Source organism: Oreochromis aureus, linkage group 11 (genome assembly GCF_013358895.1).
Source record: "Oreochromis aureus strain Israel breed Guangdong linkage group 11, ZZ_aureus, whole genome shotgun sequence".
Classification (NCBI taxonomy): Eukaryota; Metazoa; Chordata; class Actinopteri; order Cichliformes; family Cichlidae; genus Oreochromis; species Oreochromis aureus.
This window is the reverse complement of record NC_052952.1, coordinates 156344-222886: the sequence shown is the minus strand read 5'-3', so window position 1 is coordinate 222886 and position 66543 is coordinate 156344. Positions and strand designations below refer to the sequence as shown.

General features: G+C 41.3%; 1 protein-coding gene across 10 annotated transcripts; it reads left to right on the top strand.

Moving 5' to 3' along the window:
* The first annotated feature begins 7266 nt into the window (after positions 1-7266).
* cep162 (centrosomal protein 162) lies at positions 7267-57219 on the top strand. 10 transcript variants are annotated; one of them, XM_039619242.1, is made up of 29 exons: positions 7267-7294; positions 9714-9804; positions 10254-10371; positions 12431-12553; positions 13215-13392; positions 17157-17242; positions 17317-17378; positions 18782-18812; positions 20347-20421; positions 25285-25491; positions 25901-25982; positions 31768-32017; positions 32094-32322; positions 32543-32691; positions 36812-36946; positions 37058-37189; positions 39769-39881; positions 40238-40337; positions 40427-40553; positions 42421-42584; positions 45270-45371; positions 45451-45690; positions 47470-47667; positions 47850-48156; positions 49431-49563; positions 50123-50264; positions 50336-50434; positions 54503-54637; positions 56152-57219. In XM_039619242.1, the coding sequence occupies exons 2-29, from the start codon at positions 9739-9741 to the stop codon at positions 56350-56352; spliced, it is 3984 nt and encodes a 1327-aa protein (XP_039475176.1). In that variant the 5' UTR covers positions 7267-7294; positions 9714-9738; the 3' UTR covers positions 56353-57219. The 10 variants fall into 10 exon arrangements, 8 of the variants coding, with proteins under 8 accessions (XP_039475176.1, XP_031582737.1, XP_031582736.1 ...); XR_004198687.2 differs by lacking the exon at positions 56152-57219 and adding an exon at positions 51585-51725 and having other exon boundaries at positions 7268-7348; positions 54503-54636; XM_031726877.2 differs by having other exon boundaries at positions 7268-7348; positions 25285-25482.
* Positions 57220-66543: the final 9324 nt, after the last annotated feature.

Below are 66543 nucleotides of genomic sequence, written 5' to 3'. Positions count from 1 at the left end.
TCCGTCGTTTGTTGTCTGGTCTACAGTTGATCGATCTCGCTTCAACATGTACAACAAAATCATGGGTGCTCCATGCCAACTGTGGAGGATTAAAAAAAATATAAATAGTAAAGACATCAGGAATAAATAGCAAATGAACAGATATATATCTACAGTCAAGACGAATATATACAAAACAAGAGAAAGGCACACAATGGAGAGTAAAGTGCTTGGAAGCAGTGCAAAAGGTCTGTGTATAGAGTTCATATGTGAGAAAAGGGTTACGGGGTGCAAGGGGTTACCCTGGTTTTACTGAGGCTGGAGGATCTGGCAATGGCCTCCAGGTGAGGCAGAGGGCAGCCAGTGATTTTTTGCATTGTGTTGATTACCGTCTGCACAGCCTTCCTGTTTTCAGTAGTGGCCCCTGCGTACCAAACACCCAGGCAGTAGGAAAGCACGCTCATTTAATGCTCCCTCTGTTGCTTTACAAGCTAAGATATATGGTATAGTAAGTAGTAAGTAAGTAAGTAAGTAAGTAAAATTTATTTATATAGCACTTTTTTAGACAAAAAGCTGTTACAAAGTGCTTCACATGGGAATGAAGGCATGTCAAACAAACAATATGGCAGTATAAATATAGAATAAAACAACATATTTCAAACGAACATTACCCAAATGCCTGTCTAAACAGATGTGTTTTAAGCTGTTTTTTTAAAAGAAGCCACAGTGTCGATGGTGCGTAGCGGGGCGGGTAAACAGTTCCACAGTATTGGAGCCAGGGTTTGAAAAGCGAGATCCCCCTTCGTTTTCAAACGGGTCCGTGGAATAGATAGAAGACCACTATCAGTGGATCTAAGAGTCCGCTTTGGAGAGTAGGGTTGGAGAAGCTCATTGATATAGGTGGGGGCCTCACCTTGTAGAGACATAAACGTAAAGGTGAGGATTTTAAACTTATATCTATACCCAACCGGAAGCCAGTGCAAGGATTTTAGTATAGGAGTGATATGGGAGAATTTTTTACTATGGGTTAACAGCCTTGCTGCAGCATTTTGAACCACTTGGAGCCGATTTAGTGAAGCCTTAGATACACAGGAGAAGAGTGCATTACAATAGTCTAGCCGGAGGAAATGAAAGTGTGGACAAGCATCTCGAGTTCAGTTTTGGAGACAACAGTCCTGAGTTTGGCAATATTTCTTAGGTGAAAAAAGCAGGAGCGGGTCACAGATTTAATATGAGCGTCAAAAGACAGAGATTGATCGAAAATTATCCCAAGATTCCAAGCAGTAGCTTTTATCGAGGATGAAAAGGCACCCAGATGTTGACTAATTTGGGGCTTGATATTCTCTGGAGCAAGGATTAAGCACTCGGTCTTGTCTGCTTCAGCTGCAAAAATTGTTTGTCATCCAAACATTAATTTCCTAAGACAGTCCATAAGAGTGGATAGTTTGTCTAATTCCCAAGGTTTAAAGGAGATGTATAATTGGATATCGTCTGCATACAAATGGTAGGAAATATTTTTGAAGCCGCTAATGATCCGGCCTAAAGGAAGAATATATAGTGAAAATAACAGGGGGCTTAAAACCGAACCTCGTGGGACTCCACATAGAAACTTAGCCGCATCTGATCGAAAGTTTCCCACTGAAACTAAAAGTGTTCTATCCTCCAGAAATGAGGTGAACCACTTTAGGACAGATCCAGATATCCCTACCATAAGATTTAAGCGATGGATTAAGATCTGATGGTCAGCGGTATCAAAGGCTGAGCTAAGGTCTAGAAGAACTAGGACTGAGCAATCACCCCTGTCTGCAGCCATCAAAAGATCATTTGTGACTTTCAGGAGAGCTGTTTCTGTAGAGTGTAGCTTTCTAAAACCCGACTGAAATTTATCAAGAATATTATGCTTCTCCAGTGCTTTCTTTACTTGTAGCCAAACGACTTTTTCCAAGATTTTAGAGATAAAAGGAAGTTTTGAGATGGGCCTGAAGCTTGACTGAAGTGTTGGATCCAGGTTAGGCTTTTTCAGCAAAGGTTGAATAACCCCCTGTTTAAAGCACCTGGGGACAGAGCCAGATAGCAAGGAACAGTTTATTAGCGTGACCACAGAGGGCCCAATGGTATCAAAAACTTTACAAAATAAATGAGTAGGTAAGACATCAGCTGAGCTCATTGAGGGTTTCAATTGGGTCAGTATTTCTGATAGATCTAGTATGAGTGTATTGTGCTTACTGTGCACAAAATTATGGGTAATGTCTGTCAGATAAACTGGAATGATGGTCAGCAAAATGGAGCACCATGTATGCGTTCTTGTTCCAGCTAGTATCCCTGTCACACAGCTGGGGGAGTGTGTGCAAGGTTGTGTGGAACAGAGCCAGTGAGGCAGTTGTAAAGAGAGATTATATGGATCCAGAAACACTAGTTTTGGCCCACTGAGACTGCAGAATAAAACTTCTCCTGAACTTCTCCAGAAACCATACTTCCATTTAGATAGAAAAAGCTGCACGGTGAGGTTTACCTTCTTTGATCTTGTAATGGAATTTCTTTCACCTATGTGTTAATCACGTTATTGTAATGCCTTGGTGATTTTAGCATGTCTGACACTCATACTCAAGACAAATGGTAGGGGTGTAGTAAGGATGTTGGGGAAACAGGAACCCAGAGGACCAGTCTTTGTCTCTGCAAGGACTCTGGGAGGTAGCAAGGAGTGTGAACCTTAAGGTGTGAAACAGCTGTGTACTGCCTTTAGTTCCTGGAGAAGGTATTTAACTGAGAGCCACACTACTCTCAGTGAGACTCTGCTGACCCTGCCCCGTGGTCATGCAGGCTCTCCACCAAGCTTGGTTTTCTGTTCTGTGTGTTTTGATTAAAGAATGTTGGCTACCGCCACCGCTCATCTGCAGGCTTTTATTTAAGTGGAAAAACTTCCACAACAGAATGGCGCTGAGCAGGATGGTCCGTGTGGTCGCTGAACAACGGTTCCGTGGACGGGCTGATCACCCTGAGGAAAAGGTACCTTTGTCCCACCGGCTGTTGAAGCAAAGGAAATGGAGGAGTCACGGAGCCGCAGGTTTTAGCCACCACCGAGATCATCGATTTTGAGCGGACTCCTGCAGATGGGTGAGTTGTAGCTAACTTGTATACGGTCATGGAGAGTTTTGTCTGGCCGAGGGGGGAACGCTGGCCGACTCCGGAGTTCGAGTCTCCGGAGGAAAAATCCTGGTGGTTTGAGACCCCAGGCTTGTGTTGGGAACGGCCTATCACAAGGACAGTGGCTCGAGCACGCAGTTGGGGAGAAGCCGCCCAGACCTGTGTTCGGTCCAAGTACGCCACAGGGACGGCGGTTCGAGTACACTGTTGGGAAATCATTCCACGTGGAGTGACGGTATTTTAGCACTTTTCTGCCGGTAAGGGAAGAAGGCCATTGCAGAGGACGCTCTGAATGTAAAGGGAAACTGGATCCAGTAGAGCGGCAGACGTTCCACCAGGCAGCCAGAGACAAAACTCAATGTTTGACTGTATGGTAAGAACTGAGTAAATGTGTGTTGTGTAAGATTGCAGAGAATGGTTGTGTGGGAAAAGTTGATGTGTGTGTAAACAGCGAAAAATGGGGTTCAAAATGTTGAAAATGGGGAACAGGAAAAAGGAAAAAAAGAGGAGTGTAGACATGTGTGTAAAAGTTGTTTCAACTAGCAGGAGAGGGTGGTACTGCAGGCCAGCTCCCTAGTGTGGACACACAAAAAATTTCTTTTTAGCAGAATTGTTGATGAAAATAAGTAAAAAAAAATAGGAAGAGGGTTTGGTGATTTTCAATGTAGAACAACTACAATCTCTCTGGGTTTTTAAGAAAGGGGACTTCAGAACCAGAGAGGGGAGACGTGTTTCTTTAAGCAGTGATAAGAATGATCAACATGTCTCAGTGTGTAACTTGCAGGTGAAGAGCAGACCCTGATCAATTTTCCACGTGCAGCAGTCGGAAGAAAATTATAGGTTAACATCATTAAAAACACTCAAGCCAAGTTTTGGCTGAATTGTTTTACAGCTTAACTTCCATGTGTTTGTCACCCTGAGAAAACAAGCTCAAAGAATCTCTCCCTGAAGACAAGAAATGCAGTTCCAGAACAACGAGATGGATATCAGGAGCTCACAGCAGGGTCCTGAGCAGTGAAGAAAAGGTCCAGCAGCAGCAGCTGTGCGAGACAGCGGCAGCAAGGAGAAAAATGGCATCATCATGACTGGATGGATGGATGTGCATTTCCAACGAGCTGCAACTTCACTGTGTGTGAATGGACCTTTGAAAAGACTGTCTGAGCTGGACATTTGCCACTTTTGGAGGAAAATGGCAAGATGAGACAGTGGAGAACACAGGACGAAGCTGAAAGACAACTGACTCTCACTGGACTGCTGCAAGGGGGGAGAGATGAGATGAGACCACAGTGGAAGGAGCAGGGGAGAACATGGCTGTTTTTAGTGTGGGAAATGAAATTTGGGTTTAGGAAACTGGGAAGAAAAAACGACTGCCTTGCGTGGAGAATTGAAAAGTGTCTGGAGCACCGCAAAGAGGAGAGGTACACAAAATTACACAAACAGAAAAATGCATTAATCCTACTAACACAAACACACATGCAATGAAGCTCATGAAGACCAAATAGCATTTTAAGCATGCATTGCTGTTACCATCATCTTGTCCGGTTCACTTAGTGGGTTAAGAAGTGATACGTAGACTAGTGAACTAGTATTATTTTGGGGAAGGATGATTGAATCATAGCAGGGGTGAACAGAATGCTGCAGGGGGGTCAGATGAGTGGGAACTAATAGATTATTGAGTTTCTGGTTTCTGATGTGTGGGGGAGGTCTTATCATGACACACATCTGGGTACACGGGGGAAAACAAAACTCATTATCTAATAGAATATTGCTGTGTGAGGTGTGTGACTGGTGGATGAAAGTTTTGGGGATTTAGCATTTTCCTTTGGTACCACTTTGAGCCTGCCAATTAGTTTTGTTTTGATCTATCATTCTAAGAGAGTATGCTTAGACAACTTCAAAAAAGAGGCCTTCATATTGTTTTGATTTTTAACAGTGCACTGAGATTTTTTTTTGTTTAGCAATTTTCTCTTTTAAAGCAGGCCTGCAAGATCGGGATCGAAAGCGCTACACAACATGTTGAACAATCGCAAGTGAGCTTCTCCAAAAATTAGAATGGGCTCGGGAGAAAGCCACTTATTTGGGACAATCAGAAAACAAGTCCCTGTCAAAAAGGATTCAGCGAGGTAATCCAGTCTAAATTAGTTTTCTTTTTTTTAAATGACGTCATTGCTGGCAGTAGAAACTTATTGCGTCACGAGGTTCTACTGTCAGCAAATAAAAAATGAGGACTGACTGGACTGACAAAAGCTTTTACTGACTTGACACCAGTATGCAAGATTGCACCTCCACCCAGAGTGACAAAAGGGTGGATGTATGTATGTTTCTTTTTACAGGAGCAGAAAGGTGACAGCAACAGGTTGCATGGGCTTTTGGGCCATGCTGGTTTAACCTTTTAATTGCCACTTTCTGTGTCTTTGAATTTACCAGCGGTGTGTTATTCATGACCTTGTATTGTTTACAGTGCAGAGGTCACTGTGAGAAAGTGTGCATACAGATGCGCTGCGCTAACATCTATTTTTCCACAGCAAAGGGTTAATCATATGATCTAATCACATGATTTACAGCAGGACACGCCGCTGGCTAATGTTTTACCTTTTCTTATGACAGGGCCTGGGTGTGAAAGCTACCCAGGGGAGAATCCTGTATTTTATAGACAATGCACAACTTCATTGTGCATGTCTAATTGTGCTAAGCTGACATAGGGCAAAAGAGGGTTTTCTGTGGAAGCTTTCATTTTAAATTGCAGTGACCGTGACATGAGAGATATGGAAGGATTGATGCAGATACAGACCACGACCGGGAGAGAACGCTTCAACAGGACCAGTGAGAAGCAGGGACCATCTGCAGGACAGCAGACAAACGACAATGGGCTGCACCACTGGGCTTCCAAATGATTGTCACGAGGAGATTTTGAACAGTAAAATCTTAAATAAAATGAAAGAATTTCGCCGTTGACGTTGAGGAAGACAACTAAGGTGTACGACGTGCTCTGCCTTAAATCTACAGCCACGTTGGAACGGAAATTGAGGGATGGAGAGAGCATGCCAAGCTCCAAAAGTGACAGCGCAGAGGGAGACCAGCGTTGGAATTATGACTCTGTAAATGGCACAGACACCAGGAGCCATGATCGGGACATGAGAATGACCACCTAATGCTTTTTCACTTTGCCATGCAAAGTACTTTGACACTCTGGAGAAGACCTTTCCTCTGTATCATTGTTGTTGCCATTTGCATGTGAGAGCTTAGATTGGGGGGAAGATTAAAGATGAACAAAGGGTGGTGAGAGAACAGTGAAGTGAGGATACACAGTGTGAAACTCCTTTAAGTGTACAATAATGTTGATGTGATTACAGAATGTCAGGAAAGAAATTCTGGTATTAATGTGATTCTTGATTTAAGAACCAAAGGGTGGGATTGTAATGGAATTTCTTTCACCTATGTGTTAATCACGTTATTGTAATGCCTTGGTGATTTTAGCATGTCTGACACTCATACTCAAGACAAATGGTAGGGGGTGTAGTAGGATGTTGGGGGAAACAGGAACTCCAGAGGACCAGTCTTTTGTCTCTTCAAGGACTCTGGGAGGTAGCAAGGGAGTGTGAACCTTAAGGTGTGAAACAGCTGTGTACTGCCTTTAGTTCCTGGAGAAGGTATTTAACTGAGAGCCACACTACTCTCAGTGAGACTCTGCTGACCCTGCCCCGTGGTCATGCAGGCTCTCCACCAAGCTTGGTTTTCTGTTCTGTGTGTGTTTTGATTAAAGAATGTTGGCTACCGCTCACCGCTCATCTGCAGGCTTTATTTAAGTGGAAAAACTTCCACAACAATCTCAAGTTCATAATCCAGCCCACACTCCTGAGACAGAAACTACAGGAAATGTTAGTAAATACATACATAAATACCTCATCTTATAGAATCAGGTTATTAATCAAAATAAAACTAATAGATTGGATTTGAAACAGAATCCAATCAGCCAGACGAGAATTACTACTAATGGCTGAGGTTAGCTTTATTGTTTTAGTATGACCAGTTTAAGAGCCATCTTGCCGCCCGACACCAGGGGGCGATAGAGACACTTTACTTTCAGTTTTTGAAAGCTGTTAGGTCTTGATTTTTTTTCTATAGTCGTTCGTCTGTGACGCATCGGGTCAGCCAATCGGGTTGCGTCAGGGTAAGTTATTTAAGACAACAAACAGAGGAGACGTTTCAACAAGTGTTCAGCTGAGTAAGTCCATTGTGTTATGTGAGTTGTGCTGATACAAGAGCGACACATCTAAGCTACTCAAGATGCAGCAGATGCAGTAGGGAAACAGCTCTTCTCTTTAGCCAGCTAACGTTCCAAGATAAACTGCGGCTGTAGTTGGCTTTAAGGCGCCCGAAAATACCGGAAGTAAGTTAGTTCATTTTCAAAATAAAAACCAGTCACAAAGTATCAGAATCAGAATGTTGTAGATAAGGACAATAAGAACAGGCAATAAAAGTGAAGTATTAAACTCATTTGCTGAAACGATTTTTTACAAAACACTAACAAAAGTAGACATTATTAGGTATAATTAAGTTGAATGAGAATGATCGTATTATATAATTATTGTTTAAAGTTTTTAATCGACGGGCTGGGGTCGAGCTTTATTATGGTAGGGGTAATCGGAAGTGACCGTTTCATCTTGCGACGTTGACTTGCAAGCTGTGTTGTGGTGTGTCGTTATGATAATTTAGCATGCAGCACGTTTCGCTGAAATGTTTGACCTTTTTAACGTTTAGTTCGCACACCAAAAGTAAAAAAGGTCAAATATTTCAGCGAAATAAGCGCCAAGTAGTGTTTTTCCACCACAGATTGTAAGATACGTGCGAGTATTTTAGAATCTGTTGTCGAAAAACATTTGATGATACTCGTAGAGACCAAGGTTAAGGTTACTTTATTTATACCCACAGGTAGATTTGCTTTACAGAAAAATCCCTTCACAAACACACATACCTAATGAAACCTGACAAAACACATATGTAGTAATGAAACAATATGAATCAGACGAGCCAAGGCAAATGTTGAAGTCAAATAAGTGTGAAAGCCGCAAATATTTGACTATTTGTGTTGTTAATAAGCGTAATGATGGTTTGACGTTATACTTGTGTTACAGTGAAGAAAAGATTGACCTGATATGCGAGTGAGTCTTCTCACTTTATATTTGGATCATTTTGAGCCTGCCATCAAAAATGTTGTCAAAGTTATTTTGAAAAATCTGTTTTATTTAATAAGGTAATCATAACTCAAGAAACTACTCAGTTCAGTCTTCATTAGCAGCATGGTTTGCTCAGTTGCCATGGCGATAATTCAGGTGTGAAATAGCCATAAGAGATCTCTCCATGACAACTGAGCAAACTCCATCTATGGTTGAAGACTTTGCTTTGTCATCATTATTTCAACAAGTGTTTTTGAGGACCTAGTAAAGACCCATTCATAGTCAAAGTGTGGACTGGGTTTCTCTCAAATGTGATGCAAAAAACATGAAACACCACAGTGTTTCACTCATTAAAGTAATGGTACTTTTGGGTGTTTGGACAGAACATTATGTTTTCTAATACGTAATCTGACTGCTAATGGTTTTCTGCATGTAATATACTAACAGCACAGCGTGTCATATTTTCTAGTAGGTGTATTCCTTATCAGTCTCCACTATAGCCAAGGCAGTAACTTTTCAAAGAAAAAAAATCACCCTAAATAGTAACAGAAATGCTGTCTTGAAATATTTTGTCTTAAAATTCTGGTTTAAAACAGTTTAGAAATAAATGTTGTCTCTATAAGACATGACTTAGAATTTATACTACCAACTGAACGATGTTCCATTTCACTGCATTCTTCCAATCTTGATATTTCATGCAGTGAAACAGTGTCAAAGCAAGATGAGCCAGCAAAAATGATATTGCCTTTCACAAAGTGCTTACTATGGGTTGACAGGTGCTTTGAAGTTTATTTGGATGGACAGGAAAGTTTATTTTGTTGAGGTAGGATGCTGATTTTGGATGGTTTTGACTCTTGTGAACACATTTTTAAAAGGAACATGCTTAAGTTGTTTGTTGGGTTCTTGTGGGCACTGCATTCTCCTTGAACATTTGGCCATGTTCAGGCAGTTTGGTTACAACTGTTCTGTGTTTTTCAAATGTGGTGAAAACATGTGACATCCATACGTCCACTCAGCCCTTGCGTGCGGTTTGTGCACTTGGGGTAACGTTAGTAGTTGTGAACAGACCTGAAGTGAATTACACTGATGTGCTTCTGAAAAGGCTTTCTGCTCCTGAATGAAAACCTGAAATCTTGAAAGGACATGATAACATTAGTGTTTGGATGAGTCATAGGGTGAATTGTTTCAAGCCCTTCCCGGGCCAAAAAGCTAGTTATGTCACATATTTCATACACTATTCTGATTCTAATTTCAATATGAATTCACTGCATATTCATTTGAATGATGCAACATAACAGAAATAGCATTCTGTGAATGGCATATTGACTCTTTGTAACTGAGTACCAAGTAGGTGATGGTGATGCTTCTCATAATGTTCATAAAAATGTTTTATTGTATGTTGTTCTTTCCTAGTTTCCTGCTGGTGGATGAGGTGAGCATGATTATGTCTCGCAGACTAACCAAAGAAGAGGTGGATGCACAGTTCGAGCAGTTCTTAAAAGAGGTAATGCAACATTAATGCGTCTGTGCTGATGTTTGTAAATCATCATCACACTATCAATTACCCATATAAAGGCTTTCATTCATCTGATTCTGATCTGATTCATCAAAATCTAAATGGGTCACTTATTATTTTGGGTGGTGGGTTTTTCATCTATGAGCCCTCTTGGGCTATGTTTAGAACTGCCTGTAAACATTAATGACCAGCTTTACAAGCAAAGATTAGCCTATAGTCAGCGCCCCCTTATAGCACCGACTGCATGTGAACTGTGCTAGTACTGAAAGGCTAATATCAGAAGTGATTTTACTGAGAAGTGTTCATATCTCAGCCAAACAGAGGGAGCTCTTTGTGTATGTAATATCAAAAATGTCACCGTGATCAGTGGTCCCTTCATATCAGCAATAAAAAACCCAGGAAACCACAGTTTTGTCTTAAGGGCATCTATTTATCAGTCTGTTTCAGATGACTCTGTGGATTTAGGTGGTCCTGACAAGCAGCCACACTCTAAAAGCAACCAAAAACCAACAGTGAGGCAAGATGAGGCACTCAGTGGTGGAGGATCAGCAACAGGTAATAATGATAAAACATAAAACATCCAGTACATACACATGTGAGACATTAGCTTTATTGTAGATCACTCTCTCCTCTCTCTTTGTTTGTGGGTTTTTTTCTTAGATGCAGAAATCTTTAAATAAAAACATGAATTAGGCTACGTCTACACTAATCTGGATAAATTTGAAAACGGCGTTTTTCTCTAAAAACGCTCCGTGTCCACAAGAGCCGAAGAGTTTTTCATCCACAATGAAACGACTAAAAACGCCTACGTTCCAGAACTGCGCATGCGTGAAACGTAAGACGATTCGACCTGCCTCATTTCTGTCTGCTGTTTATTTACTTTCCGGCTCTTTGAAACGTCGCAGCAAAATGTGGAGGAAAAGCACCGAGTTTTTTAAATGGACTAACAATGAGGTGGCGTTGTTGCTGCGAGTAACACAAGAGTACAAAGTTGAAAAGCGAGCGAGAATATAGACTGGGAGACGTGCCAAAACAAATACGCCGAAATTAACATTCGGTCCTCTTTGAAGAAAAGCTATGGGGAGCATGTACGAACAGATAGTAATCTTTAATAGGGCTGTGAAAAATGGAAAAAGACTAAACAAGTGCTGCACCATGACTGCATCATGTGACTAAAATGCGTTATCGTTTTTCGAAAGCCTCTGTTTTCGCAATCCACACTGCAACGCAAAAACTGCGTTTTCAAATTTATGGGGAAGACCCCAAACCTCCCTCCTCCTGCTCATGTGCAGTGCTGCTGCGTGTTGTTCTAAAGTGCATTTAAAACACGGGAGGGCATGGTGCTTCCTGCCAGAGAGCAGCAGGTGCCAGCACGGCGCCTCCCGAGAACCCTCAGTGGCTACATGCATTTAAAATTCAGAGGTGGGCGCCAGCGCCAGAGGTGAGGTTGAATACACAGACCGTCCTCTGGACGCCATGTAGCGTGCCCACCCCAAGGCCCTATAATGTATGTGTTACGAGAATGTGAGTAATGTGGATGTCTGTGGATTCTGTAAGGATGAAACCTCTCTGCCAGTTTTCTGAGCATTACCCTGAGATTCTGGCGTTTCTATCAAAATACATTTATATTTAAAGAGCTATTTTTTAAACCCAGCCCTATTTATTGTGGCTTTCAAATGCATTTTTTGAGTAATTGAGTTTGTTTTGACTTTTTCATTGCAGTTATTTTATGCATCTAATGCAGGAATTGTAGCTTCTTTTAATCGCATGTTTTTATCATTGCATAAACCACAAGAATGTATTTGTTAGCAGTCGGGAACATGTTTTACTGTTTACACATATTTATAACAAACGAAAACCTTGAAGGGGATTTGTGTCTGTGGTAGAAATCAGAAAGCAGCCACTCGTCAAACTAAAAAAATAACAACAATAATAACTAAATACATCTTAAGAACACATTTATACTGTTTACTATACAATGTTATACATAAGAAAACATAAACAGGAACTTTTCAGACTAGAGCTAATATTGAATTTAAATGCGCTCTAATCTTGGGTTGCTTGCCAGCTAAATGACAGTAAACTGTGTTTGAATAACTATTTAGTTTTTGTACGTTGTCTTCACTTCACCCATTCACACCAGCACTTTCTTCTATGTTTTAGTGCTTTCTCTCTAACATTCACACACATTCATACTCTGACGGCTGCATCAGAGAGCAACGTGGCCTCAGTATGTTGCTCAGGGATATCTTCTGAGCTACAACCACCCTGATTAGGTTATTCAAGTGATGATAGGACCTTACTGTACATGTTAATGTTGGTGTCATCCTATAATATGAGACAGTGAGAAATGTTTCAACAGCACCTAAAACCTGATACAGGCTAAACAGAAAAAATTGAAATGATCTGATGAAGACAGTCAGTGAGCTGATACATACACTAGGTGGCAGCGTGGGCCTTTTGTTAAGCCAATAATATAGTTTCTATTATGGTGACTGTGTCTGATGTGTTGTACACTTGTTAACAGTGTGTATGTGAAGGTTGGGTCCCAGGTGGTGGATCTATTGTTGCTTTTCCTAATTTGTTTAGATCAAGATATTTTTATTTCTGTCAGCACGGTTGGAATCTCAGATTTCTTTAAGGAAGTCTGAGTCTATTCAAGAGGAAGATGAGGAGGCAGAAGGTATTCACTCAAAGGAGGAAGACCTCGTCTTGAGAGACAACAAAGACACAGAGGGTGAGTCCTTGAACACACAGACGAACCAGCGAGAGCGATATGTGAAAGTATTTAAAAAGCAAACAACAGAGGATCATGCAGAAAACTATGCTTAAATAAAGTTTTTATAAAAGAAAGAAAATCAATAATAGGTTCAAGCGGAAAGAAGACCTGAGAAGAAAAATATCCGATGAAGAACAGAAACAGATGTTCAGTGAAATTCGTGAGACTACCAGTTTATTTGGGAGGCTCCAGAAATGTACTGGCAGCTAAGTTAATAAAGTGTTACAGAAATTCATGTTTGGAGAAATTGAGCTAGCACGCTGATTTTCCTACATCTTCTTATTAATATAAATGATGAAAAATGCATTTTTCATCTTTTATTATGTAACCAGGATGGCAATGGTGCAAAACATTTTTTTGAGCATGCAGATTATTGAAATCAAAGCTTAAACTGAAACGGGCTGTTTTACAGCTGATCTAAGGTTTAGGACCACCCCTCCAAAAAAAAAACCCAAACAGAAAGTTCCAAACATGAACTCAGTACTGAGTAGCTCCACCGTTATTGTCTCTCCCTCAGCTGTTTAAAGCGTCCTCATGTGTCCACCTACATAAAGCACTATACATGAAGGAGTCTTGTGGAGAAGTATGCCACTTGTGCTGTGTTTAAATGTGTGTGCAGGCTCGGCGATGGTGTCAACCGTGTACATGAGCGCGGTGGGTTTAGACACTCTGGAGGAGGAAAAGGAGAAGGCCAGGTTCTTTGCCCAGCTGGAGGCAGGAGCTTCATCTACTATAGACTACTCCAAGCTGAACAGGGAGCTGGACTCAACAAGTTCTACCCCTGCAAACAACTACAGGTATGTCAGCAGCTATGCTGTGTTGCATCCCCTCAGCACTAGTAAATATTTCAACTCTCTTTATTTTGCCACAGTTAGCTCTTGTGTTTCCATTGTGCACTGTGTTCATTCACCCGTCACTAAAAACTGTTCGAACACAGAGAAAGTTCCTGTGCTGGATTTCCTTCTTGCAGTGAGATCTCAAACATGAACAAAAGCTTAACAGAAGATCATCAGAACTTTTCACATCTAAATCAGTTTGTGTACATGAATATGCAGTGTGATTATGGCAGCAGGAGCAGCCATCAACACAAAAGGTTTTCATTGCATTTAGGAAAAAGGGAAATAGTTTCTCAAATATATATTCAAGCATTTGAAAATCAGTTCAAGTCAGTTATGTGCAGTGTTGGTCAAGTTACTTGAAAAAAGTAATCAGTAACTAATTACTGATTACTTCCCCCAAAAAGTAATCACGTTACTTTACTGATTACTTATTTTCAAAAGTAATTAGTTACTTAGTTACTTTTTAAAACATGATTTATCCCTTAAATAGGTAATAAAACAATAGATCTTTCAGCCCAATTCTACTTTTTCTGCATAATCCATCATATAAAATGTAATCAAATGAAAAAGTCTCTTTTTAAAACTTTTTAAAAACGGGTTTTTTCGCTGTAAAAAGAAGTTTTCTTCCCACGCAGTGAACAGCGGACACTAATGTTTTTGTCACTTTTTACGGAATCAAACTCAAAGTAAGGTCAGTACTTCCACGCTTTAAACGCTGCACGCTCATACTCTCTCCCGCACTCGTTATATTATCCATTTTTGATCTGCACACAGCTGTTGTCACGAACGTCGCACTCGCTTACGTCATTGTCATGAGACACTCTGGCAAAAAAACCACGGTTTTAGTAACGCAGCGTGCTTACGGGAAAGTAACAGTAATCTAATTACCTTTTTTGCAATAGTAACCCCTTACTTTACTCATTACTTGAAAAAAGTAATCAGATTACACTGCCCATCTCTGGTTATGTGAAAATGATGTTTTGTGGACAGCTGCAGGGAGCCTGTCTTTGAATCACTTTGGGGATCCACTTTTCAGAGGTGCAAAAGTACAAACCTTTATAAAGTTGCTAGCATTACGTATTAGTATGATAAAGCTAAGCAAATGTTATCACTTAATACAGTTTTAAATGTTTAAGTTAGTAAAGGAATTACAAATAAATCAATTAAATACCCGTATCTGTTGCTGATGACAGCTATACTGCATAACTAGTTACTGAATTTTATGGTAGATACTTTTCTCCCCTCTGCGGTTATTTCAGTTAAATTAGGCTTTTTTTCCCTCCTGCCCTGTTCAGCACTGTAGCATCAGAATTATCGTCTGAAGGTCAAAAAAGATGCCCAACGGGTTTATTTTTCCAAGTGGATCATTACAGCTTTGCCATACTGTTCCACTTGATTATCTTTATTTTATTTTATTTTTTTTACTTTTAAGTTATTACAATGGGAACATACAAGACCAGGGGGATAGGAAAGGGAAAGACGTAGACGAGGGAAGTTCAAGAAAAAGAGGGGAAGAGGGACAGAGAGAAAAGACAGTAAAAATCAGCTGGATCACCTGCTGGAAGAAAAGAAGAAAACAAGCAAAAAGAGAACAACACAGTAGGCAGACCACAGCAGCAACCTGGATAAGTGTCAGTAACAGGAAATAATAAATACTGAAACTTAATGAGCGGCACGCAGGACTGACAACGCACAATATGTTTAGAGGCAGCAGCCAAGGTGTCTGTGTACACCTGTGTGCGTGAGCGCGCTTGTATTCAAAAGGTTTCTCCATGTAACAATCTGATAGTGGGTGTGGAGAGCCATAGCCCCGCCCCCCAGGACATGAAGCAGGCATGTAGGAGATCCAGGCCCCAGACATCTAGCGGCCCCCAGAGTGCGAGAGCCCAAGGAGGACCACCGGGGTCCCCCATCTGGGGCTGAGGAGAGCACCAGACGGGGTGTCACCCAGCAGCCATGGTGCAGAAGCCACGGTGCAGCTACGGGGAGTGAGCCAGTACATACCTGAGTGACCAGCCCCGGACCGAGAACCACCAACGCACCGACAGCTGAGGGCATCAGCCACCGGCAGGGTGGGGGCCAGGTGTAGGGGTCTGAGATGTTCCCAGAGAGGTGGAGTCTAAGACCCAACCTGACACATGAACATAAACAAACAGGCACACACAAACACAAACGTGCATTCCCACATATGCAAATACTCAGCACTCACAAACAGAAATGGACACCGTACACACATTCACACTCCCCGAACATACTCTATCCGGTTGTTCAGTGATGACGTGACGAATCCTACTCCCGGGCCTAAAGTAGTCTGCGTTTAATATGGGTTTTGTGTTGTTAACATGTTTAATGTTTTGTATTTTCTTCTATTTAATCTCAAAAGCTCCTAAAACAGTCAGTGATCACCGTTGACCTCCTCGGCTTTTATTACCGCTAATCATTTATTTAAGCTCAGTTTTTAAAATCTTACGATGTAACTACAGCACAGCCCATGCAGCAGTATATGAATGACTAACCTCGTATTGTGGATGGATTATCTCAGTTGTTCTCTTGGCTGAAGTTTGGTCCTTTTACAGCATCCTGCCATGCGATTGCATTTGTTCCTGACCACTGAGAACACTCACGTTAACTTTTATCAAGTGGAAAAAGTTAGCTTGTTTATATTATGCTAACATAGCTGTGTCGCTAGCGGTCACGGACATCATTATATACCAGCTAGCCCAACTTCAGTAACCCTACAAACGCTTGCTGTTTAGTTTTCTGTCTTCATTTATGTTGGAAGTGATAGCAGAGCTGTGCGCTTGAATGTTTCAGAAATCTCTCAGTCAGAACATGCTATATCATGTTTAGGTGGAAACTAGCGAAGCTAGTGAGCTAACTTCCTCCTAACTTCTAACCCGTTAAATGTCATAAATTCCATTTTCATGGATGCCTGGATGTTAAACTCATTGTTACACCTGGTGGAGCAGAACACTGATCATTTTATTAAAGATGAAAGACTTTAGACAGTTTTTCAACTCTCAGTAATGCCACAGTGATCGTTTGATATATGGACCTGCAGCGGAGTTTAGGCCCAGACACGGCCAGTGATGTCAGACTGAACAACCGGATACCCCAGGTCCAGGTACCATCACCCCCAGAGGGGGAATCCGCCCCCAGACCCAGGAGATGTTGCCCTTTTCCCCGAGGTGGAAACAAGCAGAGTCCCCTGGTCCTGCAGCAGCAGGGAGGCCCCGCAGCCCAGACCCCGACCAGATGGCCAACTCTTCCTCCGGCCCCTAGCCCCCATGCCCCCTATGACAAACAAAGAATGGGGGTGTCAAGACCCCATACCTCTCTACGCCTTCCTCATATGTGGTGCTGCTGCATGTTGTTCTAAATTGCATTTAAAACACGGGAAGGCCTTGTGCTTCCTGCCAGAGAGCAGGAGGTGTAAGCACAGCCCCTCCCGAGAACCCTCAATATCTACGTACATTTAAAATTAAGAGGTGGGCACCGGCGCTGGAGGTGAGGTTGAATACACACACCGTCCTCTGGACGCCATGTAGCGTGCCCACCCCCAAGGCCCTTAAATGAGGCTTCTGAGTAAGACACATGAGTTCATTTTGGACAGTAGTATAGCACACTAGCTGTGCTTACAGTGTCCCTAGAACAGCTGCTGTTGTGACCTCGAAGCTCAGTGTTGTGATTTCAATGTAATAAGAAGGATATCTTCCCTGTAGGAGTGTAGAAGAAGCAGAAGAACCAGTGGAGCAAGGTGGCGGTGATGATCACAGCAAGGCCAGAGGGACAGGGATGATCAGTCCAGGTAAGAATAATGAAATCTAGGCCAACTCTGCTGTGTCTCTGTCTTTGTCTTAATCAATGTCTGTCCTCTCTCAGCCTTCACAGGCTACAGCGAGGATTTTGAAGATGACGAGGATGTGAAGGTTCCACTGGAGGAGGTTTGTGCTCAAATCCTTACCTTTTAAAGTTGAAAAATATTAGAAACTTTATCAGAAAGTTCATTTTCCAATAGAAAGCACGAGAAGAGAATACAGTTCAATAGTATATACAGTATAACACTTGAGGAAATCAATGTCGCTGAACACACTTTGTTGATGTATCTACAAAGTTAAAAACGATTGTAAAAAGAAAAAAATTGGCTAAACAAACTGGATCTGAGGTCAACTGGATGTTTGTCCAGGGGAGGGACCATATGATTATTTAACGGTGACCTCAGGATAACAAGTGGATATAATAACAGCTGTGTATAATTAATATTAGTTAATATATCACTTACTGTTCCAAATGAACAGATATCATGTAGGGCTGCCACGATTAGTCGACTATCAAAATCGTCGACGACTAATTTAATAGTCGACGCGTCGTTTGAAGCTTTGTAAGAAAAGACGCAGGATTAAGTAGTAGGATTTAAGAGTGTAATAACGGACTGAAACAGAAGATGGCAGCACTGCATGTACAAGGATGCCAGCTGCCGTTAAACTCCGAAGAAGAAGAAGCTGTGTCCCAGAATTCATAGCGCGGCCCTGCTCAGTTTCCAACAGTGGTGGCAGCTAGTTAGCTTTAATATTACTCTTATTATTCTTTCTGGGTCACAAAATAAAGTTTAACATATTTTCAGGCAAGAAAGTAGCTGTGTAAACTTCAAATATCTGCTCAGTTTATCAAGACATCACATATTTGCAAAAGCGCTCCGACGTTTTCGGAGACGTCTGTTACCCACCAGCTCGATAGCCGGGGTTTAACGCTCACTAGAGCCGGTGAGAACACCGGACTCCCGGCAAACCATTTTCAAACCCACCGCCGTCTTTCACTACTCAGGTTAAATATGATATATAAGTCACTTAGATAACTTAAAAATGTTATTGTTTGGCTTTTTTCAGTATTTTATTTGTTCCTGAGTAAATCGGTTTGGCTGAGATTAAAGTTATAGTTTTTGCACAGATGAATAAACGTCAAGCAGATAACTGATTATCAGAAGTGTGAGATGCTTGAGAACATACTCCGGTGTCCTGTTATATTTTAGATAGCAAGGAGCAGACGGCTGAGTTTATTAAACTCCACCGAAACAATCTGCAAATTTTAATAAAATTTAATAAACTATCAACTTGTCTTTATTTTTAGTTAGCACCTTAAACACTTCAAGCTGTAAGCTAATGATAGTTATATAAGAGCAGATGCTGCTGGTGCAATAAGCTGGACGTTTTACGTCCAGTGGATGCATGATCTGATTAGTCGACTAATCGCAAAAATACTCGGTGACTAGTCGACTATCAAAATAATCGTTTGTGGCAGCCCTAATGTCATGTGACCGTGGCACTGTCACACTCTTGTCCTTTTTCAGAAGTCAACGACGGCTTCAGTTCTTGCCAGAGGTAAGAGAAACATGACATTGTGCTGAGGCCAGCAGACTAAGATGTGTGTTAATGTCTTCACTGGCAGTGTTCCTAAAATGATGACCTTTAGTTCCCATTAAGCTTTGTGGACAGGCTGTGATCGGCTGAGCTGCTGATCTTTGTGGATTCACACAGCTCAATTTAACAAATGTCAGCAGATGTTTCATGAGCCATCTTTGCTCATTTCCATTTCTCAGAGTACAGCGGTCCCTCGTTTATCGCAGGAGTTACGTTCTAAAAATGACCCGTGATAGGTGAAATCCACAAAGTAGCCAACTTTATTTTTTACAGTTATTATAGATATTTTAAGGCTGTAAAAGCCCCTCACTACACACTTTATACACTTTTCTCAGACAGGCATGAACATTTTCACACTTTTCTCTCCTGTTTAAACTCTCAAAGTTCAAACCTTCGTAGAAACATAAGTCCAGTATAGAATGAAACCAAAGATCAAACCCTGTTTTCAGGTCCAGAACACGGGAATAGAGCAGCTACCAGAGAATTCAACATTAATGAATCAATGGTACGGAAGTAGAGGAAGCAAGAAGAATGAGTAAAGTTTGACTTGTCTGTTTGGTTTCACATAATGCACCTTTGACGTCAGCACTGTTGTGTTTGTTGTCTTCTGCTAGTGAAGATTTATGTAAATTTGACAGGCTGAAGGTATTCTGTACTGTACAGGAGACAAGGCACGAGATTGATTGACAATGGTCTACAACCAATCAGGACGCAGAATAGAATGCGCTGTAAGAAAAAAAAAAAACATGCAAAATTGCACCCAAAAAAATCCGGGAAACAGCGAGGCTGAGAAAAGTGAACCGCGATATAGCGAGGGACCACAGTATACTGTATATTGTCTTTATACTACACCGTATACAGTTGATGGAATTCAGTGAATTAATCTAATCACCATCATCTTAAATGCAAATTAGCCGACTACACTTGATGGAACGCAACGCTGACCATAAGCACCACCGCCCCTGTGCACCAGTCCAATGCAGTGCTTTACTATAAAATCACTACATTTCAAAAAATTAGCCTCTTTATCCTGCACAATCGACAGAGTATTTTCATGCAACATATGAATAACATAAAGTTAGTATACTTTATGTTATTCAACCCAAGATGGGAAGCTCATCTTGTAACCGGAAGGTTGCCGGTTTGATCCCCAGCTCTCTCTGTCTTGGTCGTTGTGTCCTTGGGCAAGACACTTCACTTACCGCCTACTGGTGATCGCCAGAGGGGCCGATAGCGCCATATGGCAGCCTCGCTTCTGTCAGTCTGCCCCACTTTGTTACTCCAAACCAAGTACAAGTACTTTGTTGCTTCTTTGTTACTTCTCAGCTCTGTCTGAAACACAAAAACACTTTCTCCAAAACATATGATTGAGGTCTTCATCAAACCTTAAAGTGTTAAAGGCTTCCTCTTTTTTTGTTTGTTTGTTTTGGATTTAGTTATTGAAGGATCCACAGCTACAAGAATATATGTCACTCCAACTTAATGTTTGTTTCAGTGTCTTTTTATGATTCTCTGGATGAGGCAGGCGAAGAGGAGAGAAAGAAGAACACAGTGGAGTCTCTGAACAGAGGTAACACCAACTCCAGAGAAGACTATCGATATATGTATTTTAAAGTGGTTTTATTTGAAACCTAATATCTTAGACACACACAATGAGAGCAGTTATAAGCAGTGTATGTGGGCTCTATGAGTACAATGCAAATAAGACACACTGATCAAGAAGCACCTGTTAGCTGGAAATCAAGAGGCTGCAGTACAATGGGAACAGTAGTAAGCTGTATGGATGTAAAGAGCCAACTATGGTAGAACCCTGTGGTGTAATTCAGTGTCTTCAAATCAGAGAAGCCCGGAAACATGTTAGTTAACGGAGGTACAGAAGGACTCAGCGAGACAGCTCCTGGATGAAAAAGAGGGACAAGATCTCTGAGTTCTAGAAACTGTCAAACTAAGGGTCACAACGTTGGCCACTAGGATGAAGAGAGGTAAAAAGAACAAATAGCCTGTTTTTCCAAAGATTCATCTATGGGGGAATCTCAGCTACAAGGGAACAATAGCACAAGGACAGACACACCTAGAGCTGAAGGTGAGATCATGTGGGTGGCTGTAGCTCAGGCCAACAGATGAAGCTGGATTGACTATATTGGAGTGCTTGGCACTGTACAAGGTGCTCTAATAGTGCCCTAATTATATTCATCAGAAATTCAGTGGGACTGTGGAAAATGACACTGGACACCATCTACAAGGCAATCAGTCACACACATTACCACAAAGTATGCAACATACCAGTGTAATGCACTGTCCCCACTGCTGTTCTGCATAGGCTTCACTCACCTAAGTCAGCTCGTCATTAAGAGCAAATACCATCGGCCTTTTGGTGTACATGGATGACATCGAGCTATATCCCAAGAGTTAGTGAGACATCACTTTACTGATCCATCTCACCAGGGTCTGCCGCAAGGATATCTGGATGTTCTTGTGACTGGATAAGGGTGGCTGAATGGTTGCAAAGAAAGTGAAGATGGTCCAGGCTGAATGGGTATAGCTGTAAAGAGACAGAATAGGAGATGCACAGGACAGCTACAAGTACTTGGGTTACCCACAGGCCAACAGAAACCATGATGAAGATGTAGAAAGGGTAGCCACAGCCAGATATTTCCAGAAGGCGAGACAGCTGCTGAGAAGCCATTTGAACGGTAGGAATAAGATCACAGCCATCAATGCATGCACCAATTATCAGATACCTCCACTAGAATAATACGCTGGCCACAGGAGACGATAGAGACTACTGACATTGAATGCCAGAGCAGCTGACCTGAAAGAGAAGATCATGGCAAAGAAAATTTAGACTCTACATGGCTATTTACCAAGACCGTGTCACGTACCCTGTGAAAGTCTGCTAGAGGATAAGAATGCAGCATTATGCACAATCTGTGACCGTCACTGCAACCAGCTGGCTAATTCAGTTTTATTTATACAGCGCCAAACCACAACAACAATTGGCTCAAGGTGCTTTACATTTTAAGGTAAAGACTCTACAATGATCCAGAGAAAATTCCACCAATCAGATGACCCCGAATGAGCAAGTACTTTAACCCTTTAAGCCCATGGGAGCGTACACGCTCCCATTTGTGTAACTATTTTAAAATCCTGGTAGAATTGCAACCAAATTGTCATGATCTTGGGTCTTTGACCCAGCGTTTTGTGTTTTCTATTGTTGTGATATATTTTGGTTGTGTTCTTCCTCAGTTTAGTGTTTAGTCATTTCTGTCGGTGTTTCCTCTGTGTAAAGTCTGTGTTCCTTAGTCTGTGTCTTTGCATGTGTGAGTTCCTGTTTTATTTTGCAGGTCTGCGTCTCTCGTTAGTGTTTCTAGTTTCGCTTCCTCTTGTCTCGTTATGTCCAATTACTCCCAGCCGCGTCTCCCTCCTGTTTCCCATTCCCTGATTGCCCTGTGTGTATTTAAACCCTGTGTTTTCTCATGTGTATTGCTGGTTCGTCTGCGTTATTTGGTGTTTTCTGGTCTGCGTATCTCCCTCCGTCGTCTCAGGTTGTCTCTCCGTGTCTCCCTGCATCTCTGTTTCTGGTTTGTTCCTGTTAGTTTTCCCAGTTTAGGTTTTTGCTTAGTTTCATGCTCACCCTCACCATCTCTGTTTGTATCAACATTTGATGAATAAAGCTGAGCTGAGCTGCCTACATAAAGGGTCCTTTAATAATTTACACACGGCTTGCCCCGCAAACCGTGACACAAATAAGCTAGTGCAATCATTTTTTTGCATATGAAACCACAGGAGTTGTACTTACACAGCATGCGTTCAACTTGTCCCAGGTCAGGGTTTCTTGTGCAAAAATCAAGTAAAAAGTGCTCGCAACCACAGTAACATAATCCAGAAACACACCTTGATCAGCTGTTCATAGCACTTCCTACGTTGCAATTAACATCATCAAATTGTTAGTGCAAACTTTCAAGTCCGCCATTACCTGCAAAAACCGGACGTGGCGTCACTTTTCGTGGGAAACACAGTTTTTCCCCCTACAGGGCCTTTCAAAGGTTAGCTGGTGTTTTTGAAAGTCATGTTTGACTTTATGCCTTTCTGTATAGTTTCTGGGACGCTTAGAACTTCAATTACACTATTGGAAATTGTTTATTTTCATACACATGCTGTTTTGTTGCAAATTGTGCACAGTAATATTTATTTTCATTTTCCTACAGTTTATAAAACTTAGTGTATCTCAAAAATGAAATAACTTTCCTGTGGTTGGAAACTATTTTGTGCAACTTTTTTGCATTTACAGTTTTGAGGGATATGCCTGTGAAATTTCTGTAACTAGAAATATTCATAGGAAACACAAGTAAACCTGCAGTCTGAGAGTGAAGTGTTCTGTGGGGAAATACTGTACGTAAGATGTTTTATGTGATGTGAAGGATTTTAAATTAGATACTGGATTTAACAGGGGGCCATGTTCTGTGCATGGAGGTTTTCAGCCCAAGTCCAGCACCCTGAGACGATACACTTAGCGAAAGGAAGGAGGCTAAGAACTAGTGAAAGTCAGAACCACTATTCAGAATGAAACGGCTAAGATCCATGAGTACATCAGGAACATGGCCACAGCTGACAGTGTGCCTAGTGATACATGAGGCAACAGAAACACAGAAAACGGAAACATCATGGAAAGACAAGCCTCTGCACAACATGTACCACCAGCAGATAGAAGTACCCGATATTGAAAAATCCTACCAATGGCACCAAAGGAACTAGTAATGGCCGCACAGGCACAAGCTCGATAGAGGCTGGGGTCTACCACACCACAGGTGCAGTTCAGTCCCAGTTCTATGGTTGAACCCTCTCACAAACTGGTGATGACCAGACGTAGAAGAAGAAGACGGCCATAGTGATAAATGTTATACCAGGTAGAAGCAACATCAGGAGGACGTAACACAAAAAAGCTTGACAAAACCCAAGGGCTGTGAGAGGAGATTGGGAAGATGTGGAGGGTGAAGCCAATAGTGGTTCACAAGGTGTTTGGTGCACTCGGGGCATTGACCCCTAAACAGTGTGAGTGGTAGTGCTTGTAGGACCATCATGCTCCCAGTTCTGTGGCTGACAAACTGAGCTTGAAGGGTAAGGACCATACAACATACAAATTATGTCAGGAGTGCTGCTGTTCCTTTTTTTGCTCCAGTTCCTCCTCACTCTGTAAATTATTTTCTTATACAAGACACATCTCCTGGATGCACGCATGTTCAGTGATGTATCCTGGGGTCATCAGGTGTTTTGGGTCTCACAACGTCATACACCCTCACCCAGGCGACCCAGCCGGGGGTGATCAGGCCCCTACTTGCGTAACAGTAGTTACCCACGGATCAGCCCTCTTAATCCACAGCCACCTTTGGCTTTCTCTGCCGCTTCGCTCACAGCCTGGATGGCCCTCTTCTTGGCTGCCCCAGCCACACCCAGCTGGCCTAGGACTTTGCAGAGTGATCGTCCTGCAAAGCCCCTACAACAGGGGTGGGCAATCTCAGTCCACGAGGGCCGGTGTCCCTGCAGGTTTTAGATGTGTCCTCGAACCAACACAGCTGATTTAAATGGCTAAATTAGCTCCTCAACATGTCCTGAAGTTCTCCAGAGGCCTGGTAACGAACTAATCATGTGATTCAGGTGTGTTGACCCAAGGTGAGATCTAAAACCTGCAGGGACACCGCCCTCGTGGACTGAGATTGCCCACCCCTGCCCTACAACCTACCTACTTCTATGGGCTCATAGAAAGTCTTCCAGCCCCTTCCCCTGTACTCCTGCACTAGTTCCTGGTACTTTGCACGTTTCCTTTCATTGGCCTCCTCGATCCGCTCCTCCCAGTGTACTGTGAGTTCCAGCATGATCAGCTGTTTTGAGGCCTCAGAAATATAGTGTCAGGGTGATAGATGGTCTTCAGCTCTGGTATTCCTTTAAGATGTAGCTCTTTCTCTGGGCTTCTCTTTCCTGATGGAGTTTTCTCTTTAGTGTCTGTGTGATTTTACTACTTCTAAGGAGATCAGCCACAGTCCCTGATCTTTGACAGAGATTACTCTAATCCCAATTTGAGGTTATAAAGTGTCTAATCCACATCTCACACACTGTGATTCACATGTGACATTTTCACATTTTCATTCTATGCAATGAATGTCTGAATTATATATTGACTTTTACGGAAAACATTTTAATAACTTTAACCTCATTAGGTAAAATAATATGTAAATATACATAATGAAAACCAGATTATAAGACAAAATTGTAAACAATACATATGTGGTCAGGATGTAAACAAGCATGTAAACACGTGAAACAAACTTAAAGAATTCCAGGGAGGTCTTTAAACGTGACTGAAGCTTCCCTGAAAGATCATTCAAGTTTCATTTAACTTTGCTTTCTGGATAAACTTAATTCATTTTCTCTACAGGTCAGTCTTACGCACAAAGTGGGGCCTCAGAGTTGGAGGCTCTTCAGGAGGCCTACAGGCAGGTCCATGTTGTGGAGGATTCAGATGACCATGGTCATCATACCTCATCTTTGGAAGTGAGATGGAGCATCAACAGACCTCTGTCTCCTTCCTCTCCTTCTCAACATGCCCAACAGTCTCTGCAGCCTGTTTCTACCAGTGAGTCAGGTCAGAAATTATTCTACTTTAAGTCTTTGTCAGTCTGTTGAGTATACACTGTATAAACCCCAGGTCCCAGTTCTGTGGTTGCTCAGTGAGCGTTCCCTGACGGCTCTTTCTGACACTACAAATGAGAAAATTTGCAACATGGATTAACCCTAATGTCATGTTTTGACAGTTTTGCAAAAAGCATCAATATTTTTTGATTATTTTCTTTGTCCACAGATTTCAAAGACTTGAGAGAAAGGTCTTCATTTCACATTTGTCACACCTGGGCTCCACTTCTGTCACATGTCACTTCATGTGTGTTAGCCCTATAAATAAGATGCATCCTACTTGTGCAAAAGTATTTGTGATGGGCAGGATCGTAAAGGATAAAAGTATGCTAAGAAATTCTTTTGTCTTTGTGTGTATTTAGAGCTACCCACTGCAGAAGAGCTGATGAGGCTCCTCCGACCAGAGGGAGATCAAATTAGAGGCTTCACCCTCCAGCCTGTCAGGTCAGGACTACCTAGTTGATGGATTCTCAGCAAGCTGCCAGCTTGTTTTCCTCCCAGTTCATCAGTATCTCAGTGTTTGTGGCACAAATACAGTGTTCAAGTAACATTTGAGGGGGCTCACTGTAAATGTTCAAACATCAGCCAACAGACAAGCTTAAATCCGATGTCATATTCTGTCTTAACTACAGGGAGTGCAGAATTATTAGGCAAATGAGTATTTTGTCCACATCATCCTCTTCATCCATGTTGTCTTACTCCAAGCTGTATAGGCTCGAAAGCCTACTACCAATTAAGCATATTAGGTGATGTGCATCTCTGTAATGAGAAGGGGTGTGGTCTAATGACATCAACACCCTATATCAGGTGTGCATAATTATTAGGCAACTTCCTTTCCTTTGGCAAAATGGGTCAAAAGAAGGACTTGACAGGCTCAGAAAAGTCAAAAATAGTGAGATATCTTGCAGAGGGATGCAGCAGTCTTAAAATTGCAAAGCTTCTGAGGCGTGATCATCGAACAATCAAGCGTTTCATTCAAAATAGTCAACAGGGTCGCAAGAAGCGTGTGGGAAAACCAAGGCGCAAAATAACTGCCCATGAACTGAGAAAAGTCAAGCGTGCAGCTGCCAAGATGCCACTTGCCACCAGTTTGGCCATATTTCAGAGCTGCAACATCACTGGAGTGCCCAAAAGCACAAGGTGTGCAATACTCAGAGACATGGCCAAGGTAAGAAAGGCTGAAAGACGACCACCACTGAACAAGACACACAAGCTGAAACGTCAAGACTGGGCCAAGAAATATCTCAAGACTGATTTTTCTAAGGTTTTATGGACTGATGAAATGAGAGTGAGTCTTGATGGGCCAGATGGATGGGCCCGTGGCTGGATTGGTAAAGGGCAGAGAGCTCCAGTCCCACTCAGACGCCAGCAAGGTGGAGGTGGAGTACTGGTTTGGGCTGGTATCATCAAAGATGAGCTTGTGGGGCCTTTTCGGGTTGAGGATGGAGTCAAGCTCAACCCCCAGTCCTACTGCCAGTTTCTGGAAGACACCTTCTTCAAGCAGTGGTACAGGAAGAAGTCTGCATCCTTCAAGAAAACATGATTTTCATGCAGGACAATGCTCCATCACACACGCCCAAGTACTCCACAGCGTGGCTGGCAAGAAAGGGTATAAAAGAAGAAAAACTAATGACATGGCCTCCTTGTTCACCTGATCTGAACCCCATTGAGAACCTGTGGTCCATCATCAAATGTGAGATTTACAAGGAGGAAAACAGTACACCTCTCTGAACAGTGTCTGGGAGGCTGTGGTTGCTGCTGCACGCAATGTTGATGGTGAACAGATCAAAACACTGACAGAATCCATGGATGGCAGGCTTTTGAGTGTCCTTGCAAAGAAAGGTGGCTATATTGGTCGCTGATTTGTTTTTGTTTTGTTTTTGAATGTCAGAAATGTATATTTGTGAATGTGGAGATGTTATATTGGTTTCACTGGTAAAAATAAATAATTGAAATGGGTATATATTTGTTTTTGTTAAGTTGCCTAATAATTATGCACAGTAATAGTCACCTGCACACACAGATATCCCCTAAAATAGCTCAAACTAAAAACTACTACTTCCAAAAACATTCAGCTTTGATATTAATGAGTTTTTGGGTTCATTGAGAACATGGTTGTTGTTCAATAATAAAATTATTCCTCAAAAATACAACTTGCCTAATAATTCTGCACTCCCTGTATGTTAAGGGGCGATCGTGGCTCAAGAGTGGGCTGTTCGTCTTGTAATCAGAAGGTTGCCGGTTCAAGCCCCGGCTCGGACAGTCTTGGTCGTTATTTTATTTGTTATTTAACAACAACAACAACAACAACAACAACAACAACAACAACAACAACAACAACAACAATTGTTATTGTTATTATTATCATTATTATTATTATTATTATTATTGTTATTAGTAGAAAGTAGAAAGGGTAGAAAGCTATAAGTTCCTCGGAGTCCACATCTCAGCCGACCTTACCTGGTCCACAAACATCTCCCACCAGGTAAGGAAAGCACAACAAAGGCTGTACTTCCTCAGGAAACTACGTCAGGCCCAATTACCCCAAAGACTGCTAGTAAACTTCTACCGCTCCACCATTGAGAGCCTTCTGACTTACTGCTGCACACTCTGGTTCAACTGCTGCACTGCGGAGGACAAGAGGAAACTGCAGCGGTGGTGAGGAGGGCAGCAGAGCGGGCAATCAGCACTTCACTAACCCCCTCAGAGACATCTATACTGGCAGACTTCAGCAGAAAGCCAGCATCACCATCAAAGACCCCTCACACCCTGGACACTCACTTTTTCCCCCTTCCCTCTGGTAAACGCTACAGGTCCATCTGGGGCCTGTTCTTCGTACCTCGCTAAGTAAGTTAGCCGGATTTGATTGTTGACGATTTCGCGTGATCTTGGATCGTTCGGTTCTCCGAAGCTCATCCGGGACTTGCTGTCATAGCAACAGATCCGTGAGCGTAAACCTGCTCGGGAGCAGGCTTACTTTATGTAAACAGGATTAGATCGCGCCACTCAGGTATGTCCGCTGCAGTTATATGAAAGCAAGAGCGATATGTCGCCACTGTTTTACCATAAATAAATATTATCAATGTAACTAAAGATAATGCAGCATTTGATTCTTTTATTGATTTCATACAGATACATACAGGTTATTTCCATAAAAAGGGAAATGTACTATTAACCATTCTATGTCATGTAGTAGATCATGTCAGATGTAATTCATATTTTAGAGTAGTAATAGTAAATTACTACGTGCAATCAAGATGAGAGACCACGACTATAAAAGCGAAGGTGGATTTGGGAAGTCTGTCGCAGCCATGTCCTGTCCGTTTGTACGAGCAAGGAAGGTGCAAGATTGATAAGGAGAGTTTACAGAATTTAGCGTATATTGTGGGATACACAGGATCCTTTAGCTCAGCGCGACGGTGTGCTCATAGAGAGATATCGATTCTCCCGTGAGGGTATTATTTACTTTCTCTCTCTCTCTCTCTCTCTCTCTCTCTCTCTCTCTCTCTCTCTCTCTCTCTCTTTATATATATATATATATATATATATATATATATATATATATATATATATATATATATGATAGATATATAGATAGATAGATAGATAGATAGATATATGTATACTACTGTACTGTATATATATGTATGTATACTCCCGACTTACTGTGCATGCTTCAGTCACCCCTTGTGTATGGGTGTACAGGTAAAAGTGATGGAGTGTTATGTCAAACTACATATAAAAATGTATACAATGTCAATAAATGTCACAGTATAAAAGGGGTGTGTATGTATGTATATATATATATATATATATACCACCTGTCTTTATTTGCTCTATGCCCTTTCTTGGTTGTGTGTTATAAATAAACAATATATAGATTATTTCAGGGTCTCTTGTCATATATACTATAAATATAATATAAGTGATAAATATTACCATATCTGTGGAATATTCTTATATAAATATATTTCACTTTTACTTTGTATATACCCATGTTCTAGTGGGTCCTGTTGTGGCTCTAATGATGAATGTCAAACTACACATATGATGTAATATAATATACTGTGGTATAACTTTTATTTGCTCAGCTTTGATATTGTTTAACAAACAAACAGATATTCAGGTGTCATGGTATTTAATTTAAATTCTGTGTTTCTGTGTCCCAATGAGCCATTTATAATATCACATGATATAATGTAATATCACGGAAATCACTTACGAGTGTAATTTGTCAGCAACTTTCTGCCAGCCCTCTCCTTTGCTTTTGCAGCCTTTGCAGTGTTCCCCGCGCTTTAATTAAACTCTGAAACTCCTGAAATCCCTCAATCAAGAGTTCTTGCTCTGCTGCCGTGAGATACTGCGCGCGCCCTTCGACATCTTCGCCGACCAATCACAGGGTTGCCGATCAATGTTTCTACTATCGATGCGTAGCCCCTTTTAAGCCACCCAGTGATCTCAGATTACTTCAGCCAGCTATACTAATCGTCAACAACAGGTGTGTTCGGAGAACCGGATTAGCGAGTTCAAAGTTAGCGCGATGATTTGATCTTGGATGTGTCATTTGATCTTGGATGTAGTAAGCGAGGTACGAAGAACGGGCCCCAGGTCAAAGACAAACAGACTCAACAGAAGTTTTTACCCACAGGCTGTCAAACATGCCCTACCTCCACCCTGATTGGAGGATAACTGCACTGCCAACACTCATGGACATTACACCTTATTTATAAATCGTATTTCTGTTTATACTTCAATGCAACCAACACCCTTACCACTTTAAACTGTATTTATTATAACATTATTTAGTATAGTTCCAACAGCACCCCCCACTCAATGTGCAATATCACTGATCACACTGCACCTCTCAATGCACCTGATAGTTAGATGGCATGTATGTGTATGTATATAGATGTAAGTGTGCATGTGGAAATATGTGTGTGTGTGTGTGTGTATGTACGGATGCATATATGTATATATACATATATGTATGTATGTGCGTGTATGTTTGCAGGTGTATGTATAACTTGTACATATCTTTCTTGTGTAAATGTAAATTTGTCTGTTATTGTGTAAATACATTCGCTATTGTGTACTCCACACACATGGAGAGATGCCAAACTGCCTTTCACTGTTCTTGTAACAGTGACAATAAAAAGCTATTCTGTTCTATTATTATTATTATTCTATTATTATTATTATTATTATTATTATTATTATGATAAACAAGAGTTCTTGGTATGCAGTTGACAGCAGTTCATCCGTGGGTTGAGATGATCAACTGGAGGAACTCTGCTAGCAATAAAACAAGAAGTGAAGCAAAGAATAAACTCGCAAACAAAAACAGTGAAACAAACACAGTAATCGTCAAAAACAAAACAAAATAATGAAAGCATCGATCGTTATGGAGAGCATGACAACTTCTGTGATCATCAGTTCTAAAAATTCAGGGAGGCTGTGCAAAATGTTAATGAAAGCCCATTACATTGATTTGCAAATATTATGAAGCCCCTATTTGTTCCCAGCAAAACAAAGAAAATATATCCAATATTTATAAAATATACAATTAAAAAAAAAAATAGTTCAGTTGTATTTAATGATGGCAGCACATCTCAAAAACACTGGGCCATGTGTACCAGCCCCTCTTCTTTTAACAACAGTCTGGAAACATCTGGTAAGTAGGAAACCAGTTGCTGGACATGTTGGAGAGGATTGTTGTCCCATTCTTGTCTAACTGCTCATCATTCCTGACTCGTCTTCGTTTTATTTTTCATGATGAATCAAATGTTTTCAGTTGGTAAAAGGTCTGGACTCAGAGTCTCAATGATTATGAAATGGATTGTAATAATTAGGAAACCATCTGCACCCTCTAAGAAAATAAAAGTATATAGTTTACACCGCAAAGGCAAATGTGACAGGTGAGCTAAATGTGTTACCTAGCAATGAAACTTGGGCAGATGTGATGACTAATGCAGAAGCCTGGGTATACATAGTTCCACCTGTCCGTCCGTCCACCCACCGTCTTCTGCTTGGCACTAATGTGTACTAATTTATGTAGATGAATATGACAGGAAAAATGTATTATCTACCATCTGTCTGTATTTAGAAGAACTCACCATTTCGTGACATAACTGACACTCTTCTGAAAAGAATAGTTATAGTAGTAACTGTAAAGTTACAATACATAAAATATTTTGTTTATTTTTTACTGTGGTTTTCACTTTGATTGCAGTGTTGTGGAACCCAACCAAGAAAAGACATCCAGGGGACTGGAAAGGAGATTCCCGGATGAGTCACAGCACCCTGCAGCTGCAGCGATAAATGGGGCCAGGGAATCGACAAGCCACCCAATCAGTGCTGCTCACCCCCCCAACAAGGATCTGATTTGCAGCATCAGAGCAGAAGTAGACAAGCTGATGCAGGATCATACCAAAAGCTCTTCTGTCACATCATCTCACACTGGCAAAACTAAGAAACACCCGGTGAGGCAAACTATATAAAAGGCACTACTGTAGAAAAGAGATTACATTCACACTTTACATCATACGTTTTTCTCAGGCCTCCCATGGCTCCCTTACTTTTCCTTCCTGTACCTCTTCAATGAGACAAGCCACTACAGCTCCTATAAGAGACAAGCGACTGGATGGGAGAAGGGCGGTGACTTCAAGGTCATCGGGGATAAGTAGAGGTTCTGCTACACCAGCCAAAACCCAGTCTGCTGTTTCCTCACAGTGTCCACACAAAGCGACATCCACAAAGAACCACGAAGATTGCTGGGATTGCACAGGTTATTAACTGCACACATCAAGTCATCAGAGGCTTTAGATAATGTAAGAAAGAATCGTGTGCTTTCCACACTGTTAGAAACTGTACAGTCATTGATCGATCATTGGATAACTGCTTAACTTAATTTCTTATCAACCAGTATCAATTCTGTCAGGTAACTTTGTAATGTCTTGACTTTGTAGCACTTCTTTGAATCCCTTTCTGTGTGTTTTCACTGGTAGAACCAGGAGTAAAAGTGAGAAATGAACTAGTGGCATCTGTTCAGTCCTTAGTGGCTGTCCTCCAGCAGCAAATAGATGCTACCAAACACCAGGATTCTGCACAGGAAGTCAGAGAAACCAGGCTGAAGCAACTTCTTCCACAGATCAGTGTAAGGAAATACTGTTTGTGCAAGTTTTCCTGACCACCAGCATCTTTTCACATTGTTCTTTTTACTCTGCGTGGTTGGTAATTATGGAACGCCAGGACTGCCATAATGAATTAATTAAATACACCAATAAATAATTAATTAAATGCGTCAATAATTAATTGAACTTGGAAATAATAAATTAAATAAATATTTACAACACATTTAATTAATTATTGACACATTTAAATAATTATTGACAGTTTTAATTAATTATTTAATGATTTATTTATTTAATTTATTATGGCACTTTTGTCCCCTTCATGTCTCAACTTGAAATCATTTTATCTGTCAGCCTCACCCATCAAACTAAGTGGGCGGGGTTAACGCTGCCACTGCAGCTTCTCTAGCATTTGATTGGTTGCCGTGCAAAGTAAGTCAAGACAGGTCGATCCTAGATAATCGATTGCTTGTGTGGACTTGGGGCAGCCAGGTATCCCAGAATGCATTTCAAATCACAGGCAGCAATGGTGGTGGTGTAAAGTTTTAAAATACCCCGTTTTTCTGTCACCAACTACACTTTTAATAGTGTTTTAACCACGAATGTAGTGGCATAATCGTCACGTCTGGTCAGGTTGTCAACATAGAACATGTTTGCAAAAGTGCTCAGCTGTTTTCAGAGATGTCACTCACTCCGCTAACAGTCAGCTGACAGAGTGTACCGAGCTCACAGCCCCGGTGTTCCAGCTTCACTGTTTGGTTTTTTTTTTGTTCTTGGTTTTTTTTTTTGGGGGGGGGGGTGTTACATTAACCGGTTTGTTTACATATTCCACTCTCCGTGTTCACATGTTGCATTCGCAGATTCTCATTTTCACCGAACGATCGTCTCTTTCCGCCTGGTGTCTCTGTGCTTCTGTAACATAAAGAACGAGCTGACATTTTTCTCACGACACCAGCGATCAGCTCAACAGGCCCTCAGTTTACCTGCATGATGCATCCTCCTCCTCACCTATCAACTGTTTAACACCTGCTGCTAATTCAAGAAACACGCCCACGTTACCTGGTGATAGTCACAGTTTAACTGGGCAGCCGGTGCTCGATATAACGCAATGTCGGCACATTTTTTTTGCACAAAATAAGTAATTTTTTTTTTTTTTTTCCCGAGCGCAGAGCTGCTGGAGCTTGTTTCCCAACAGAGCACTTTATCGGCGAACCAGCTTTATCAGCGGCTGATGTCCAATCACCGCACACAGCTTTGAAACCTCACCTGAGTTTTAGCTCTCAGTGGTTAAACACTGGACTTAATTCACTCAGGTTCTGTCTGTCGGGTCACGTTTACTTTGCTGTTTTATTTACAACTCAGCAAATCGGTTTGGCTGAGGTTAAAGTTACGTTTCAGAACTGCATAGTTTTACTGAAGTTTAATGGTTCACTGGCACATGTGTTAGACTGAACCATTCGCTTTTCTTTATCTGGTGTGTTTTGGATTTAAGTGATTTTTGAGATTAAACTGACTTTTAAAATGTTTTTATACAAAGACAAAACTGGATTTATTTGCTCTCTCTCCTCCTTAAACATGTTTTTAATGTTAGTTATAATTCAGAATTGGCGACTGGAACAGGTATGACAAATACGAACATCAGGAAATAAAATCCCGATAAATATAACCTCAGTAAATGAAGTCAGTGTACTGCGGGGGTTATGGCAGCTGTGGTGCCGGGGCCTGTGCTTTGTCAGTGGTAATAACATCTCGATTGCTTTCGAGGCGAGCGGGTGTATCCCACGCTTTGCCGTGAGACTGGGCTGGGCAGACATCTCCGAAATCATCGAAGCACTTTTGCAAAGAGGCTCCATCTTGACAAACCAACCAGATATCTGAAGATTAAACCGCTACATTCTCGGCTAAAAAATATTAAAACGTTTTAATGTCACTGACACACAAACAGGGTTTTTCAAAGTTCAGTTCTGTTAGTTTCAACATGCCGGTTGTTGTGTGCTAAAAACAGTGGCCACCAGGCCAAAGCAATGGTTTTGACTCGATCAGCGTTAACCCCGCCCCCTGGGTTTGATGGGTGAGGTTGACAGATAAAATTATTTCACGGTGAGACCTGAAGGAGTCAACTGAGCCAAAATGAATTGATTAAATACACCATTAAATAATTATTTAAATGTGGCAATAATTAATTCAAATGTGAATTAAATAAATAATTAATTAAATTTGTCAAAAATATTTATTTAATTAATTATTTCCAATTTTAATTTTTAATTATTGCCACATTTAATTAATCATTTCATGGTGTATTTAATTAATTCATTATGGCAGTCCTGGCTTTCCATAGATAATAACCTGTATAAATTCAGGAAGAGTACAACAGCTGTTGTGCTGTGTTTGGGTAATCTTGGATGTTTGAACTCTGGAGTGACTTCACTTACGAGGTAGCACATTCCAGTGATGAATCTGGAAAAGAGAAAAACAGGGCTTGTTTTGTATCTTAGCAAAGTAGATTCATTAATGCATCACTAACAATACACCATGATGCAGTGGTTCCTAGGCCCCTCTTAGTTTTACAAGAAAATCTTCACACTTACACACACACGCAGTTACTGTCCCTCCATTTAGAAAGGCAGAGGTGTCATAGTCTAATTATTTTACGTGTAGTTGTTTCCTGTGTAATAATATTCAACATTGCTATCAATACATTTTTCAAAAAATCCTCTCTGTGCAAAATGGGTTCAAAAACATAAACAACCGTGGGATCCTATTTGCCCGTGATTTGGAGAGCCCAGCGCTGCTCCTGACGCAGGGGAAACTAATTCTGTCAGGGAGACCTACCTTTGCACTTAGGCAAGATATGACCATCTTTTCTTTGACTTGGAAGGAAGTTGGTTTGGAAACATATTTGGCGATGCTTCATCCTCTGCTTTGCATTTGTGTGGGAGCCCCGTCAAAAACCTGTCCATTATGCCAGCAGTGTCCACGCGTTCCTTTATAAAAAAATTCTTTTTTCATTCATACCGCACTCCCCTTGCAATGGCTCTACGTCCCCCACTTTGGGAACCTCTGCCGTAATACTTTTGTTGTTTTGTGCTGAAAAACACTCCTGCAGCACATTGATGGATAGAGCCTGGTCTGTGTGCTGCGTACTGCTGATTTAGTGAGTCTTGAATACACAACACTGTCAGTGCAGTTTTCATTTCTGGGATATTAGATTGTTAATTGCTCCAACCTTCTGAGTTGGAAATCTGATTTGAGGGAGCATTCCAGATGATATTCTGACTGGAACTTAGAAATTTAAATTTCCGACTTCATCTAGAACGTGGCATTGGATTACCAAACACCCCCGTGCTTACTTCCATCTCAACTTCTAATACTAAGCATGTCAGCAGTAACCATAACCTCTGCTTTTCTTGAACAACATCATACAGAGAACATGAATCCATTCATTTTCTTTTACTTATCTGAAGCCAAGTTACAGTAGTAACAGGACATTTAGGGTATTGGAGATGTAGTTTCTGTAGCAAGTTTAGGTACTCTCCAATGGAATGAATGTGTAATCTCTCCAGCGTGTTCTATGTCTGTGTTGGTGTCTGGCATTGAGATTGAGCTGAACTTTCAGAGGTCTCCTTTTGCCATGTTTTACAGTGTTAGGCACAGCTCTTTGTGGGATGAAGTCTGTGTACCTAAAATCTGCTGCTGGTTACCAAAGCAGAGCCTAAAGCTTACAGATCCTAGACAAAACCTGAGTATACGTAGTAGCTGGTCATTGGTACAGCTCTGGGTCCTAAAACATAAAATATTTCAAATGGAAAGATGTGAGTAAAGTTAGAGCCTTTGTTGTTTGCACATCACTTTAGCATGCTGAGAGCCATCCAGGGAGTGACTGAGCTGCAGAGCTAAAGTGCAACACTCTCTGTTTAAAGAAGGACTTCACAACCGATGATCACATGTTCATCCATAGTGTTTTTCACCTTTTACAAGGACAATGTTGTTTTACCTAACACTAAATTTAGAGTGTCACAACATAAACATACTGTCAAAATGTGTGTTTCAAAAGGAGAAAAGCAAAAACATGTTGTAGCTCCTGTGCACACTGATTCTTGCTGAAAGAGAGACGTGACTTTGGTTTGTTGTCTTGACTTTCAGACTGGCCACGACAGCTCCGTGTTGGAGGAGCTGAGGACCCAGCTGGCACTGAAGGAGAGGGAGCTGCAGATGATGAAGGCAGGAGCAGAGGAGCTCAACTCACTCAGACAGCAGAATTACCTACTGCAAAGCAAGGTGCATAAACACATCACTGCTTTCATTCCGTATATATGGAAAATTTGTAAGATGGCTCATTCTTATTTGGGTACTGCCAGGGTAAGACTTGTGTTTTTTTTCTCTCAACAGCTGAGAAGTGCAGAAGAAGCCAGTCAGAAAAAGAGGTGGGTGGAGGCTGCAGATGTTGCTGCAGATGAGAAGTTCCAGCAGATTGATAAAGAAATAAAAGAGCAGGAGGCACTCATAAAAGGTTACCAACAGGTTAGTTACCCTGAACTCTACATCTTATTGTGACTTTTGTCACAACTTTTTTCTCTCAATGATTTCAGTGTTATTTCGTCTTTTTAAGGACTTTTATTAGAAGGACTTGTTTTTAAAACAAATAGACTGTTTTCTAATCAGCTGTAATCCCAGCAGTGTAAAAAGGATTTGGAGGCAAACAGGAGCCTGAAGTAATTTTATACATTTGCTACATCATCAGCTGAATGGATGCAAATTTATGACATTACATATTAGGGCTGCCACGATTACTCGACTAGTCACGATTACGTCGACTATCAAAATCGTCAACGACTAATTTAATAGTCGACGCGTCGTTTGAAGCTTTGTAAGAAAAGACGCAGGGTTAAGTAGTAGGATTTAAGAGTGTAATAACGGACTGAAACAGAAGATGGCAGCACTGCATGTACAAGGATGCCAGCTGCCGTTAAACCCCGAAGAAGAAGAAGCAGTGTCCGGTATCGTAGCTGTGTCCAAATTCAGGAACCGCATCCTCCTGTGGTCGCATTTGTAGGCCGATTATGTTACAGCGACACGACGAAGACTGTCCAAATTCGAAGACTCTGACAAATGCGGCCGACAAATGCGTCCTTCATTTCCCCAGATTTGAAGGATGGGTCGGGTGTATCCTTGGTGGCCCAACCTATCCCAGAATTCATAGCGCGGCCCTGCTCAGTTTCCAACAATGGCGGCAGCTACTTAGTTTTAATATTACTCTTATTATTCTTTCTGGGTCACAAAATAAACGTTTAACATATTTTCAGGCGAGAGTGTAGCTTTGTAAACTTCAAATATCTGCTCGGAGACGTCTGTTACCCACCAGCTCAATAGCTAGCCGGGGTTCAAGGCTCACTAGAGCCGGTGAGAACACCGGACTCCCGGCCCACGTAGACCGCGAACGCCGGGTCCTCAGGACGATGCAGCCTAAGAATGTGGACACCCCTCACCTTCCTTGCTGTGGAAGCTAGGAAGAGGTGGGCTTGTTTTGAATGTCATCTGACACCATGTCAGCCTATCATATAAAGGCCTTGAGGCGACTGTTGTTGTGATTTGGCGCTATATAAATAAAATTGAATAGAATTGAAAATTATTATATAGGGGGGTACCAGCCCCTCCTGGCATGGGCATCACTTAGCATGATGGCATTTGAGCTTCTGATGAGGTCACACAGGAGGTGTTCCCATAGTGAGACACAAAGCGAATACCATGAAAGAGAACTTGTTGCTCTTTGACCAGTTACACTGAAATCCTCAGAGAGATTTCTCTGGAGAGCCCAAGCCAGCATGCTGTGTGTGTTGAACTCTTTAAGACAGGGGTCCCCAATCCCTGTCCGCCGGTGTCCCAGCTGACTTAAATGGATAAATGACCTTCTCAGCGGGCGTTTATCAATATGCGATTTGTGCGTGCTTCACGTTCTCGTGTACTGTGATACGTCATCAGTGGAGACCAAGTACTGTTCAATTGATACGATCACGCCGAGAACGCGAAAAAAGTCCCGGATGTGTTCTCGCTCCGCCCATTTTATCGAGCATGCATCGGTGTAGACTTGGGACAGCTATATATCCCAGAATGCATTTCGTCCAAAACTCAACAGCGGACTCCCGGCACATCGTCCCCCCCCCCTCCCTCCCTCCCCGCCCGCCGCATGACTGTTAAAGAAACCCCAGCAGCTGTCTATAGTATTGAGTGTCCACTAGAATAGAAATAAAAGCGTTCTAACATCTCACCTGCTTGTTTTTATTAAGGTATGTACACGTATGTACATGTACACTATTTTTATTAATAGAGGTTTCACTACTGAGGTTAAAAATGATATATAAGTCACTTAGATCACTTCTAAATGTTAATGTTTGGTTTATTTCAGTGTTTTATTTGTTCCTGAGTAAACCGGTTTGGCTGTGATTACAGTTAAGCTTCATAACATGTTACTCACAGTTAAATTAGGAGGGGGCGGCAGTAAAAACTCCGACCTGTGACATCATCACGCACGCAGGGTGTTCCAATTGTACATATCGTCCGTGTCGCGTTCTCGGCGAAAGTTCACCGAGAGCGCGTACTCGCGTGGTTGATAAACGGCCAACATGTCTTGAAGTTCTCCAGAGGCCTGGTAATGAACTAATCATGTGATTCAGGTGTGTTGACCCAGGGTGAGATCTAAAACCTGCAGGGACACCGGCCCTCGTGGACTGGGATTGAGGACCCCTGCTTTAAGAGTTTGCATAGGTTTGAGAGATGAGAGTATATCTTTAATGAGAGGGACCTCACTCATTTTCCCCAAGCACTAAACTTTGTCTTTCTGCCATCTGCTTAAAACAACTTTTTAAAGTCCTCTCCACTCGTAGCAGTGCTTTACCTCAGAAGCTCTCTATGTTAAGATGCCGTGTGGGCACAATTTATGAAATTCTAATCATTTTCAGTTTTATACAAAATGCAGTAAATAGAAAAGCCCATATTAGGTGTGAGCAACGGTTTAAAAAAACAAGAGCCTATCCATTTGTACCTTGTTGTTGTTCTTTTCATTGTTTTTTTTGTTTGTTTTTTTTACATTAATCTTCCTCCAGGAGAATGAGAAGCTGTATTTACAGATGAAGGCTCAGCAGGCCAAGAGTAAAGCTAATGAGGAGGCCATGTTTAAAGAAAACCAGAGGCTGCTGAATGAGCTGGCTTCCACCAGGTGAGCCTTCTGTCCCACAGACCTGTACGTCCCACACATATGTTGTTGTACCCATATATGTGTGTTTATGTGCACTGTGAAAGACTGACCACTTGGAACACTTCACACTGCGAGTCATACACATTTTCATGCATCGTGCATTTAAGCACCTAACAGTGAAGCTCACAGCGCGTCTTTGGGCTATGGAAGGTATTCGACACATTGGCCAAACCGGAGATTCACTCGTGTTCAGGGACAGCAGTGCTAACTTTATTCAAAGTTTGTAAAGTAGGTCGTTAACAAATAGAGATCATAAAGTTGTCTAGATGTGGAGTGGTTGTTCTGTGGTTAGGGTAAACTTTTTCTAACCTCACCAGGGAGCAGCTGAATAAAACTTCGAGGCCAGTGGGAAATATATGCTTAACGGATCATACTCCACGCATTGCAGACTTGTTAGCGCAAATAAACACACTTCAGGTTAGTACCGCTCTCATCCACCTGTACTGTAAGGCTTGAAGGTCTATGTTAGCTTGTTTCACGTAGCACTGATGTGAATCTTTGTGCAGACAAATGAGGCCAAGATGTCTGAGGACGTCCACAAGCTTAAGCAAGAAAAGCAGGCTCTGGAGGTGGACTTGCAGCTCATTAAGAAAGAGAGAGACCTGGCTAAAGCCCGAGCCATCTCCACATCGGGTAAGAACAGTCCTGAAACTACAATATTCCATATTTTTCATCCCCTTTTCACTTCATATACAAACCCAATTCCAAAATGCTATAATAGGATAATGACAACCCCAAGTTTGTAGCTTCATTTTGCCTTCAAAACATGTAGAAATATGCAAAATTCTGCCAGTTTAAAAATGTGCTACCTTAGCAGAAACCCATAAATCAAAGTGGCAGCTTCAAATCTTGTGTTTTACCAAAGAGACTCACTTTAATGTTGTGTGACAAAGAAAAGCATCAAATGCTGTCAGGATTACTGCAACACTGAAAAGATGTGTAACCAACTTGTGATTTGTTTATAAAACCCCAAAATATATCAAACTGACATATATGTACAAGTCATTAAATGTATGATTCAAAGTGAAATTGTCACCAGATGTGGGTAACATCTAATCCACACATGCAAAAACATCAAACCACAGATGTTCATGAATTCAGTTCTGTGTAATAGTGACACAGATGAAATATGTCTGTGAAGGTTCTCAGTCATCCTGGTCATCGTAGACTAAGACGTTTCACCTCTCATCCGAGAAGCTTCTCGGATGAGAGGTGAAACGTCTTCAAGCAACTCAAGAAGTCCAGACACTTTTCTTTCCAAGCTCCTTAGTCGACACAGATGAAAGTACTGAACGTACTTACTGATGTTTATTTAACTGTTCGCACAAAAAGCCTTTGTTGGAGACGACGGCTTCACGACGTCTCCTGTGTGGAGAAAGTATTCCCAGGTACATTGCTCAGGTGTGATTTTGGCTCATTCTTCCACACAAACAGTCTTCAAAACTTGAAAGTGCTCCGTGGGCCCTTTCTATGACCTCTGACCTTTAGTTCTTTCCACTGATTTTAACCTGGATATAGGTCAGGTGATTGGCTGGGCGAGACACTTTATGTTCTTTCTCTGAAGCCAGTCAGTAGTTTCCTTTCTGGCTGGTACATCTTCTGTCATTTCTTCGCTACCAACCTGGAAGCACATTTTTATCAGGAATGTCTCGGCACATTTTTCCATTCATCCTGAAGTGTGCCAGTGTCATATGCTGAAAAACCCAGACCTTGGTGGTAGCATACCTGCTGGTATGGTGTTTATTATGCATGCAATGAGTGGAATTATGGTCTCATCTGACCAGACTATGTTTCCCAGTATTTCAAAGGCTTGTTTCATTGTTTTTCAGCAAGATTTAAATGTGTTTCATCGTGCTTTTTCTTCAGTAATGAACAGTAATTGTGCATACAGGCCGTGATGGTATTTTTTATTGCGTTCTTTGAAACAATTGCAGGATTCCAGGTCTTTCTGTAGCTCTCCACAAGTGCCCCCTGGCTCTGCGGATAATTCTGTTCACTCGTCTGTGGGGAGGAGTGAACCGGTCATGACCAGGCGCTGGCTCACTGGAACCTTCAGGATTTTAGAAATTCTTCTGTAACCAATCAGGATGTTTTACAACAATAGGACAGTGACGGTCTTGAGCTAGATTATTTGTTTTTACCCATCATGAGATGTTTCTTGATGGTCCCATCTGATGGCCTATAAAAAGGCAGGATTGCTTTCTAATTACTGATAAGGTTCAGCTGGTGTGACTTGTCATGTCTTTTTGCACCTCCCTTTGTGTTCAGCACTTGTCCCTGTGTCACTCCTCATTCTTACACATAACTTAATTTGTGGACATTTATGTTTGATTTCTTGTAATGTGGGAATTAAGCTGGTCGTTACATCTGGTGAAGCTTTCATGTCAGTAGCACCTTTAGAAATATATTTACTTAGAAAACTGGTGACATGTTCAATACTTATTTTACCTGCTGTGTATATATGAGTAAAAACTGAGTGCATTTCTCCTGAATGTGTTAGGAAAACAGACCTTTGAGATGCGTGTATTAGAGGACAGGCACCAGGAGGAAGTGACAGCCCTTAAGAAAAAACTGCAGTGGTTTGCTGAGAAGCAGGAGAAGCTGGACAGAGATGCTGGCAGGCTGAAGGCTGCTACAGCTGAGATACACCAGCTCAGAGAACAGGTGATGCTCCGCTCTCACACGATGGTTACAGACTGATTTATTTTGTACCCTCAATCTGCATGAATCCTCTGTCTGTTCTATATAGTTTTTATTTTAAATGAGACTCTGACTTCAGTGAACTTCCCTCATGCAAGTCATTGTTGTTAGTTTAATTCAGTTATTCTTTGTTGGGGTGTTTCTTCCTGTGCCGTTTGGCACTGTAGCATCAGCATTATCGTCTGAAGGCCAAGAAAGATGCCCAACAGGCGACGTGGATCATTATGGCTTTGTCATACTGGTCCACTTGATTGATCTTTATTTTTACTTTTAAGTTATTACAATGAGAACAGACGTGACCGGGGGATAGGAACGGGAAAGACGTAGACAAGGGAAGTTCAAGAAAATCAGAGGGGAAGAGGGACAGAGAGAAAAGAATCAGCTGGATCACCTGCTGGAAGAAAAGTCAAGAAACCAAAAGAGAACAACACAGTAGGCAGAGCACAGCAGCAACCTGTAACAGGAAATAATAAATACTGAATGTTAGTGAGCAGCACGCAAGACCGACAACGCACAATATGTTTAGAGGCAGCAGCCAAGGTGTCTGTGAACACTTTGTATAGAGATTGACAGACCACGTGACTTTCGCGCATTGCATTGTGGGTACGAGTGGCAACAAAATCAAAACGCTGCATCAAGCGCTAGCATTTCCAGCACCGGTAATCATTAACTCTACAGTTTTAATCCCTGGTTGCATTTTGTTTTATAACAGTTATGTCCAAAACGACGGAGAACACAGCAGGTCCGTGCAAAGACAGACGTGACGAAAAGGCAAAAAAAAAGTACGAGGAAAAAATCAAAGGAGTGAAAGGGTCAGACCCATACGAGCGTACAGAGCGGAGTAAGGACGTCAGCGTGCTGCCCAACTTTCATCACGCACATATTTATTATTATATTATTATTATATATGAGTGTGAGTGCATACACTCATGAAGTGTTTATTAACTTCAGATCCCTGCAACAAGCCCAGGTCCAGTTTACTTTGGTGATTTGGACTATTCCATTTCACAGCTGTTGTTACATTGTTTTCCTTTATCTCCTGTACAGGCAAACGCATCTATTTGTGGTTTCAGGTTGTAGTATTACACAACATTTTCAGATCTAATAGAAATAAAATAAGTGTTTCGTTATTCATTCAATTTATTGTCTTTATTTATAACTGGCATTATTGTTTCATTCTATTAGAGAATCTTACAGGAAAGATGCAAAATTGTATTCCATCGTGCTTTATTAGCTGCTTCAGTGAAAAACAAATCAACAATGCAAAAAAATAAATAAATAAATAACCATTGCAAAACAACATACTGGAAAACAGTTATTCATCACTTGATTGCTTCAATACAACCCTTGGGCACATATATGCGGGACTTTTCGTGGCTGTTTTGATGTCGCTCTCTCTCTTAACCGATCAAATCTGGCTGTGGTAGCAGCTTTAAACTCGGTCTGACCCAGGTTGATAGAGGTGCCCAGTCTGGATCGCATTCCTGCATTTTGTAGGCTGGTTTTCCTACAAAACACAACAAACATTAGCCTGCAAAGCCACAGTGAACAAAGCAGCATAGCGCAACTAATTCAAATCAATATTAGACTTATTTGTAACCTACATCAACAATTATGTTATGATAAATTACGTAATAACTACAACAGAAGACGTACCTTTGTGGAAATGCTTGGAGCAGACTAACATGTGAGCTAGAGTGTTCTGGGACGCTATATTTGGTCTTCGAATGGCTGCAATCCAGACCATCCGTCGGCTCTTTGTGACTTCAGAAACACGGCTTGAACAATTTCTCTTCAACGACATAATCCAATCAAAACCGATCTTTTTACCCATCGGCGTAATGTGACGTCACATTTTCAAAAAGGTTTCTCCATGTAACGATCTGATAGTGGGTGTGGCGAGTCAAAGCCCCACCCACCAGGACATAAAGCAGGCTAATTCAATGACTGTAACATAACCTTCTAATGTGTGACTCAGTGTTTGTACCTGAAATAGATGTTGTAGTCGAGCCATCTAAGAGTCTGTTTTAGCATCTGTGTGGTACAGTTTTCATTAAATTCTTTAAACAACTAATTTAAACAGGACTTATAATAGAAACAAAACATTAAATCACACCATTTATAATTAATGAGGTCAGTGTTTAGTCTTAGAGACTGTTTCCTTTGTTGATCAGAACTTTTCTGGATGCAGAACTTTATTTGTCTTTGTTGTTGTTGTACCTTTTTTAGATATACTTGAATAATTTATCATTCCCATTTAAGGAAGGCTGGTGGTTGTACTCTCCCAGTCAGACCATGTGACCAGGCTATGATGGTTTTGCCACAAACCATCGTTTTGTTAAAAGTGCGTTTTTTTTCCTGCTGTCACAGAGTACCTCCCATAGGGGATTGTGTGATTGTTGGTTTCTGTCAGGGGTCTTTATGTTACAGTAAAATGTGCCTCAAGGAAACTATTGTTTTGATTTGAAAAAATTTAAATTGATTTAAATTGTGTTAATTTTAAGGAATGTGCCTATCTTTCCTGACTCTGGAAACATTGCTCTAGACTCTAGAGCGTGTCTTCTTTTGTGGTGCTTTACAGTGACAACAGTGAAAGCTTTAGGAATGAGGATGGAAAGTGTGGGAAGTAACAGGCCGTCTCCATTTCAGGTAGAAAAACTGAAACAGGAAGTGGGCAAAAGAAACAGCTGGCAGAGAAAGGCGAGAGACAAATTTGTGGACTTGAAGAGGATGAAGGACTTGGAGCGACAGGTTTGGCGCACGGGTGTACACTAACAATTAATTTCTCCTTCTTTCTTCTACAACTTCATATCACTTGTGTTTTCACCAGGTGAAGGAGCTGGAACAAATACTCAGGAGCAGAAACCCAAATTCGCTGCCTGCTTTGATTTATGCTGCAGCCACATCTGCCAGCCACGAGGACTTGGATGCTGGCAAAATGTCCTCTTCCAGCCGGATCACTGCTCTGCTGGAGCGAAGGATCCAACGTCTGGAGGCCGAGCTGGAGAATCACGATGAGGAAGCCAAACGCAGCTTCCAGGTTATGGAGCAGCAATTTCACAGAGTCAAGGTACAGCTAACATCAGTCCACAGGTTTGTCGACGTAACGACCTGCCAGCACTTCCCACTCAGCCTGGAAGTAACAGCTGGGTGACTGTGAAGAGGACCCTAAACAGAAAGCCCCCGTCACACCACCAACCTGTTCACCACCTTCCAGCTTGGGTTCAGGGGTCAAACACTCTCAGCTTTTAAGATTGGGCTTAAAACTTTGCTATTTGATAAAGCGTATAGTCAGGGCTGGATCAGGTGACCCTGCATCCGGCCTTAGTTATACTGCTGCAGGCCTCGGCTGCTGGGGGTGTGTTTATACACAACTTTTAGAGCTGTCTGCTAGTGTGGGGTTGGTTTTTGTCCTTTTTAAATGACAAAAAAATACGTTAATCACATCTTAATACTGAAGAATTAGGGCAGCCACCATCTCTTGCTGGTCATCAGTAGAAGTCACTGAATCCACACTTTGTGATCACCACGTCTCTTCCTGTGTGCATTCCTCCTGCTTGGTGTGGTAGAAAAGCAACAGACAAAAGCTTCATAGAGAACTGTGAAGCCCAAAGAGGAAGCAGTGTGACATAATAAGTTCAGTTTCAGTCAGTAAATGAGCTTCTTAACCGCACAGCTGTGAGACTAAAAAGTAAAACCTTTGTTTTTCTCCTTTACATGTCTGATTTACAGCAGATGAGCAAGGAAATGTGTTTTATGTGCTCATTTGGCTGAACCAACACTTTGAAATGTTCTTGCTGTGGAAGTAGTTTGATTCACCACAGTGAAGAATCATGTTTCAGACGTCTGTCCCGTGGTTATAGTAGATACTCCAGTGTCTTTTATAGAGAACCATTATTTTCTGTGGTTTGTATCATTTAATGATGAAATGATCATTAAAAACATCAGATGAGGGAACAAATGAACTAGTTCCTCTTGTAGCGCTTTTCTACTCTGAGCACTTAAAGCTCTTTATACAGCTCGTCTCAGTCACCTGTCCACAAGCTCTAACATTCACACACAGTCACAGTCCTGTGGAGCAGCCAGGGATTGAAGCACCACCGATTAGCAAGAGATGAGGCAGAGTGAATACATTATAATATTTTTCTGATAGAACTCCACAGTTCCATTTTTATGGGTTTCACTGTAGTAAAATACCCCTCAGCAACTGTTAGCTGTGTGACAACACTATGAGTCACTTTACAGCACTGGCCATTTTGATTTCTGTAGAAAAACTGAAGGACAGAAAGGTTTTATTTCAGTTTGGACTCTTGTTATGGCCTTGGACATATTCATTATAGTGTTTTCAGAGCATTGTTTCATATTGGAATGCAGCCGCTCTACTGTGGAGGATTTGAGTCTGTAGGTGTCCGCCTGCTTAGTTACAACCACGAGCTAGCCTGTCAGCTGCTGACTGGCTCAGTTTCCAGCTGTACCTGTTAACTGTTTTGTGTATCTCGTAAATAGCAGAGCTCACTCACTGTTTATACATCACTAAAGTAGAAAGTGTGAAGCACATGTGGTTTGTTTCACACAGGGATCAGTAACAGTGTTCCTTGATCGGTAGCTGCTTTTGATTTGTTGTTTCTTTGCTTGCAGTCATTGATGTTCTGCCCTTGGTCCTGTATTATTAATTCCTCTTCATTAAGGACCGTTTTATATATAGCTTGTCACAGTTATTTAATTAAATTAGACACATTATAAAATCAAATACATTTTAAATCATGCTCACGAACTGAGTCTTAAAAATGAACAACCTGCAACATTGTAGCAGATTTTTGTTGAATGCCATTATGTGTCTACTCTGTAGCTTCGCTACGAGCAGCAGATCTGTGAGCTGGAGCAGCAGCTGCAACGTAAGCAGCAGGTTGAAGCAGCAGCTGAGTCCGAGTCATCAGTACTCCAGGCTCTGGAGGAAGAGCTATACCATGTGAAGCAGAGCCACAAACAGAAAGAGAAATCTCTGCATGAGCAGATCGAGTCTCTCCAGCAACAGCTTAAACAGAAGGTCAGTACAAGTCTTACTAAAAGCAATGAGCTATTTTCTTAGCGGTCTCCAGATGCTATAGCAGGCAGTCTTTGCTCTGAAACCTTGAAATAATGAATGAAGTAGGATAATGGAGGAGTTGATAACACAAAATAAACTTGTACTCGATTATACAATACTGAGGAGAGCCCTTCGTTCTACAGGCCCTGCTGAGTCCCGGCCGGCACCAGCGCCAAGCCGAGGCAGCATTTGGCGTGCGGCTTGAGCGGCTGAATCAAGAGCTCGCTAAAAAGACACGGATCATTCAGGAACTGAGCTGCACTGTGGACAGACTGAAGAAGGAACGGAGGAACATGCCATCTGCCCCCAACACACGAGCAGAAAGACGATCCACTGAGAGCAAACGGCAACAACCAGGTCTCCCTAAAACACACGGTCTTCTCACTGCAGGAGAAGAAACATTTCCAGCTGCTCTGTGTGAGAAGACCTATCAGCCCACAGTATTCACAGGTGGGAATGCACTTTTTTTAAAGTAAATAATACACAAAAGGGACTAAAGATCACCTGATGCAATGAAAATATTTTGTGGTCACACTGTTTAATTCACTTTGATTTTATTTATATAATTCCAAATCCCAACAACATTCGCCTCATCGGGGATGAGAGCAAGGAGATGAGACAAAAGTCATGCTGTGGAAGAGAGCCAAGGATTAATAACAACTCATAATTAAATGCAGAGTGCTGTATAAGTACATAGTGAGTGAAAGGGGGCAATTTATGGTTCAGAAGAGGGAGCACATTTGCAGTCTGCATGCAGAGAGCCTCGTTGTCAGATGGAGGCAGTGCACAAAGAATATGCTCCATTTGATCTGTAGACCAGTCTTGCTTGTGCTATTGTTGGTTCATCACCCAGCCACAGACAAGATCAGAGTTATAGCAAACTCAGAGCTGTGTGAAAAACTCAAGTGTTAAAAATGACCAGTTATGCCTATAACTTCTGTTCCCTGAAGGAGAGGAAACACATATGCACATATGGGGGGGGGCTGTAGCTCCGAAGGTAGAGCAGGTCATCTGCTGAATGGAAGGTCGGTGGTTCGATCCCTAACTGCTCCAGTCTACATGCCAAGTTTCCTTGGGCAAGATACTAACCGTTGCTTCCCGATGCTTCCATCGGAATATGAGTGTGTGTGAACGGTAGGTAGAACGCACTTAGATTTTTTTTTTTTTAAGTATTGCATGAATGAGGTACGTTGTGTAAAAGCACTAGTAGTAGTAGAAAAGTACCAGTCCATTTACATATAGTATGGGATATCAAGCCTGGCTGAAGACATCTCTGTTTACATCTTAAAGACAGGTGACCTGTGAGGACATGGCCCCACCTGCATGTGTACAGTCATTCTGCAGTTCCATAGCTGCTCTTTACTGAGCAAAGCTGCATGGCAAGGGACCGTGTGTTGTACCTCGTTATTCTTTCTTTCAGGGAACAAAACTTATAGTTCAGACGAGTGAATCGACTGATGTGTGTGTGTGTGTGTGTGTGTGTGTGTAACTGTTATTTGTCGAGCGATCCTTGAAAGTGGTTTACACACAAATATTGTTTACATATTCTAGACTTGCATCAGAAGAAAGTAAGAACATTACCACATCAATCCCAGTGTATACACTAACAGCAGAGATTTCTTTATAAAAACGTCTGTAAGCAGGGCTGTGGTTTTCCAGATTTAAAAAAATGCAGCTAGCTGGAGGCACTAGAAGATTTTTTTCATGTTTCCTTCTTCTGACAGGGAGTCATATCTCTGAGGTCCTGCAGGAGAACGAAGCTTTAAAAAAGCAGGTGGAGCTTCTCCTCCTGCAGAGCGAGCAGGAGAAGGAAGCTCTGAAGGCTGATGCTGCACAGGCCAAGCAGCAGCTGTCCAGGTACAGTCGGTCATTTTGTAGTTTTGCTTCTGTGTGCTTTTTGCTTGTTTCCAAATGGTTCTACTTGCACTTGCTGTTTAGGAAATGTTATACTTAAAGCAGTGAAGCAGACAAAATATCAAAGTTCATGTACAGTGTTGAATTTCTATCTCTCAGCCGTAAAAGGCTGATGGGGAATATCATTGTCAATGTCTGACCTTTGTGAGTGGAAATACACAGGTGGACAACAAAGTGCAAACCACTGGTTATACTCAAGAACAAAAAGTGTATGGAGATGATGCAGATCACATCATCTGTCAGGAAAGCGGTGAAGGGAATGTCACGTTGGGGATGCATGGCTGCCATTGGAACATTTGTGTTGCTGATGTGACTGCTGATGAATTCTCAAGAATATAAAGTTATACTCTCTTCAGATTCAGGCAAATACTGCAAAACTGATTGGACAGTGCTTCATAGTGCAAATAGATATTGACCCATCCTGCAAAGAAGCAGGATGTTCTTCAATAACCCAGCTAATCACCTGCTGCCCCTGAATTAAAGATATGATTTAATCTCCCAGGCTGACAGAGGAGTTTGAAGAGCAGCTATCCACCATGAAGGCAGAACACTTTAGAGTGTTGGACCACCTGCGGGCCACCCATGCACTCGAACACTCAGAGTCTAAGGTTGCAGAACTGACTAATAAGCTGAGCACTCAAGAGGTAGGGCTCCCTCATCAAGCAGCCTCTGTACAACATGAGCCTGTTGTTTTAACATTCATATGTACCTGCAGATAATGATGAATCATCTGGACAAGCAGCTGAAAGAAATGCAGGGGTGCAAAGAAGCACTGAAAATATCCAGGAGGAGAGAGGATGCTCTGCAGACGCAGGTGAGGAGGTGGAGAAAGATCGCTGTGCTGATCGAGTTCTGATGGTTTTCTATCCTGGTTCTTCCATTTTGATTGGCAGAGTTATGATTGTACACAGAATGCCTCTGAATTATGGAATGCCAGGACTGCCAAAATGAATTAATGAAATACACCGTTAAATAATTAATTGAATGTGTCAATAATTAATTAAAATTGAAATTAATTAAATACATATTTATGACATTTAATTAATTATTGACACATTTAATTAATTATTTCATGATGTATTTATTTATTTCATTTTGGCAGTCCTGACCTCTGACTGTTCATGAATTTATTTTATCTGTCAGCCTCACCCATCAAACTAAGTGGGCGGGGTTAACGCTGCCGCTGCATCTTCTCTAACATCTGATTGGTTACTGTGCAAAGTAAGTCAAGACAGGTCGATCCTAGATAATCGATTGCTTGTGTGGACTTGGGGCAGCCAGGTATCCCAGAATGCATTTCAAATCACAGGCAGCAATGGTGGTGGCGCTCTAAAATGTAACTTTTTAAATACCGTTTGTCTGTCACCAACTACACTTTCAATAATGTTTTAGCCGTGAATGTAGTAGCGTAAAGTTCACGTCTACTCAGCTGGCCAATATAGAACATGTTTGCAAAAGTGCTCCAATGTTTTCGGAGATGTTGCTAGCTAACATTCAGCTGACAGCGTGTACGAGCTCACAGCCCCCGTGTTCCATCTTAACTGTTTTTTACGTTAACCGGTTAGATTTGTGTGTTCCACATGTTGCAGCCGCAGATTCTCATTTTCACCGAACGATCGTCTCTTTCCGCCTGCTCTCGTGTCCTTATGTTTCTGTAACATAAATAACGAGCCGACATTTTCCTCACGACACCAGCGATCAACTCGACAGACCCTCAGCTTACCTGCACACATCCTGCTCACCTGTCAGCTGATTAACACCTGCTGCTTAACTTGTTCTACTTGTTCTGCACAAGACAAGTGAATTTGTTTGGTTACATTATAGTTTAGGAGTATCACAGATAACGCCCACTGAGCTGTGTGACTGTTCACCACTACACTGAGATAAATTGGCTATTACTGAAATACACGTGCTATATAATTAAATATGATATAAATGTCGCTCTCTTCACTCTCTTCTACCAGAAGCTGGATTTCCACTGCAGTCAGAGGCCGGTGGTTCAGTAGCTGTAGTTTTTCTGCCTTTGTGAGTTTGTGCGGCACCATGGTGGTGAGAAACTCCTTGACAATCTCAGGGCTCTGTCTGCTGCAGGGCGTCTTCGACAGGTACTTCAGCGTCTCGTACATGATGGTGTTGAGGTTCTGCTGCCTGGCGCTGTGTTTGTGCTTCCCGCTATCCTTTCTCTGCTCCTACAGGTCTGTGAGGAGTTTGAACACCTCATAGTAGCTGAGCATTGCAGCGTTAGCATTTTTCACTTCCATTTCGCCTGGCACGTCGCTCCGTTACAAATGTGGAGGTGATAATAACATGTTTAGTTATGAAGGACAGCTTTAGTCTCATTCATGAGCAGTATTAGTTTTATTCTGACATCCAGAAGTCTGCACAATTTCATAGTTTGTAACAAGCTTTTGACAGGTAAACATAACATGACTGAAACACCAACATGAAAAAAACTACCTCACACAAATCAGATGTAAACTTCATTTATTTTTATTTTAGTAAACTTTGCTCATTCTAACAGACAGCTGGTGCTTAGAATACAGTTGAATAACTATTAAAAAACAGAGGATGTAATATTTCTGGGCAGGCTGAAGTCTTTCAGTATCTACGCTGGTTCAACACTGCTCCTCTTGGTGGAAAGGCGCATTCCCTTTCCTCCTTGTATAAAAAAACATTTTTAATGTTAATTTTAACTTGAAATTCACAGTTTAAATCACACATATGAACGCCAGATAAAGAAAAGCAAGCAGGTTCAGTCTAACGTGCTCCAGTGAGACATTTAACTTCAGTAAAACTATGCAGTTATGAAACATAACTTTAATCTGAGCCAAACCGATTTGCTGAGTTGTAAATAAAACGGTGAAGTAAACATGACCCGACTGACAGAAGCTGAGTGAATTAAGTCCAGTGTTTAACCACTGTCAGTGTTGGGGAGTAACGGAATACATGTACCGCCGATACGTATTTAGAATACAAAATATGAGTAACTGTATTCCGTTACAGTTACTGTTTAAAAAGGTGGTATTTAGAATACAGTTACTTTGTTGAAATAAATGGATTACACGGCGGTACTTCCCTGTTTCATATTGTCGCGGGTCAGGATTGTTTGGGTTTGTTTGACAGCTGTGTTCTGTTGTTCGAGGCGGCAGCGTTACGGTTGCCATGGTTACAGGGTGACGCTCTCTCTGCGTGTTTCCTGGGTGAGAGAGCTTTTTTTGTTGTTGTTGTTGTGCTAAGCTAAAAGGCAGAATGTTACAGGCATGGCCCTAAAGCATGTAGCATCATGGGCAGTGTAGTCCGTGCTGCAGGAGAATGGACTGCCATACACGTGATGTGTCTGTGAGCGAGGGAGGGAGAGAAAGGAAAAGTCCGAGCTGTCACGGAGCAAAAACGGGAGCTGGAAGCATGTAAATATAATAATAACCACTGCAGCCAAGAAGAGTGCCTGACAAGCCCAGCTGTAAGTAAGCTATTAAGACTCAACTGTACACCGTGTTCCTGTTTTCCTCCGGAAAAAAATAAGTTCCGTTGAGCAGCCTTTCAACGCCTCTCTCTGTCTCTGGCAAGCAAAGTTGACCCAGACAACAAAGTAAAGCTAGTTTTCGCCTACCAGCCCAACACGAACCCACCGTATTAGCCAGAGGTCCCTTTACTACGGTTCAGAGCATGGACCTTCAGTAACAGTAATTAATCACAGCAATAGTACATTCAGGTAGTTGTAAACAGCATGATAATATATTAAGTAATCCAAAGTATTCAGAATACGTTACTCTCATTGAGTAACGTAACGGAATACGTTACAGAATACATTTTGGGACATGTAATCAGTATTCTGTAATGGAATACATTTTAAAAGTAACCTTCCCAACACTGACCACTGTGAGCTAAAACTGAGCGAAGATTTGCCAGTGACTGGATATCAGCCGCTGATAGAGTGCTCTGTAGTTTTCTAGGTGTCCATCGCTCTCTGTTTAAATCCCGTTTGTCGTCTTTATCCCAGGTCAGTCACTCTGACGGAAACACAAACTCCAGCAGCTCTGAGCTCAGGAAAAAAAACAAATTTACTTGTCTTGTGCAGAACAATACGCCGACATTGTGTTATATCAAGCTGCAGCTGCCCACGTTAAACTGTGACCATCACCAGGTAACGTGGGCGTGTTTCCTGAATAAGCAGCAGGTGTTAAACAGTTGACAGGTGAGCAGGATGTGTGCTAGAGCGCTGAAGACATTCCTGGATATGCTGACCTCGCTCCGTGGTGTACAGGCCTCCGAAGCAGCAAAGTGGGCTTCCAGTTTTCACTCATGATCAATATTCACAATAAAAACATTAGTCGAACAGCGTAAGGTCTGTACGTGTTTCATAGTGTCTAACAAGCTTTGTACAGTCAAACCTAATGGTTACTACACGACAGAAACACCAACGTTATCTCTTTTAATAAAGTGTATGCGTTTATACACAGGTCACGCTGATTATTGAACAAAAAGCACAAAGATCAGATGTTAACTGGATTTTTTTGCTCTCTCTCCTTAAACATGTTTTTCACATTAGTTATAATTCAGAATTGACGACTGAAACAGGACCCACGCTTTGTCTGCGTGGGTCCTGGTAATTTAATTGATTAATTAAATATGTCATATGTATTTAATTAATTAATTCCAATTCAAATTAATTATTGACAAATTTAATTATTTATTTAATGGTGTATTTAATTAATTCATTTTGGCAGTCCTGGCATTCCATACTGAATGACCCTGCTGAATCTGCAACACACTAGACCGTTAATACTTTCAAAGGCCTAGCTAACATTTACATGTTCCTTTTTTTAAACCAGATGTTTTAGCTAGTTATCCAGCTGATTAGCTGCTTCTGTCTCGTGTTTAGCTAACCAAACTGCTGCAGGAGCTGAAGGAAGCTAAAGAAGCTTCAAGCTCAGAGGTGAAACTCCTGTGCACCTTGGAGAGGAAGATACTGAACATGGAGCTCAGACACCAGCACAGAGAGAAGGAGCTGCAGCAGGTACCAGTGAGGGCACAACTAGCTGACAGAAATCTGAACCCAGAACCTGATGTGAACCTGTAGTGACCCCTAAGGCCAAGATTCAGGTGTTTTAAATCAGCAGTTGTGATTAACTTGGACATCCACGGTGGGTGATCCCCTGATCTAACCACGTTCAAACAAAAGCAGTTCTGGATAGGGATGGGTATTGATAAGATTTTCACGATTCCGATTCCATTTTCGATTCTGTTTAACGATTTGATTTTTTTTATCGATTCTCTTATTGATTCTTATTTTTAAAAAAGGAGAACACTAAGGTCGATTAGCTTAGAACTTTGTTTTATATCTTCTCTTTGAACAAGATAGAAATTTAGGAGTAACATGGCCTTACAAACCCAACAGTGAGATCTTAAGAGATCCACAGCCTCTGACTCTTCAATGGGGTGTCACAGGGTCCCCAGGAAAAAAAATTGTAAATGTAAAATAATAAAATAAATATTCTTCTGTAGCAATAACAAAGTATAACATAAATTATTCTGTAGCAATTACACAAGAATATCCAGTAATGTCCCTGCCTACAATTAAACACATTCACTTACTGAAAATCGGGCATCTGCTGTGGCAAATGGGTGCAAGCCTTTGACAACAAACTTAGTCACTGCTCGGTGACATTCGTCTATCCTGGCCTGAAAGGAGACGCTAACGGTAGACTGCAGCGAGAACTGCCAGCCAGACTCTGTCTCTCTCATCATGGTCACCTAAATGCACAGTGATGGCAGGTTTTGTAATAAAGCAGATCGCGCTAACATAATATGCACTGTTAGTTGATTATTTACCTGCCGCGTTAACGGAGATGACGTGCAAACGTTACTGCTGCTGCTGGGTTGAGATTCACGAGTCCGGAGGGAATTAAAACAAAACATTCATTTAAGGTCATCGCGTGTTTTGTGAGCAAATGCTTTTGCATATTCGTAGTGTTTCCTCCCTTAATGAAATATCTACTTTGCAAGTATTGCAAGTTGCCCTGTTGTCATCCGTTCTCGTAAAGTATAACCAAACTTTTGAGCGTTTGAGCCGCTTAGGTGCCCTGCCAGGTAAATGACGCTCCGCAACGTGGTGACGTCATTCGGGGCGACTGGAATCGTTTGCAAAAATGGCAAACAATTCCAAGGAACTGAAACAGTGGGAATCGGTTCTCAACAAGAACCGGGTTTCAATACCCATCCCTAGTTCTGGATCCACATTGTCAGCGTAAATGAAACTAACTTGAGCTAGTGGCAAACTTGTACGAAAACGTAAGCTGACCTGAATGTTATGCTATAAATGACTTTTAACGTCTCCTGGACTCTGGGAAACCCTCTGCGAGTCATACAGACATCGGAGTTAAACACACTGCTGAACCAGTAGCCAAACATATACGCTGTTTGGTGGAGAAGACTGTACACTTCCCCTGATGACATTATTCACATAGAGGTCAGATGAAGTAGTTATACTGTATCAAAGACAACCTGAGGTCTTTTGTTTGTGTCCTTCAGGTGCTTAGGGGGGCGTGGCAGACGCCAGGTGATGATTTGCAGTCTGAGCTGGAGCACTGGAGATGTCTGGCTCAGGACAAGAGCAGGGAGATGGATGCTTTCCGCCTTGAGCTCGACTCCATCCTGGACATCCTGAGACATCTCCAACGACAGGGAGTGGTTCTCCCGACTCCTGAGCTCGCCATTCCACAGAGGAGTTAATACAACGTTTGAAAGCTGATACTGTGAATGCTGCACTGATTCCATGCCAGTGTGTCAGCAATAGAAGTTTCTACTTTTTTATTTAAATAACTATCTATTTTTATGTTTTTCATGTTAATGATAGGATATATTAGGATCAGTATTGCACCAAAGACCTGCAAAGACTGGCTTACCATCCCTGCCTCTACAGAGGAAACAGTCATGTAAAATAAAGAAACCTCTTGAGCATTATTTTGTTGTTTTTTGACTGTTTTACATATCTAGATATGACAACCGGGCCTGCAGATAAAAGTAATATATTTAATCACAACCACAATATGAATACATATTTAAATATTCTGTAGTAAAAGTTCTCCTTATGGCCCCAGTGTGAGGTGGAAGGCCAAGTCTCAGCTAACACTGGCCAGCTTGGTTAGCAGCCTGCACCCAAGCATGGCTGCTGGGTAGCACTGTGTAACATGCCAGTCAGTTTTTATCCTTTGCAGGTGTTTTTGATGGGACTCACATCAGAGTCTCAATTCTTTATCTCTTTTCCTCTGTTTCAGTGCCTTTGCAGGTCAACTACATGCCACACTTTGGAATAAGAAATCAGCTCCAGATTCAACTTATAGATCCAATTTGTCTTCATTATCAAATTTTCCATCTTCTTGGATTCTTTGCACAGTTTGGTGGTCCTAGATGAGTTGGCAATATAATTAAACCCATAGCACCTGAGAAAGGTTTTTTGTTGCAGTTGTGTAACTTCATTTGTTTGTCAGACTCTTACATATCTATTGCAGCAGAGTCACTGAATCATTCAAACAGAATTTGAAACTCCTCGTTCTAAAGACTTCATGTACACGCCATTTTCCTTGTGATCACTCTTTCAGTTAATCCTCATAATGTCCTCCCGATTTCCATACACCTGTGGTCCTCAGGGGTCCAAAATGTCCCCACTTCATTTGAGTGTTTTTTAAAATATAAAGTATAAATTGTCAATTAATTCAGTGTTACATCTTAGTTTTACTTAAGACCAACACATTAACACAAAATTTACCCAACATTTTACATTTTAGGGCCACCAGACCTTGTTTACATAAAGTACACTGTGTTTTTGAGCAAAAACAAATTGAGAAAATAAAATATTTAGTTGTTTAGATAATTTTGACTATCTGACTAACTAAAGAATGCTGTATGTTGAACTTTAGTGAGAAAGTTTTTTTTTAACCATTTAAAATTTTTAAATGGCAGCACATAATCACACTTGTGGTCCTCAGGGGTCAAAAATGTCCTCATCTGGTTTGATTGATACTTAAGTACAGAAAACTGCAGAGAGTAGCCATATTTAAGTCTACTATAAAATCTTCAAGTGAGCAAATACATTAATCATCGATTCATGCTCAAGCCATTGACGAGGAATGCTGTCAAACCTGGTCCTAGCTTATGTCACTGAGTGAAATACGGATTTGATCCCCTACAACAGTCTGTGGCAGCTGTGCGCCCATGTGGGACACAGATTACAATCAGTCAATTACAGACACTACTGATCTTAACTTGTGTTTAAAGCATGCCTGTCTTCAGAGTCAGCTTCTTCCACTCCAGCTTCTCCACCACCATTGGAAAAACCAAAGAGCTGTCAAAAAATGTCAGGAACGAGGCTGTGGACCTGCACAAGGCTGGAACGAGCTACAAGACCACCAGCAAGAATACTGAAGAACATACTGCCAAGGCAACAAAGGAGCGACACGTTAAGGTCATGGAGCGGCCTAGCCAGTCTCCAGGCCTCGGTCCTCAGGAGGGAGCTGAACTTTCTTGTTGTTTAGCAGCAGCCAAGAAAACTACAGGACATGGAGTTTCTATAAAGAGGGTGGGACAAAATCCTTCCTGAGATGTGTGCAAACCTGGTGACCAATTACTACTCTGCTTCGAAAGAATCGTTTTTCCATCAAGTGTTAAGTCATGTTGTGCTTGGTGTGATCTAATATTTATTTCACTCATGACATGAAAATCTATTTAAGTTTTTTTCTGTTCTTTCTAGATACTACCATGAAATTTGTGACTTTGTATGTAAGTGAACTTAGTTCAGTTCAGTTCATTTTTATTTCAAACATATATATTCTCCAACATTTCATAAAATCATTCCATGCAGTTGTTTGAAAAGGAGTAGGCAGAAGTATATACTTATTTAGCCCTACCCCCTCAGGTTTACATCCTCATCATCTAAATTTGAACAACAAAAATGTATACAATGCCTTTAACTTAGAACATAACATCACAAAAAAAATATTTTCTCATGTTCAACTAAAACTATATTTAGATTTGCTAATTTGTAGAAGAAAATAAACATCAGTTTGACTGCTGTCTTGGGTTAATTGCATTTTCTTCATTCTTATACTTATTTAAAATTTCTTTTTTGAGTTTTATTTTAAACTGGTTTATATCACTACTCACCTTTATTTCTTCTTTTAACTCATTCCAGAATTTAACTCCCGCTATTGAAATAGACATCCTCTTCAATGTTGTTCTTACTCTTCGTAATTTTAAATTCCACTTCCCTCTAAAATTATACCTCCCTTCTCTTTCTAAGAACCATTTACTTATTTCGATTGGGAGCATCCCTTTCCTTGCCTTATATATTATTTGCACTGTTTTAAACTTCACCAGATCCTGGAATTTTATAGCTTGCGTCTTAATAAAGAGTGCGTTTGTGTGAGCCCTATACCCCTCCTGATTTATTAGTCTAATAGCCCTTTTCTGCATTATAATTATAGTCTGAATATTACTTGTATATGTATTTCCCCAAACCTCTACACAATAACTCATGTATGGTAATAATAAAGCACAATATAACATATACAATGTTTTCCTATCCAGAAATTGTTTTACTTTCCCCAAGACAGCAATGCCCCGTGCTAACTTTCCCCTCACATAAATGATGTGTGATTTCCAACAGGCCTTATGATCAATGATCACACCAAGAAATTTTATGGTATTAACCCTTTCTAGATATACATTATCAACACAAATTTCAATGTTAATGTTTTTCTTATAGTTTCCGAATAACATAAATTTTGTTTTATTTAAATTTAAGGACAATTTGTTTCTATCAAACCACTTCTTTAATGTCTTTAACTCCTGTGTGATCACCTCCAAAACCTGTTGAAATTCCACACCTGAACAAAGTATATTGGTATCATCTGCAAAAATTACAAACTTTAGTATCTTTGATACTTTACAAATATCATTTATATACATAATAAACATTTTCGGACCCAATACTGATCCTTGCGGTACTCCACATTCAATATCCATCAATTTAGATTTAAACTCATTTATTTGTACATATTGCTGTCGATTCATCACATAGCTTTTTATCCAGTCCAATACCACACCCCTAAACCCATATTTTTCCAGTTTGATTATTAGAATTCTGTGGTCAACAGTATCAAATGCTTTTTTTTAGATCTAAATGGTAAATGGTCTGTATTTATATAGCGCTTTTCTAGTCCCTAAGGACCCCAAAGCGCTTTACATATCCAGTCATTCACCCATTCACGCACACATTCACACACTGGTGATGGCAAGCTACGTTGTAGCCACAGCCACCCTGGGGCGCACTGACAGAGGCGAGGCTGCCGGACACTGGCGCCACCGGGCCCTCTGACCACCACCAGTAGGCAACGGGTGAAGTGTCTTGCCCAAGGACACAACGACCGAGACTGTCCGAGCCGGGGCTCGAACCGGCAACCTTCCGATTACAAGGCGAACTCCCAACTCTTGAGCCACGATCGCCCCACGATCTAGAAAGACTCCAAGTACATACTTCTTGTTATCCATACATTCTGTTATTTCTTCCATTAAATCCATCAATGCCAAAACTGTTGATCTATTATTTCTAAACCCATAATGGCAATTAGCCAACAATTCATGTTTATCCACAAAGCTATCAAATCTTTTTAGAAATAGTTTTTCCAGTATGTTAGACAACTGGGATAGTACCGACACTGGTCTATAATTTGTAAAACAATGCTTTTCACCTGATTTATAAATGGGAATAATTTTTGCAACTTTCATTTTTTGTGGAAAAACCCCTTCCTGGAAAGACAAATTAAAAATATATTGTAGTGCTTTTACAATACCATCAATTACTCTCTTTACCATTACCATATCAATATCATGACAGTCAGTACTTGTTTTGTTCTTAAGTCCACTGACAATATCATATATCTCCTTCTCTTCCACTGCTCTTAAAAACATTGAACTTGCATTCCTTTCAATGTTTCCTCCAGTCTCCCTTTCTATCATATCAACCTTTATTTCCGCAGCCAGTTTTGGCCCTATATTTACAAAAAATTCATTGAATCCTTTTACTACTTCGTTCAACTTAAAGCAGGGGGTGAAATTAATAACTGACAAAAATACTGGGGCCTTTACTATTAACTCCTGTAAGAGCTACTCGGCTATGAAATCCCAAATCGACAAGCTCCTGGCACTTACTGCGTTACAATCAGGAAGTTTTTGTGTCGTTAATGCCAGAAGTTCAGAGGTCTGTGTTATTGTGTCAGCGGAGCACTGGCAGCTTTTACACTTTATGCATCTCAGGACGTCTCTGACACCTGGCTGCCACTTTGTGGATGAGTTGCAGAATATTTTGTTTTGGAGAAAATACGTCAGATCACAAACACAAATTCTCAACTTTTTTCCAGCAGTTATCTACAGTTTATCTAAGTTCTAGGTTCTCATAATTTTGCATCTTTTTGTGTTGGACCCTAACTCTCTCAGATGAAATACATTTCTGTGATAAAGGATGCGCTGGCTTTAAAATAACCGACCGACAGACCCCGTGTTCATTAACACTGTTTTAAACTGCTCCTAAACTGTGGGACAAACTGCTCCTTCACATCAGGACCTCCCCAACATTGGACTCTTTTTAAACCCACTTTATTCAATTCAATTCAATTTTAGGTTTGTATTTATATGAAGCGTGTCCCAAATCACAACAAAAATGCATCCTACATTTCGCCTCAAAGATGCACCTGCTGGATCCTTTGTTGCTTTATTATTGTACAGCACGGGTAGACCCTCGCACCTTTCTGGTCTTTTAAATTGGTACAAACAATAAATACAGAGAGAAAAGCACAAGATCATTTGCTGTAACTGCTCCTAAACATGGGACAAACTGATCCCTCCCAACATTGGACAAGCCCACTTTATTCGATTCAGTGGGAAGGAAAACAACAAAAGTCCCTTTTAACAGGAAGAAACCTCCCCCTATGAGCAAGCACTTTGGCGACAGAAAAACCAGGAAGAAACTCAGGGCTCAGGGGGCGGGGCCATCTGCTGCGACCAGTTGGGGTGAGAGAAGGAAAACAGGATGAAGACATGCTGTGGAAGAGAGACAGAGATTAATAGCAGATATGATTCGATGCAGAGAGGTCTATTAACACATAGTGAGTGAGAAAGGTGACTGGAAAGGAAAAACTCAATGCATCATGGGAATCCCCGGCAGCCTAACGTCTATTGCAGCATAACTAAGGGAGGATTCAGGGTCACCTGGTCCAGCCCTAACTATATGCTTTAGCAAAAGGAAAGTTTGAAGCCTAATCTTGAAAGTAGAGATAGTGTCTGTCTCCCGAATCCAAACTGGAAGCTGGTTCCACAGAAGAGGGGCCTGAAAACTGAAGGCTCTGCCTCCCATTCTACTTTTAAATACTCTAGGGACAACAAGTAAGCCTGCAGAGCGAGAGCGAAGTGCTCTAATAGGGTGATATGGTACTACAAGGTCATTAAGATAAGATGGGGCCTGATTATTTAAGACCTTGTATGTGAGGAGCAGGATTTTGAATTCTGGATTTAACAGGAAGCCAATGAAGGAAGCCAAAACAGGAGAAATATGTCTCTCTTTCTAGTCCCTGTCAGGACTCTTGCTGCAGCATTTTGGATTAACTGAAGGCTTTTCAGGGAGTTTTAGGACATCCTGATAATAAAGAATTACAGTAGTCCAGCCTGGGAGTAATAAATGCATGAACTAGTTTTTCAGCATCACTCTGAGACAGGATATTTCTAATTTTAGAGATGTTGCACAAATGGAAGAAAACAGTCTTACATATTTGTTTAATATGTGCATTGAAGGACATGTCCTGGTCAAAAATGACTCAAGGTTCCTCACAGTGTTACTGGAGGCCAAGGTAATGCCATCCAGAGTAAGAATCTGCTTAGATACCATATTTCTAAGATTTTCAGGGCCGAGTACAATAACCTCAGTTTGATCTGAATTAAGAAGCAGAAAGTTAGCGGCCATCCAGGTCTTTATGTCTTTAAGACATTCCTGCAGTTTAACTAATTGGTGTGTGTTACCTGGCTTCATGGATAGATAGAGCTGCGTGTCATCTGCATAGCAGTGAAAATTTATGCTATGTCTTCTAATGATGCTGCCTAAGGGAAGCATGTATAATGTAAACAGAATTGGTCCTAGCACTGAACCCTGTGGAACTCCATAATTGACCTCAGTGTGTGAAGAGGACTCTCCATTTACATGTACAAATTGGAGTCAATTAGATAGATATGATACAAACCACTGCAGTGCAGTACCTGTAATACCTACAGCATGTTCTAATCGCTCTAATAGGATATTATGGTCAACAGTATCAAACGCTGCACTGAGGTCTAGCAGGACAAGCACAGAGATGAGTCCACTGTCAGAGGCCATAAGAAGATCATTTGTAACCTTCACTAAAGCTGTTTCTGTGCTGTGATGAGCTCTGAAACCTGACTGAAACTCTTCAAATAAGCCATTCCTCTGCAGATGATCTGTTAGCTGTTTGACAACTACTCTTTCAAGGATGTTTGATATGAAAGGAAGGTTGGAGATTGGCCTATAATTAGCTAAGACAGCTGGGTCTAGAGATGCTTTTTAAGTAAAGGTTTAACTACAGCCAGCTTGAAGGCCTGTGGTACATAGCCGATTATTAGAGAGAGGTTGATCATATTTAAGATCGAAGAATTAATTAATGGCAGGACTTCTTTGAGCAGTTTTGTAGGAATGGGGTCTAAAAGACACGTTGATGGTTTGGAGGAAGTAATTATTGAAGTTAACTCAGAAAGATCAATTGGAGAAAAGAGTCTAACTTAACATCAATGGTACTAAAAGTAGCTGTAGATAATATTACATCTGTGGGATGATTATTGGTAATTTTTTCTCTAATGATAAGAATTTTATTTGTGAAGAAGTTCATGAAGTCATTATTAGTTAACGTTAAAGGGATTGTTGGCTCAGTAGAGCTCTGACTGTTTGTCAGCCTGGCTACAGTGCTGAAGAGAAACCTGGGGTTGTTCTTATTTTCTTCAATCAGTGATGAATAGTAAGATGTTCTGGCTTTATGAGGGCTTTCTTATAAAGCAGCAAACTATTTCTCCAGGCTAAATGATGATCCTCTAAATTTGTGACACGCCATTTCCTCTCCAGCTTACGAGTTATCTGCTTTAGGCTACGTGTTTGAGAATTATACCACGGAGTCAGGTACTTTGGATTTGTGGCCTTAGTTTTCACAGGAGCTACAGTATCCAGAGTCGTGCGTAGTGAGGAGGTAAAATTATTAACAAGATAATCGACCTCTGTTGGAGTAGCGTTCAGATAGCTGCTCTGCTCTATGTTGGTACAGGGCATTGAAGATGATAACAGTGGGTGGATTATATTCTTAAACTTAGTTACAGCACTTTCAGAAAGACATCTACTGTGATAAAGTCTACTCTCCACTGCTGTGTAATCAATTATTGTAAATGTAAATGTTATCAGGAAATGATCAGACAGCAGAGGGTTTTCAGGAAACACTGTTAAATGTTCAGTTTCTATGCCATATGTTAAAACAAGATCTAGAGTGTGATTAAAGTGGTGGGTGGGTTCTTTTACATTTTGAGAGAAGTCAATTGAGTCTAATAACAGATTAAATGCCATGTTGAGGCTGTCATTTTAGCATCTACATGGATGTTAAAATCACCCACAATAATTATTTTATCTGAGCTGAGCACTAAATCAGATAAAAAGTCTGAGAAATCAGAGAGAAACTCTGTGTAAGGCCCAGGTGGACGATAGATGATAACAAGTAAGACTGGTTTCTGAGTTTTACAGCTGGGGTGGACGAGGCTAAGCATCAGGCTTTCAAATGAATTAAAAGTCTGTCTGGGTCTTTGGTTGATTAATAGGCTGGTGTGAAAAATTGCTGCCACACCGCCCCCTCGGCCTGTGCTTCGAGGTTTCTGGTAGTTAGAATGACTCGGGGGTGTTGATTCATTTAAACTAACATAATCATCCTGCTGCAACCAGGTTTCTGTAAGGCAGAGTAAATCGATTTATGTTCCTTGGCTTTTAAATCAGAAAGAGTTTGTATGACCTTTATTTGTCTCATTTCTTACTTAAATCTTCTAATTTTATGCTTCTTTTTCTTAAATGTTATCATTTCTTCCTATATTTTTATCTCTTTTGATTATCTTAAACGTATACCACCTTGGTCAACAGTTGCTATTTTAAATGTGCTACATAAATAAATTTGACTTTGACAGGATCAGGGCATGCTCCTAATGAGACGACGATAGTGTCCTGGGGCATTTCCCCCCCACATCTCGATGGTCATTGCCGAGCTCCCGGACAGTCTGAAGTGCAATCTGCTGGTGTTGGACGGACCAAAACAAATATGGGGGGCAGTTAATGGTCCCCATGCTGCAGGAACTGGCTTCATACTCGCGCCACATGAGGCCAGGCATTGTTGGGCTCAGGCCCGATATCTCATGGCAGTCAGGTGCTTAGCCTGCACAGGTCTATGCATCCCTCTGGAGAGGAGTCCTCAGACCAAACTGTTCATCTGCACGATGTTACGGGCAGCATAATGTTCTCTACGGCCTGTGCAACATCAGTACTACTTCATGGTACCAGTACTGACACTGACCCTTGCTGCCTAAAGCAGCCCAACAATAATGTTCAATGGAAAACAGTATTAGTCTGACAGTAGTGTTAATGTAGTGTTTGCTCTCTTAACACATGATGTCATCCTCTGTGTTACAGAGCGGACTGTCAGAGTGACCGATTAGTGTGTCGCACAGCAAATGAGAGCCTAAACTCAATAGCAGCCTCTCATGAATAAACAACCTGATCTCCTGAATCCCGGGAAGGTTATGAAGACCAGTAATCAAAATTAAGACGGTTTTGGATTAGACTGTTTTATTGTCACTGAAAACTACAATACTCAAACTATGACACAAAGTTTGGTATCTAATGTGAAGTGGAAACGATATAACATTATTGTGTGGAGTAACTTACATGAATAAAAGAGAAGACTACAGAGTAATTACAATTACAGTTTCTGGATCAGAGGTTCCTGAACCTCGTTCTTCCCAGAGGGAAGCAGGGAGCACAGACTTTGGTCTGGATGGGAGGATGATGTTATGAACCTTCTTCAGACTGTGTTTCCAGGTTATGTCTGAGATTTGGGGCAGCTGAGCACCACACTCAGTGTAAATGCTTTAATTTGTCTTTACAGTGTGCATTGAGATGCCCATCTGCTACAAAACAGCCAATGTTAATTCACCACCCTTATTACTAATACATTTTACACACAAGTTTTGTGCTGTGAATGAATTAAAATAATCAAAGGTTATAAATGTTTCACCTGATTTAACCTCTATGTACTGTTAACTGTAACTTTTGCATACAGCTGCAAACAGTGTTTGTATCCACACGTGTAAAGGAGATGTTATTTATTCTTTTCAGTATCAGTGCAGGTGTGAAGACTGTTCTGGCTTTATTGATCCAGATTTTTTTTTTAATGAACCTCAGAAAATCTGATTGGTGTCAATTTATTTTTCCACAAGTTCATGATTATTTGTTCCAGCCCAAGCTACAGGCTGCCCCCTCCAAAAAATGCCAGTTTGAAGCCTTATGTTAAAAGTAGAGCAGTTTCCCTAAACCCAAACTGTGAGCTGGCATTACTGATATGACACAAATACAGAGCTGTGGCTGTGGTGTAGCTTGCACACTAATGAAATCTGCTGGATTCATTTTTGTTGCAGCTACATAGCACATCACATTGTTCTATCTGCAGCCTGAATGTCTTTGTTGCACAATTCAAGGGTTGTGTTATTACACTGCAGGAGCAGAGCCATGCTGAGGTACTTTTGGGCGTGACTGTAACAGTGGATGTGCGTCCCTGACTGACTGAC

What these genes read in the sequence shown, in the direction of transcription:
- cep162 (XM_039619242.1), top strand. Translation starts at nt 9,739, where the DNA reads ATGATTATGTCTCGCAGACTAACCAAAGAAGAGGTGGATGCACAGTTC. An exon ending in AACTTCTTCCACAGATCAGT is followed by an intron (nt 32,692 to 36,811) that starts GTAAGGAAATAC and finishes CTTGACTTTCAG; the next exon opens with ACTGGCCACGACAGCTCCGT. An exon ending in TCATAAAAGGTTACCAACAG is followed by an intron (nt 37,190 to 39,768) that starts GTTAGTTACCCT and finishes ATCTTCCTCCAG; the next exon opens with GAGAATGAGAAGCTGTATTT.